This window comes from Thermobia domestica, chromosome 1 (genome assembly GCF_964235325.1).
Source record: "Thermobia domestica chromosome 1, izTheDome1.hap1.1, whole genome shotgun sequence".
Lineage (NCBI taxonomy): Eukaryota > Metazoa > Arthropoda > Insecta > Zygentoma > Lepismatidae > Thermobia > Thermobia domestica.
In genome coordinates, this window is record NC_137454.1 from 369,117,878 (window position 1) to 369,189,966 (window position 72,089).

Consider the following 72,089-nt stretch of genomic DNA (forward strand, 5'->3'; position numbering starts at 1 on the left):
TAATTCACTCTCTGACGTCACTCATCCTAGCAAGTACTGGAAACGTTTTAATGCTCTTTGCGGAAAACATGCTAAAACACCATATCCATTATTAAATGGTGACTTACCTATACAAACAGATTCCGCCAAAGCTGACGCTTTTGCTGATTTCCTCCAAGACATCTTCACACCACTCAGTTCCACATATTCATATAGACATCCAGCTGACACAGTCAATCCATCTTCCCCTTCATTACAACCTCATGCCCTTCATACTCTTCCGAAAAATGAACCTCTAACAGAGCCAATCACAGTTCAAGATATCAGTACAGTTGTACGCAACAAAAGGAATAGTGCACCTGGCTTCGATACAATAACCTATCGCCATATAAAAGAAAGCCCGCTTATATTGCTTACTCTGTTAGCCACGATTTTTACTTTCATTCTGCGAACTGGCTATTTTCCTGTCACCTGGAAAACTTCTAAGACGTTAATGTTTCCAAAACCAAAGAAACCTCCTGCCAACTTATCATCCTACCGCCCAATTCAATTAACGTCTACTTTTAGTGAAATCCTAGAACGTATTCTAGTAAGACGTCTGCATGCATACATAGAAAGACGCCAGTTACTTCCCATACACCAAGCAGGATTTCGCCCAGGTTATTCGATCAACGATCAACTACGTTTAACCACCATGGTTACACAACACTATAACTCGGTCAAACCATCATGTCTTGTATTATTTGACCTTGAGAAAGCATTTGACAGGGTATGGCACATCGCACTTATATACAAATTAACTCATCTTCGATTTCCTGTCCCTTATATCAGACTGATATACAACTTTTTAATCGGCCGTCTGTCATATGTTTCAATAAATTACTGCCTCTCACATCCTATTTTCCTTCACTGTGGAGTACCTCAAGGATCGGCTCTGTCGCCACTTCTCTATCTTCTCTATGTTGCCGATATGCCTCCACTTCCTGATAAAATTCACCTATTTCAATATGCCGACGACACTGCCTTTCTTGCCTTAGGATCTACTATCCAATCCATCAACACTGCTCTACAGTTAGCAATGATCAATTTTCTTCGCTGGTGCGATAAATGGCAGCTAACGATCAACGCCACAAAAACGCAGGCCATTGTCTTCATTCCTCCGAAACGAACATCAAGAGTCAGAAGAAATCCTAACTGCCTTTCACTACAAGTAGACCAAACTTCCATCCAGGCACGTTCAACTGTAACTTACTTGGGGCTCACATTCGATAAACATCTCACTTGGAAACAACATCTTCAAACAGTGACAACTAAAGCATACAATAGACTTAACTTATTAAAAAGGCTTACCGGAACGTCCTGGGGACTAAAAGCGAACACAATTCTGAACACATACAAGGCCTTTTTTACGGCCTGTGCTGACTTACGAAAACGTTGCATGGATTGCGACCACCCGCAAAATTTATGAAAAGTTATTAGTGTTAGAACGACATGATTTCCGCATTGCATATCGAGTCAAACTGCCTAGTCCCACATAGCAGACTTGCACGACCGAATTCAGTTTCCTACACTTCAGTTTCATCTTGAAACTTTACGTCTCACATACATATGCTCTCGTTATAACACCCAACACCCTTTACTTCTGAATACTATGCACCACTTAGCACTCCATCCTTCTCCATCTCGATATTGCCCCACACCGCTATCGTTAATCTATACTCTCTACTGCTACACTCTACCTCCTGACGCCTTAGACCAAGAGCTCCTCACAGACTATCAAGTTCATGACCATCTTCCACTCATATTTCCATCATTTTCACGCTGAATCCATCTGCTACTAACAGGACTCCCATTGTCTACTTTGAAGCCTAAAGCAACCCATAGGCGAGAATATGACTTCATTCTGTCGGACTAACACTTTTAGTGTAGTGATGTGATAGCACGCCTCGCCTCATCCTTCATGCTCATCATTCACAATCTATCTATGTATGATATGCCTTCTCACTAGGTACCCATTATTACTTTCATATATCTGTTGTTCCAGTTCTGTACAATTTTCAATTAACCGCAATTTCCTCGTTAATTTCCTACCAATGTTAAGGTTCGAAAAGTTCCTTAAGACCTTAGCAATTATTATATTATAGAATTTCTCTAAGACCGTCAAAAAATCCCTTAAATCTTCCATTTAAGCAACACTCTTCCCTAAGAGAGGGCGTAACCCTCTAAAAGGGTGCTAGTCATTATGACTAGCTATAAACGAACGAACAACACAACACATATCTAGTGTACTTATACCCAATTTTCAGGCAATAATTAAAAATGATTAGAAGCCAGGCATAGGTTTTCTTAGTTCCTTAAGATCATTCTATTTTTCCTTCATACTTCTCGCTAATCTCAATTCAAAGTCATGACTTGTTTTCGATTTATCCTCAGTTTAATTTCGATTTACTTCAACTTATTTCGACTTATTTCGACTCCTTTCAACTTATTTTACATCATCCCACTATTTAGTTTTCACCCAACTAAGATATAGGTAGGTATATTTAAATTCCCGTCAAGCAATATAATATCTTAAATTCATAATTTTCAAAAGGTCATAGTCAGAGCATATCAGCTGATCAACGTAAACTACATGTTTAGCATACAATGTCAAATGAATAAGTATTTTCAAATGCAAAATTGTAATTTAACCAGTTTGGTATTATATATATATATATATATATATATATATATATATATATATATATATATATATAATTATGAAAGCTTAATATAAAAGATAAACAACCCTAAATTTCATTTAGCACTGGTTATAAACATCAGTTCCATATTTTGTTTATGTGTGTCAGGTTAATGATAACCATTCATTCACAACATAGGTCAAGAAAGAAAACCAAGATGTAATTTACTTAAATTGATTTTTTTTTGTGTGTGTGTGTGTGTGTTTTAAGGCCTTATGCCTCATTCTTAATATTTGTTGTCATAAAACTCCAAATTCAATGTTAGTTTTCGACCTACTTAACTTTTTTTTTTAAAGAAAAACATCTTTTTGTTGTTGTTATCGTTTACTCATTAAAACTTTTATTACATTGTTAACCCCAAATTCGTAAACTTTTTTTTTATATATATATATAAACAAGTTGTATACCCCTATCCTTAACCTCAAGCATAACATTAGTTTCCAAAGGATCTGTTAGGCTAATGAGGCAATATAAGCAATCTTTCGATTCTAGTGGGGATTAGACTGATATTTTCTGGTACTATTATTATTATTATTATTATTATTATTATTATTATTATTATTATTATTATTATTATTATTATTATTATTATTATTATTATTATCTTTCAGTCCACTTGGAAAGTGAAAGTCAGTCTAGTTCATCCACGCAAACCAAAGATTAGAACAAAATTCTCTTTCAGCGTTGCAGCATGTGAATACAGGATACATATGCGAATAATATCAATTTTCATTTGCTTACACGGTTTTAGAGGGATCTTGTTTCCCTAAAGACCTGGAACACCGCGGGGAGATAGGATTTCCAAACCGTGAAACCTATCCTTATCGAGTGACAGACCATTTTAGTTCGGGGAACGGAGACTTTAACGGTGGCGCACAGGGGATAAATAGCGACAGAATTGATGTGAACCCGAAACCCGCCATCTCAATATTTTTTTTTTAACTCTTACAAATTTGGCGCTCCAAACAATCACCACCAAGACATCTCTATGTTATTTTTAAGTTTTACAAACTTAGCGACCCGAATAGAAATTACTTTCTTTCTCCCATTCATTTTCAATTTTTACAAAAGGCTACAAATCTACTCGTCTTTCCTGTTGTCTGTGCTTGCTGCATTCAATAGTTGGCTTGTTTCCTCTAAACACAACTTTCTTCGTCAGCCTCAAACTCAAAACTGCACACACAGGGCTTTCCAAGGTCAACACCAATCATGCTTTGTTGCCACATATCATTAACCTTAACTCTATTTACTTTACCCCTATGGTCACTTGCTCCCGAATTACTCTATATGGTACTCATTTACGCAGGTCAACCTAAGACCACGTTTCCATTTTACATGAATCTTGTAGCTGTCATAAAAAAGAACCTTGCAACCCGATCTTTCTATTTACTGTTTACATGTACAACTTCCTGAAAGCAAGAAGAAAAATATCTCCACCCATGCAGCACTGCACTCTAGTGGACAAATAGGGAACCTCATTAAAAACGTGTATTTTGGCGCACATCCCCTCAATATCCAAAAGAATCCGTTGTTTCGGAAGCGGCAAAACCGATTTTTCCTTTATGTCAGGGGAAGAGCGATGGCAGGTAGCAAGCAAGACGACTCAGAAAGTTACACATGGTTTAACTCCTTGCAAGATGGAAAAAAATGTTGTATGTCCCTTTCAAGATTGTTTACGTGGAGAAATATAGTAGGGTTGCAAGGTTCTTTTTATGACAGCTACAAGATTCATGTAACGTGACAACCACCCTTAAGAAAACAGAAGTAACACAGGCCCGCAACTAAAGGGGGGCCAGGGGTGGCCTGGCCCCCCTAAACTTTTCATGGCCCCTCCAGACCTCAATACAAAATGCTATTATTAATACAAAAATCACAATTTAGATATTTGTAAGAGAATTTTTTAATGACTTGGTCCCCCTATCTTATTCATGCCCCCCCCCAAACTTCTGTGTCCGGTTGCGGGCCTGAAGTAACAGATATATATATATATAAAATAACAACCATCTGTAAATACACGCTGACTGTCACCAACGACATGACAGGTAACTGAATTCTATCTTCAGCATGAAAGAGAAATAAAACATTAGGTGTTAGGTGATATGGTCAGGAATCTCAACTACTTACTCGAACATGGTATTCATATACGTATCAGGTTCAAGAACAAGCATATCAATATTAGTCTATTCACTATTCTAATCGAAAACAAAGATACGTGATTTAACTCATATATATATCATTAATTATGAGATACAAATAACTACTATAATCTTTGTATTTATATTATATAATTTTAGAACAAATTTTACAAGCTTTGAAGTTACAAAAACGTAATTAAAACTTCGTGACAGTAACTTCATAGCACAAGAGCTCCACGTTCGTACATTCTGTATCAACAACTTTCTTCTTCTTCTTCGTTACACAAAATTTCATAAAGAGTTCGGTTTTCATTAAAATAACAAGATTGTAGATTAAATTTACAATAGATTAGAATGCAAAATGTATAATTATTTTCTTACATAATTTTGATAGATATTTAATTACAGTCAAGCTTCGTTTATCTTCACTCCTATCATCAACTAATAACCCAGATGACAAAGCCAGGCTGTTAGCTGTCTCTTCCTCCAAAAACGGAGCATGGCTCCAAGCCCTACCTTCTCACACACTAGGCCTACACCTTTCTAATGAGAGCTTTCATATTGCTACAGCTCTGCGCTTAGGTGCTAATATTTGTGAGCCTCACTTTTGTCCTGCTTGCAACGCATATGTTGATAATAAAGGATTACATGGCCTTTCATGTAAAAAAAAAAAAAAAAAAAGTGCGGGAAGACAATCTCGACATCATATTGTAAACGATATTATTTGTAGAGCCCTCGTTTCAGCGGGAGTTCCTTCAATAAAAGAACCAAATGGTTGTTGCCGCTCTGATGGTAAAAGGTCTGATGGCATGACCTTGGTACCGTGGAAAAATGGAAAAGCACTAGTCTGGGATTTCACATGTTCCGATACGTTTGCTCCTTACAACTCACCCCATTCTTCAATTCAGGCAGGTCTCGTCGCCGCTCACAGAGAATCAGACAAAAGACTAAAACACTCAAACCTATTGGACAAATATTGGTTTGTAACAGTAGCAATAGAAACCAGTGGGTCTTGGGGTCACGAAGGATCTAATTTCATTAATGAAGTTGGTCATCGAATAGCAATCAAAACTGGTGACCCCCGAGCTACTGCATTCCTTTTCCAACGTATCAGCATCGCCATCCAGCGCGGGAATGTGTCATCGATCTTAGGCACATTACCTCCTGGTAAAGAACTGGACAAGATTTTTCTTCTATAACACACAATAAGACGGAAGGAGACATATCCGAGGAGGCTGACAACCACTTTGAATATGTTCATGAAGAATGTCTTGAATCCAGTTTGGATAAATATAAATTCTTGGAAATCATGGCTAATACCGGTAAATTTGGGAGTGGTAGCAACATTATCTACAGATTTTACTTTGTTACTCAAAATCGTTAATAACCCGAATGATATTGTTTATTTGTCCGATGTTTATTTTGGAACAAATATGATAGCTACAGATAATCTATGTATTCTTAGATAACTTTAAAATGTATCAAAATATTTGTATTGGTGATTAAAACGAAATTAAATTCATTATGTATGTTTGTCAAAAAAAAATTAATTACAAAATTATATTTTTATCACATAGTCCATTATTCTTAATCTGCATGTGTATTAGCAAATTGCACACGTAGTGTGAATTTGGTGTTAAAACGATTTCTATAACTTCCCCTTTTTGTCTTATGGAAAACCTGCTGGAAGAGTTGGAACAGAATTTCTATGCCTGTGCTGCAGCATAGTTTGTAACAATGGAAATTGAGATGTCCAGGTGGTCCGGTAGAACACAACGTTAGTAATGACACTGGTTTTAATAAGATAAGTGCACTTGGATAATCGGTCAGATATAACCCGATCACTCTTCTGTACTCTACTGTACCCTAATCAGGCCTGTATCCACGGGGGGCTAGGGGGGCCCTAAATTTTTACTGACCCCTTAAAATTTTCACAGTATGCTTGCAAATGAACTATAATATGGTGATGAACTATAACATAGTTGGATCGCCCCCCCCCCCGTAACTTCTACCGGCCTCCCCCTACATTTTTGGGCTGGCTGTGGGCCTGAACTACTCTATTCTAGTTTAAGAAAAAATCGTGTCATTGAGCCACGAGTAAATTCAAAATGTAATGTGGTTATAATAAAGCTCAAGAAAGTAACATATTAATCGCACATAGGCTACTGTTCTCGAAATTATATGATTAGCGTACGCACCTATGGTGCAGGGTACCTGTGTTTGATTCCTGCTGACAGCTCATGTGGTTCGGATCCCACGTTAAACTATGGATCCACTTCTCATATAGTCACGATTCTGAAACTGACACTAAATTTTAAATCCACCAACCAATCTTAACCGTGCAATGACATGTGAAGAACGTCAATTCACTGCTTACAGTGAAAAACTAAAAACCGTGTGTTCCGGAGATTGGCATAAAAAACCGAAAGTAATAATATACTTTTACACTATTAGTAAGAAAACTTTTCTTCGGTAAATCCAGACACTGATAAAAGTCAGGCTCACCTGCATTGAACATTTTTTTTAGTCTTCTTTGTACACAATATGTAAATATGGGAAAAAGTTACTTTTTAACTCGACCTCGTGTTTTGTAATTCAAAACAAAAAATAACTGGAAAATTCTTTCAAATAAATAATTATTGTATTTGAAAGTTGGTGTGTTTTCGTCTACAAGTCATTTGCCGAACAATGAGAACAATGTTTTAAGAAGAATTCTAATAAATTAAATATTTTGTGTTTTATAGCGCGTGTGACTTCCAACTAATTAGATAGAAATATACATACATATATATATAAAAAGATACATTGTCAAAACATTTTAATAGCCCAGAAACATGCGTGTAAGTTCAGTCTTTTTGTTCGCTGGTATTAAAAAAAAAAAAAAGAATATTGTAACCCAAATAGATGACGACATGGGATCTCATTAGGTGGATGAGCATATCTTGAAACGAAGGCCCACAAATTGTAGCAGCCGACCCTCCCTTTGGCTGTTAAAAAATATTTCCCAGTGAAGAGCATTGGATGTATTTTTTAATCCTCTGTCTTAGACACTCCGCCTTCATACCATCAACGCTGAGTTATGACTTCCTAAATAAACCGAAATTTGACAGATATGTCGGGGTAGTTTCAGACCGAAAAGCATATAAATTTCATAATATTCAGAATACACTATTAAAGACAAGCAGTCGTTCCCAGAAAAGAGGTACTTAGATGTAAATTCAGGAAAGGTTGTTTAAGGAGTAGAAGAACTCATGTGTTTCTGTTCTTACAAAGATTTAACTAGTGTGTTGTTTACATTCTCTCGTTTGTCAGATTCCCTCGAACCTCATCAGCATTGGTTGGAATGGGAAGGCTTCTTCTTAACAGCTTAAGAGAATGAATAATTGGTTATGAAAGATGTTCTTGTAGTAGCGGAAAGTAAAATCTTTATGAGCTGACTTTCTATGTACTTGTACATAATGATGTTCAAGAACGTTCTCCGGATTTTCAGAATAAAACCGAAAGAATTATTAAAAGGATCACAATTAATAAACTATTATTAGTCTACTCTGAACATGGATCTTAAAAGTGAACGAAAAAAGACAAGAATAGCAATAGTATAAGAATAGTTTGACCACTCTTTAAGCACAGATCATACGCGTAAAAAAAAAGTCAAGTATATGAACAGTAAAAGAACTCTTGACCACTCTGTTACCATACATCTTAAATTTGAACGAAAAAAAAAAGCAAGAATAGGGATGAAGAAATCCTTTGACACTCTTTGAGCAAAGGTCTTAATTGCGAATGAACTGGTGAAATAAACCATCTGACCATTCATTGAGAAAACTTTTTAAATGTAAACGAACAGAAAAGCAAGGATAGGAATAGTTAAATAACTTTTGACCACTCTGTGAACGAACAGAAAAGCAAGGATAGGAATAGTTAAATAACTTTTGACCACTCTGTGAAAGAACAGAAAAACAAGGTTAGGAATAGTTAAATAACTTTTGACCACTCTGTGAACGAACAGAAAAGCAAGGATAGGAATGGTGAAAAAATCCTTTGATTGTTATTTAAGTATAGATTTTAAACATGAACGAAAAGAGAAACGAAGATAGGAATGGTGAAATAACCCTTTGACCATTTCGAGTATTAATTTTAAATGTGAACCAAAAGATGAGCAAGAAACTCTTTGACGATTCTTTGACAGCAATTTAAAGTATATATTTTAAATTTGAAAGAAGAGAAAAGGAAAGATAGAAGGAATGGCGAAAAACCCTCTGACCAATCTTTCAACATTTTTTTTCTTTTTATGTGAACTGAAAGAAATGCAAGAATACGAGTAACGAAAGAAGAGTTTAGAAAGAAGACATACATATTTTGCGAGCTGTTACGTAAAGTATTACGGTAAAGATTTATCAAAACAAAAGTACTCTGCATGAGAGGAACGTAGACATCACACAGGGGCTAAGAAATGGCTGGAAGGACTTGAAACGTGGATGTGAAGAAAAATGGAGAAAATGACTGGGTAGGGACGAAACTCCGATAAAAAAGTGTGAGTGAAGGTTGAAGAAAGGAGATCAATACTGAAAAAATGAAAAGAAACCGGTCAGGACTCTTATCACGGTCACTCAGAGGAAGAGTACTGGTGCGAGGAGTCCATGGTTTGATTTCAGGCTACATAAGCGTGTAGTGGACATCATCATGTATGTAAGTTTTTTTTTAGTTCTTCCGTCCCCCCCACCCCGATTTGATTCCATCTGTTCTTTTATAAACATTCACTTTCATTATTCATCCATAGCCTAAAGAGCACAACTATGGAACATTATTAAAGATTTCTTTTTTTTTTTTTTTAATGTTACTAAATTAAGTCAAATTTGTTCTCTTAACTTTCAATAATACTACCAGACTGGGATATGTAACTGAACCAAAGAACACTTAAACCGCTAATTGGTTCCAGTACCTTGATACTGGGTATAGTTTACCCAGAGTCTCTTCTTTATACATTTGCTTTTGACCGTTTCGATTGCAACAGTAATTCTCACAGATACTCACAAGTTAATACTGAGCCGTATCTGAACCAATCTATTGCATAATTTAGATCGGTATCTTAAAGAAGAAAAAAAAATCAATTTAGATGCAACATGGAGTTCAGTTGTAGCAGTCTCAGCAGTGCAGTCACAAGGTTGCGCTTGTAAGAACTGCTGAAGCAGTCGCAGCAGTGAAGTCATATAGTGAGAACTGCCATAACAGTGTATTCACGTATTTGTGAGAACTGATATACCAGGCGTCAGCAGTGCAATTACGTAGCTACTTCTGACAACTTCCATAGCGATTGACAGCAGTACAGTCATGTACTTATGAGAACTGCCATAGCAGTCGCGAGCCATGCGGTCGCATTTTTGTGGAAATTACTTTAACAGTCGTCAGCAGTGCAGTCACATAGCTACTTGTAAGAACTTCCATAGCAATTGTGAAAATTGCTATAGCAGTGGGCAGGTGTGCAGTCGCGTTCTTGTGAAAACTACTTTATTAGCAGTCATCAACAGTGAAGTAACCTAGCTATTTGTGACAACTATCATAGCAATCGGCATCAGTAAAGTTGCGTACTTCTGAGAACTGTTATAGCAGTCGGCAGCTGTGCAGTCACGTTCCTGCGAAAACTACTTTAGCAGCCGTCAGCAGTGCAATAATGTAACTACGTGTGACAACTTCCATAACAGTCGTCAGCAGTACAGTCACGTACGTGAGCAGTATTGGGTATTGGGTAAGTTACTTGTAAAAATATAACGCGTTACAAGTTATTTTACTTTCCCTTAAAATGTAACGCGTTACTAATGCGTTACTTGCTCCAGAAAATTAACTGTTACCCTACTTGGAAAGTAACGCAAGTAACGCATTATTTTTAGATCTGAAACTCTGAATATGTAAAGAATGTTATTTCAATTTTCCCTATTACTACTACTACCATTATTATTATTATTATTATTATTATTATTATTATTATTATTATTATTATTATTATTATTATTATTATTATTATTATTATTATTATTATTATTGCACATTCCAATTTTTCCCAATCATCATAAATGTTTAGAATTGTAGGTTTATAATGGTAGAGCTGCTATATCCTTTCATGCGATCAGTTCCTTTATTCAAAATTTGATGTGCTTCGCTAACTTTATAAACGGAATTTTGAACGTTTTGAATTGCTATATGTAGATGCAAGAACAAATTCTTACTTGACAGCTATATGGACATTTTCTTATAATGTAACACTGACCACAATATCATAATGTGTTAGAAAAAAAAAAGAATGGTTATTATTATTCTGCTCAACTAATTATATAATCATAATAGTAATATTGTTATGTAAAATTAAAAATACAGAATATAAAGATGCATTACAATACAACTAATAAAATGGGCTTACATGAACTGGAGGTGAACGAAAACTTACTAGTAACTGAAATCGATACATGCTTTTTAAAGCTAGTTGTTTTAAATTCTATAATCAACGGAACTCCGATATGCAAAGTGATCTAAAAAAAAAATAAAAAACAATATCACCAAACATCAAAACAATATCACTAAACAATATCAGCAAACTATTTTCTAGTAATAAAGTAGGCTTGCTCATCTGTCACAGTTCGTTCATATTAACCCCTTACTGTATATTGTTAATTAAGGCACCCATAAATATATTCACAGTACAATGTGCTATTATTGAAATGTTATATTGCACTGTAAGCAAATCGTTCAGTTTTTGTACGCGTAATCTGCAAAGATTTTTGATCACTTCTTTTACATGTACATGTGTGTGCAAGAGTGTAACAGGAAGAATGTGAAGTGTGTACAAAACGTGTAAGAAATGTGCATGACTTGCACCCTTAGAAGTTTCTACACATTTTGTACACAATTTGCTCTCCTGTTGCACGTATATATATACATGTAAAAGAAGTTATCAAAAGTCGTTATAGTTTACGCGTACAAAAAGTGTAGCATTGTTTACAGTGTGTATTGCACTATTTGTATTACCTGACCAGGATATCAGTGCGGTTTTGGTAGGATGGCGCTGCTGTTGTGTTTACATCTGTTTCTTGGCAAGCGCGGTGAGACAGGGGAGCGGAGAGATTCACTCTGCAGTGTATCCAACGGTTTTTAAAAGTTACAGTTTAGATGTTATGCATAGCCTAATCTCTTTCCGCTTAATAAAAAACGCCGTAAGTTATGTGATTGTAGTGAACCATTCGTGCAATAATGCAGATGTATTGTGAATAGTGATATATGAATGGAAATTACCAATTTAAGAACAACACAGCACAATTGACAATTCAGCGAGCTTCTCGTGTATTAAAAGGATTGTATAAAAATTGATTACGTTTTACTCGATGTCATTATAAAACAGGGGTAACCTGTAAAACGCTGCTCTCGTTAGTTTGTTCGCAAGTTAATATGGAGTTATAATTCTTGTTGTTGATGTTTTTTGCTTGTTACTTAAGATAGTTGATGTTTTTTGCTTGTTACTTAAGATGTTCTGCAAATAACTTCAATAACTTTTGAAACTGTTTGTCTTAACTTGAGCCAAGGGCGGATACAGGCTGAATGTTTGAGGGGGTGGTCGTTCGAAGTCAAATCAAGGTAAGAGTGTATTGAAAAAAAAAAGTGAAAAATAAATAAATAAAACAACTTTAGAAAAGGAGAAGTAGCTATTGTCTGCAATTTCTAGAACAGAAATGGCCAACTACGATTTGGAAGGTGGGCATTTTTTTGAGCAAGAACGCCAATGTAAGTAATTTCTTGCAATTTATTATTTGACTTCTGCAATGTAAAACAAAAAAAGTAAGGCCTACCTATTTTAGGTTTTAGTTTACATTTATAATACAAAGGTGAAAATTCTTAGGTTTTATTTCTAAAATAAAAAAATATCCTATTCTGGGGGGGATCGCCCCCCTCCCCTGGATTTTCCCCTGACTTGAGCATATGCGTGAAGTGGTTTATTACGAACAGGACAAAAAGAACTGTGATAGATTGATTACAAGTAATCCGGTTAGAAACACTGCTGCTTGCATTTTAGTTCCAAAACCGGCCGCCCGCACTCGTTCCCTGGTCACATAATAGTTGCTGCGCCATAATAAAAACATATTTGTTGACAAATCAAAAAATATTTTGAAAAGTAAGAGAAAAGTATTTATATTAACCATGATTCTTAATTATTGGTTTGGGGGGCGCGGTGGCTCAGTGGTAGAGCGTTCACCTCCGGTGCTTGGGGTCCCTGGTTCGAGCCCAGTTGGCGCCGTGTGGACTTTGTGGTGGACAAACACCGTGCTCGTCGGTTTTCTCGGGGTTCTCCCGTTTTCTCCCACTTTCTTCATTCCACCATTTCACTCATCAATCATCATCACCGTCTCCTTTAGCCTAACCGGCATATCCGTGGGACGTAAAACTTAAAGATTTCATTTCATTTTTTTTAATTATTGGTTTATAAGAATAATCATACACTGTAAAATATTTTGCAATATGTTTACATCGAATATTTGACGTTTCGCTGACTAATTTAGAACCTACTTATTCTAGTTGGAAGAGTATATCACAGAAAATCACTATACCATTGTCACGATAACCAATCAACACATTACACCTCCTATTTGACCTACATTCAATATACGTTTCCTTATTTAATTTCTTAAGAAAATGAAATCTTATCTTTCCTCTTACCTTGTTGGAATTGAAAATTTTTTATTCAGTAAGAAGTAGCAAATTCCAAAGTCTCCATAAGTATAAACAGAATAGCACTAAATAAGAATGAAGTATTGAAGAAAACATTAATATTATATTATTAAGAGCACGCATAAACAAGTTACTAACATTTGGACAATAGCTTGATCCCAAATGTTGTGTGTGTGTTGTTTCTGTCTACTCTAGAAATTTAACTACTAAAGAAAAGTAGTCAAAATATATGACAAAAATCTTCCAGGTGTTTGCAATCAGTACAAGTAATTTCCCTGAGGCTGTAATCTTCCAAAAACACCAAGGGGCACTAAGATCTTATCTGTTTCTCTGTGTGTCGGTGACTGACTGTCGGTCACAGACAGACAGTCCATAGTCCATTGCTCAATTCTGAGAAATTTACTTACAGGAAAGAAACATTTGTTTCCTAAAGAAATGTACCTATACTGAGGTTACTCATCCGAAATGTAACGCAAAAAAAAAAAAAAAAAAAAGTAAGACAAACTACGTACGCTACTTAAAAATTTGTAACGCGTTACTAGGAAACCTTACTTAAAAAGTAATGCCTTACAAGTAACGCGTTATCTCCGTTACATTACTTCCCAAGACTGTACGTGTGAGAACTGCCATAGCAGTCGTGTTCTTGTTAAAACATTTTAGCAGTCGTCGATAGTGCAGTAACGTAGCTATTTGTGAGAACTTCCATAGCAATCGGCAGCAGTACAGTCACATACTTGTGAGAACTGCCACAGCAATCGGCAGCTGTGCAATCACGTACGTGTGAGAACTGTCACAGCAGTTGGGTGCAATAAAAGCATGAACGTTTCTCTTCAGCACATTTGTATGTGAAATCCACATTTACTTTACTGAGAATCGAACACGCTACTCAATTAGAAAGGCGAGGACTACTCAATTAGCCGTGAGGTTGCTCACGAGGAAGGCATTAATTGGACATGGTTTACAAAAGGAACATACATGTTTAAAAGAAAATAAAGTAGAAAACCTATAGCCTTGAATAGTGATGGGTAAAGTACGCCCCGCGGGCCAGATGAAGCCCCCTAAAATTTCTATCCGGCTCGTAACATGGTTCCTAAACTAACGAATGAAAAGAAGAATAAAGTTACTTCGAAAGAGGTGTTCTAGAAACAGACTGATATTTAACTTTACTTTTGAGAATCAGTCTATCCCAGTTCAGGCCCGTATCCCCTAAATTTTTACTGGTCCCTAAAATGTTCACGATAGGCTTGCAAATGAACTCTAATATGGTTGGATCGACTCCCCTAACTTCTACCGGCCCCTTCTATATTTTTGGGCTGCCTACGGACCTGTCCCGTTCGAAATAGATTATGAGAAACTTCAGTCATTGATCGAGTGTATTAGCATTACAAGAATTAAAATAAAATAGCATTGTTGCTTTTAATAAATTATATTGCCAAGCCTATTTTTTCTTTTTTCTTTGGCTCTCTCATACAAAAAGCTTTTGTTCATCATTGGTCTAGGAGCTAAACTCTCTCCAGGTTTTGTGTCGGCTACATAAAGCAGAATCTGAGCTGGGACCATTATTATTACGTGACGAATTCATCTCGCTGTCTCAACCATTTTCCTAGACGAAAATAAATTATAACCTTATACAAAATCTATATTGCTTTACATAATATTAGTCGCTGTGTCAGGGGAGAAAACCAAGCATTACGTGAGTGGAGCAAGACAAGGCACATAAAATGAGTCAATTAGATGCAACTGTAATATAACTGTGCTAGAAGCAAAATTTAGGTGTTATGTGTGTTGGATGAGAAAGATGTGTTGAAATTTGAGGGAACGAATATTACCAACAACTGTGCAAGAAGAGGGGGTTGCAAGGTCTTCTACTGACTGTCAGAACCAACGTGTAATTTTAAGGGAAATTTAATGTGCTTAATTTGTGTGCGGTAGAATGCCAACACAGCTCTGTTGTCACTACGTCTAGGCTTGTTTATGTGTACATATAGAGAAATGGGGACAGAATTCTCCTCTTTGTGTGTGTGTGGGGGGGAGAGTCGTACCCCATCTCCCTACCACCCTCATAGTACTGTAGATATAACCAGCATTACTATTGCTGTATTAGTAGTACTAGAATAGTAATAATTTGCGGAAGCACCAGACCAAGTGTCATAGTCCCTTGTCGTAGCTTCTGGAATAGAGCGAGTGTGGCGCTGACAGTCATTACACGTCACCATGACGTGTGCATGACGCGTAATGGTTTCCTTCTCGGTTTGCATTTTTAAGCTATGTTATGGGAGAGAAGCAAATTTTCTAGGTTTTCGCACCAGAGAACTCCAAAAGTCAAGAGCTTATGCTTTCCAAGCAGAAACACGAAAACAGTAAAGAGATGGCAAGAGGAAGAGGGAAAGGGTGAAGTGTGAGAAAGGATTTTATACCATTTTACTGTATATATATATACCTACCATACATTTAACCAACAGTCTTGCTGAAATGAATTTTTTAAATGTTTCCATAAAGGAAGAAAGAGGGAGAAAATCAGTTATATTTTAAAAGTCAGAAAATGTTTCATTAAATGCCCCCCCCCCCCATTCCTTTTCTCCTCCCCAAAGAATTTTTTAGCCTATGTCTCCGTTAAAACTATTGTGATATATATTGTTACTAAAGTGAAAATGAGAATATTGAAGGTGTAACAATAGTCATTCCAATATTCAAAAAATATTAATTGGTCTAATTTATTTATTTTTACAAACTCGAAATCAATTTTACACCGCCTGACAATTAAATAATGAGATTGATTTTATTGTGACCAAACAAACAAAGATAATTTAATAAACTTGCTTGTTATTCAAAATACAGCGAGTTGCAGGATCACGCAAGAAGTGGAATGACCTTTGCAACTCACTTTGTAGGATGTTCCGTTAACACCGTTGTCCCTGCTGCTTGGATGTCTTCAACATTGTCAAAAAGTCATCCAATTAATGGTAACTTCAGTTTAGAGAACAGAAAATAGTCGCAGGGAAACACATCTGGAAAGTAGGGGTGCTGCAGTACACATACACTCGTTTTTTGATCAAATATTCCTGAACAAGTACTGCTTGGTGAGCGGGTGCATTGTCATAGATAAGGAACCAGGTACCTGAGGCTGGGTATTGAAGTCGAGTACGACGATTTCTCTTCATGAAATGCTTCAAGACACTTAAATAAAACTGGGCATTTACTGTGTGACCTTCTGGTATAATGAATGATATCCTTACTGCCGTAGGAATACAGAAGCATTGTCTTCACTTTTGGCTTCTGAAGTCGAAGTTTCTTGCCTTTTTGGAGATTCTAGGACTTCCATTCGGCGCTCTGATGTTTAGTACCTGGATCATAACGATAACACCAACATTCGTCCTCCGCAACAATGGAAAGTAGCAATTTTTTATTCCTACGAGCCGTTGCTAAGATTCAAGAGCGTAAGCAACATGCTCCTGTTTTTGTTTCTCAAACGAGAATGTGGCACATACCGCGATGCGATCTTCTTCTTGCCCAAATCTTCCACGAAGATCATACGAATCGTCTTCCTCTTAAAATCAAATTCTTCTGCAATCATTCGCACAGTGACGCAACGATCTTCTTGCACACATTCACGGAATTTTGCATTAAGAACAGACATTGGACGACCCGATCGAAGTTCAACTTCAATCGATTCCACACCATGTGTAAAACGTTCACACCATCTAAAGATCTGTGCACGAAACCCATACGTGTCCTCATACACTCTTGGCATCAAATCAACAGTCTCTGTGGCATTTTTATCCAGTTTAACACAGAATTTGATATTTGCTCTCTGCTCCATTATGCTAGCGTGACGACGGCCTCTCAGTGACTGTTGGTAATGGCGTCATATTTCCCGTCATGCTTCGCGTGCGACAGTGTAGTGTTGCCATATTGTAGAGGAGAGATTACTCTTTCGAATGCACATGTTGGTTAACGGATTACATTCACTTTCACACTACAATAAAATCAGTCTCATTACTTAATTGTTTGACGCTGTATTTACAAGTACGAGTATGAGTGACACTACTAGAAGATAAGCAACAATAGATACAATCTGCTCCTTAATACTGTATTATTTCACATATACAGTAAATAAATAATCAACCTGTTCCAGCAGAATAAAAATTATCTAATATTATCGGCAACGGACCACATATTATCGGCAACGAGCGAGCACCATAAAAATTGCTTTTGCTTGATTTTCTCGAAAATCACACATGAAAATTATTACCATTTCGTTCGGCTCGATGTAATCTATAGCGAATTATATATGTCTTATCTTTGTACATTTTTTATCCTTCCGAATTTGGACAGCTGTGGAACCTAGAATTTTCTGATCAATCTCTTCCTTTTTCTCTTCCCAGAACCTCTTCAGTCTTTCGCTTCTGATCCTTCTCTGCTACTCGAAAATTATTAGTTTGGGCCTATGTTAAGGTGAGTCCCTCCTCGAATGTCTTTATGTTGTTAACTTGGCTTCTAAACTTCTTCCAGTTAGGATCTTATCCATTCACTGTACATCCATTCTCCACTGTGTCTCTTTTGACCTCCTCTACTCATTTCGTTGTAGCCTTCAGCCTCAGTGGTAGAGCGTTCACCTCTGGTGCTTGGGGTCCCGGGTTCGATCCCAGTCCCCGCCAAGTGAACTTTGTGGTGGACAAACACCGTGTGCGTGGGTTTCCTCGGGGTTCTCCCGTTTCCTCCCACTTTCTTCATTCCACCATTTTCATTCATTAGTCATCATCACCGTCTCTTTTAGCCTGACCGGCATAACCGTGGGACGTAAAACTCAAAGATTTCATTTCATTTTCAACTCTGTTTAAATATCGCAAACGATATAACAATCTCGTAAAATAATTCACCATACAACAATTATTCTTGAAATCAGCCATTTCGAATGCAAAGATACTGGTTAATGGTTAAATCTAAACTAAATTGATATTTCGGTTCAAACTATAGAAAACTACCCAGTCACGTATTTAACTCGTAAATTTGTTGTTATTAGATAACTATACTAAAATACACACGGTTCAAAAGTTCTGCAAACACTTGCTAAAACGAGTAAAAGGAAATATTTTAAACCTTCTGGCCGTTTAAAGAATAAAATATTAATAATTTTCAACTGAAAACATTTATCTCCTTTAACCCTTTAATGCGCCATTTTTCCGATCAGACTGATTAAAAAAAATTGGAGTGGTTGCGGTGTACGAAACACGGATTTTTTTTTAATAATTCAAATAATATGGGGTCTATGCGATATTTTATGATGTTTGCATATAGGATTTATGCAAAGTTGCACATTGACATCTGCAAAGTCTACTAACACCAGATAGAACAAATAAAACGCGACGACTGTCAGCGTACTTGCACTTTTGCACTCATTACTCTTCTGTATAACACAGAAAAAGTTAACAGTTCAAAACCTGTCCACTTAAACGAGCAAAGAAAGCTCAAAAATTACAATATGGCGTAATTTCGCGTGCAACAACACGAGTCCAACGCTGGCTTACTGTGACATCTAGCGGGGAATTCAGAATTAATGAAAGGACATCTTAGCTTATACGCACAGCTGCTTTCTATGTCCGAACTTAGGGATGGTATCGAGACGAGACGAGACGAGACTTTGTACAGTCTCGGTCTCGTCTCGGTTTAAAAATAGCTGTCTCGGTCTCGGTCTCGTCTCGAGTCAAAAGTCGCCGTCTCGGTCTCGGTCTCGTCTGGGTCAACAAATGCTTGTCTCGGTCTCGGTCTCGGTCTCGAGGGCCAAATCTCGGTCTCATCTTGGTCTCGTCTCGAAAGTCTCGAAATAAATAGGTGAAATTAAAATTGTAAAAGTACTATTATTGGAAAGTCTGTCGTTTCTGCTTCTTATTTTTGGCCTTATTCTTGACTTAGAATTATAGTATGGTGTACTTCTTCAGAGCTAATTTGCTAGCGCTGATGCTGATGCCTTCTATGCGTGTGTTCCAGTTTCAATCATCAGTGGCTATATCATATCTGGGATAAAATTCTAATAGTAACCCATATTTCACTTTCAGCAAAAGACTTTCTCATATGGCCTCAGTACTGCCTATACAATTAAACTCTATTAAATTAACTTCAGTACTATACAGTAGTTTATTTCCTTCCTTAGAATAAGAATTGTTCAATACATTCTAACGGATAACGCAATACATAGCAGCATGAATGTATTTAATCGTACCGAAATTGAAATTTTACAATTTCTAATTTATTATCCAATACATTCTGTTTTTACTGTCATTTTAAAAACATAATATAACGTTCATTATCTGAACAAATAGAGTAAATTATTACTACAATATATTTTGTATAAAAATTGATCAAATGCTTTATTACCGTTTCACATCTACGTGTTTAATTGACACCTTATAACACGAAATTCCTGAACTTTGTGGTGGGAGCTACGGCATTCATCTTTGCTATGTGTGGCCTCGGGTTGCATCACGAAACAAGTTAGATTCAAAGTCCGACGTTTCGCATAGTTCGCGTCTAAATTTAAGTACATTCTGTTTCTTATACAAGTTCCTAAAGTTGTAATGCATTACATACGCATACGTATATCCACTGCCGTAACATAGATTAAGCTTATTCCTGAGCTCTTAGCGGTGCATGTGATCTTTATTCGAGAAAACCAATCGTGCGTTCATTACGTTGAAATTTTATATTGATTGAAAATTACTCGCGAAACATGAACATACATATTATATAAGTATATAGGTAATTCGAGCTAGCTGTATCTATTTTCTCTCTCTCGCCAAAACAAGTGATTCTTAACTTTCTAGTTTTCTTTTGTATTCATTTTCGTAGTTTTGCAGCAACATGAAGTATTAAATCATCAAAAAAATTTTTTTTCGCTGTATGGCTTTCTTTAAATTTTGGATCCAATTTTACCCTACCTTACCTAGTAAATTTATACAGTATATATATATATATATATATATATATATATATATATATATATATATATATATATATATATATATATATATATATATATATATATATATATATATATATATATATATATATATATATATATATATATATATATATATATATATATATATATATATATATATATATATATCTGAACATTAGTGGTAGACTATGTTAAGTCACTTTTTGGTCAAATTGAGTTAGAATACTTTTTTTTAATAGACTATGTTCTTTCTAGTGGTGTAATAATGTAAGTCTAAAGCCATCTTACTACTTTGTAACTACTTAGTATAGTTTGAAAAACAGTATTAGGCCCCTATAGATCTTAGTTAAGGAACCGGTTTTTCGCTTCTCCTGTAAAATTACGAAATTATGACTTGGTTTAGTTTACCTCTGAGGTCTCGATATAAAATCATCACCATCATCATAATCAAGCATTATCAATCCACTGCTGGATGAAGATTCCCAAGTTTTCTCTACAACTATCTATCTTGGGTAATTCTTTTCCAGGTTACTCCCCAGTGGTTCCTGATTTTGTCACAATTTCTTGTATGCGGACATTTCCTAGGCTGTTTTTGTCACGTGGTATCCAATCTAAAATTGTTTTCGTCTATCGATCATAATTTCGTCTTGCAATATGTCCATCACATTTTCCAGTCTATTTTAAACATTATTTCATTAGTACCAGTCATTAGTTGCCAAATAATTCATTTATATATATTTGGGCTACAAATAGTTCATATCCTCTAGTTTTGGAGCACAGACACGCTACTTTTTGATCTTCGGATCTGGCAACACTGACTCAACACAATGTAAGAACCCCATTTGCTGTAATGGCTAGTGCGCTTGATTTTGGTTCGCATGGTCCCGAGTTCGATTCCCGGTGGCGGTAATGTTCAACGACCGAAGTTTTTCGAATTCCACTATGATCAGTAACTCCACGTCTCCTTTAGCTGCCCTAGCATAATCGTGAGACGTTAAACTAAAACAAAGCAAACCAAAAATCAACACAATGTGTATTACTAACTGTAAGTCTTTGAATAATTGCATATAGCTATATGGTATGAATCGAGTTTGAGGTGGTCGGTGGTCAAACTATAACAAATGAAATGCAGTTAGGGTGTAATTAAAATTTTAATAAACCAGTGTTTTAACCTAAAAAATACACCAGGCCTAAGGCTTAGGGAGAACGACTAGTGCTACTGAAAAGTTGTCAGTTACGTTTAATTTCAGTTACAATTTGCTTTTACATGTATTGCTGGAACGAAAACTTTGACATTAACATTATAAGTAGCCCAAAAACTATGAAAAACATCGTGTTTTGAAAACATTCTTGCACCATAAAACAAATTACGAGTAATTTTAAAATATTTTGCACTTTAGCTATGTTATTTGCACTATATTTATAATAATATTTAGCAATTTATTTAAGTTCGCAACACTGCTTAAAATAATGTAACTGCGACTTGTTGTAATTAAAACTACTGAACACTAATGTTATAATGTTCCTGCCATTTGAGTTATTAGAGATCTCCAAAATGTTGATGTTAGTGATATGTATTGTCCTTTGTTACACTGAATAATATATGTGCTTTTGTGGTTTAATTTAATATCTAAATTAGAAATATGTAGGCTAAGCAGTTAGCCTATGGCGTGAGAGACCCGGATTAGATTCCCGGCGGGAGCTCATCTGGTTTAGATTCAACGTTAATCAGTAGATTCAGTCTCATATAACATCGCTGCTGAAATAGGCGTTAAACTCAATTAAAAAATGAAATGAAATTTTTGAGTTTTACGTCCCACGGTTATGCCGGTTAGGCTAAAGGAGACTGTGATGATGAGAGATGAATGAAATGGTGGAATGAAGAAAGTGGGAGGAAACGTTAGAACCGCGAGAAAACCCATGCACTAAACTAAATTAACTGAACAGAAATATGTAATATCAAACGTAGTGCAATTTGAGAAATTACAACTTTATGTTGCGTTGGTAACATTGCTTATTTATCTAGTGGTATTGCAGAGTATCTAGAAGAATTTCCCCTTCCATATCTCACACAGCATGTTAAAAAAAATTAGCATTTTTAATATATATGACTATTATATATAACTACAGTAGATGAAATACCCATTTTTCGCATGGGACCAGTATTTGGAAGTCAAAGCCTGTGGGAGTATCACTATCTCAGCAACCGCGAAAACTATGTATTTGACACTAATATCGGTCATTTTGTATTATTTTTACATGTCTCGGTACCCCCTCCCCAGCAGGTGAACCCCGGCCCGCATGCACTGGTAGCTGAATTTGAAAGTCATCGCTAATGGAAGTGACACCATTGATCTCAGCGACCGCAAAAACTATACATTTTACACTAATATCGGCCATTTTGGATTACTTTTACATGTCTCGGTATCCCTCCTGTGAACCCCGGCCCGCAGCTGAATGGGGTGAATTTGGAGGTTAATGAGATCGGAGTTTCACCATTGATCTCAGAAAACGCGAAAACTATTTGACACTAATATCGGTCATTTTGTATTATTTTTACGTCTCGGTACTCCCCTTCCCCGCAAGTGAACCACGGCCCGCATGCACTGGTAGCTGACTTTGAAAGTCATCGCTAATGGATGTATCATTCTTGATCTCAGCGACTGCGAAAACTATGTATTCGACAGTAATATCGGTCATTTTCTACTACTTTTACATGTCCCGGTAAACGCCCCTCCTGATTCAAAATTAAAAAAAAAAAAAGCTTCTTCTTGGTCTGAGGCCTAGGACATGATACTTGTCATCCAAATTTCATAACTCTTGGACTCTCGTCTGGTCCCGAGGCCGCACACAGGTAATCAGAAAGACAGGCACGCAAACATACAGACAAACAAACTCTTCCTTTTACTTATATTAGATATGATATACAGGCGAGGATCCAAGGGGAGTGTTAAAGGGGTTATACCTTCCCTTGACGCTCAGCTATACACTGTATAAAATGGGCTTCAATCCTACTTCTTTCTTTACACTGGATAAAATGTCAAACTATGGTTTAGCCCCTTCCTCGATCATATCCTGGATCCGCTGGTATATATATATATATATATATATATATATATATATATATATATATATATATATATGTTGAGAGAGAGAGAGAGAGAGAGAGATGACTATACAGATCAGCAGTGGATTTTGTAGGAAATATTTGTGTTGTATGTGCAATGCGAAAAAATGATCACAAATCTATTTCGGGAGGGGATTCAGTCCGATAGCCATCCCCTAAATACGCCACTGAACATTAGTCAACCGTTCCCATATTACTTAATACAGCAACGAAAGAAATTTTGAGTAAAGGTCAATCTTAATAGTTGTCTATATCAATATTCGAGACGAGACCGAGACTTTCGAGACTGACCTAAGTCTCGTCTCGGTCTCGTCTCGATTTATAGAGCTCGTCTCGGTCTCGGTCTCGTCTCAGTAGATAGACTAAAAGTCCGTCTAGGTCTCGGTCTCGTCTCGGTATATAAAAGGCCGTCTCGGTCTCGATCTTGGTACCATCCCTATCCGAACTAGAAAGTACATGGTGCAATACAATTTCAAAGTAAACTTTGCATATATGCAAGCTGCTCGCTAACTGTTGCACAGTGTGATCTCTACTCCTGATCTTACTCTTTTTCTCGCTAGAAGGGGCTTCGACGGTATCAACATGGATACACCCCACCTTTAATGTGTAATTCGGTATAAATATAAGATCTAACAAGATTAAGAATGTAGCTCTTATTCTAATTTTAATCATTTCTAACACAATAAATATTGCCTTTTTAAATAATTGACTTTTTAACACAGGAAAGCTACTAATAATCCTTAAGGATAATCAAAGATAGAAATCAGGGCCAAGAGCTGAATGGTATTTACCAGATTATGACGTAAGTATAGTAGGTAGGGGATGATAAGAGAACAATAGAAAGGAACGTGGAGGTCTTAATCAAAGCTTGAAGGGACATGGGTTTAGAAGTAAAAGAAGAGAATACTAAATACACGGAAGTCCGTCGGGATCGTAATACTGCAAAATATGTATGCGTTGAAATATTACTTCGAAAAGGTGGTTACTTTCAAATATCTAGGATAAATTATAACAAACCAAAATAATATCCACAAAGAAATTAAACGTCGACTAAAAGCAGGGATGTTATTATTCAGTTCAAACTCTTCTGTCGTCCCGAATTCTATAAAAGAATTTGAAGCTTAAAATATATAAAACGATAATCATGTCTGTTGTTCTGTATGGCTGCGAAACATGGTCTCTTATTCTAAGGGAAGAACGCAAACAAAAAGTACCGGTACTTGAGAACAAGATCCTGAGACGAATATTCGGACCCAAGACATACGGGAATGGGGAATGGCAGAAACTTCATAAAGAGAAACTACATAATTTATGTGGTTTATCAAACATTGCTAGGATCATCAAATCTAGGAGGCTCAGGTGGATAGATCAAATAGCCAGAATGGAAGAAAGTAGGAACGGCTTCAAGGTTTTAACTGGAAGTCTGATTGGAAAACGACCATTAGGAAGACCTAGGCGCAGATGGGAGGTCACTATTAAGATGGATCTCGTAGAAATAGGAATACAAATTAGAAACTGGATCCGATTGGCTAAGAACAGAAGTCAGTGGAGAGCTCTTGTGAACCTGGCATTGAACCTCCGGGTTCCATAGACCATAATGTTCGTTCGTTAGTTAGTTAGTTTGTTATAAAATTACACGAATTACGTTCATTGAAGCTATTCGTATTCCTGCACATATAACCGTTTCATGACGTCACATATAGGCATGGGCGCGAGACCAAACGAGACGAGAACTGAAACAAGTCTCGTCTCGTCTCGCAAAATCAAAAGCTGTTCTCGTCTCGCGTCTCGTCTCGTCTCGCAGACCTAAGTTCTCGTCTCGCGTCTCGCAAAATTTTGGAAGTCTCGTCTCGCGGTCTCGCGCGATACTTCTCGCATTGGTCTCGCGGTCTCGCAAATCAATACTGGAATAATGTAGTCTTCATTCGACCCTTTTAAAATAATGTATACTCAAAGTTTACATAGTTTTGTTTCATAGTTGCATTGTTACACAATGCTTATCCACTCATTCCGATTCACAATGCTTGATTTTACACCCCACATTCTCGGTATTAAAAAATGCCAGTTTTCTGTAGTCTCTGTCTATGTGAAGTATGAATGAAATCGGCACGTTACATTTGAGTAATCTTACTTGCAAGATAAAAGCTTTCAAATAACTTGGTAAGACGGCAACTCAAATAGCCGTGTTTATAGTAAACATGCAGCGTTAGTAATATATATTTCACAACTTAAATGCACTTTCATCTAAACGTTTTTTTAACAATTGAGAGTTAAGAGATTAAACTTTAATAACTACAAGAAAGACTACAATGAGCTTAAATAAAAATGTATTCAGATCATGTGTATGTTTCTTAGACAAATACCCTTCCATCACAAAAACAGAATTTCATTAGCACCACTTATACTCAATACAAACCGTCTTTCGCAAACTGAGGAATGGAATGAAATTCACGCAACGAACCAAGCTCATCTGAAATAATATTTCAAACTGTTTGCAATTTGAAACACTAGTTTTTTCCTCAAAATCAAAACAAAACCATAAAAAAGTAGTGGAGTACCGACAGCATTTTTCTCCCCAGTGACGACGCTAGCTTTAAGTACTTAGGGGGGCAGATACATTTTCAGGGGGCGGCTATTTGCCATGCCAAATATGACATATTTATTACGTTTGACTTATTTTACATTACATTGTGTAATTTCGTTGCTGTTTTTATATTAGACCTATATGATTATAACTTAAACTTATTTCAGGTAAAGTTTGTAACTAACAAATAAGTAACGTCTGCATATGAAATATTTTTCAATGAAACTTTTGAAATCTAAACATAAATTGAATTACTTTCGCGTATGCTACGAATAACACATTCGTCCAGTACTATATGCTACGCATCTCTCTCTCTCTATATATATATATATATATATATATATATATATATATACGGAGAGAGAGAGAGAATTTACGAGGAGTTGCTCAAATTTTCCTAGTCCAATCCAGAGGGAGTGTAGGTACTAGGTAGAAAAATGAAACCGCAGTTTAGAAAAACATATCTCTGTATGTACAAATACAAATTTGCATATTAATAATGAAATTTTTATTGTTTCTCAGGCTTCTGAAATGATTATGTGTGCCCAAACAGATAATTTCACGAACATCCAGATCCAAACTGTTATAACATTTTTGTTCCACCAAGGAAAGTCACCGTGTATATTAATTAGGAAATCAGTGAAACACCATGGGACTCTCCTCCGTTATATACAGTGGTGAAGAAGTAAATGGCTTAGTATAAACGTGGCGATTTCTCAACAAATTATGCTTTACATCCAGGATGATTAAAAGCAATGACTCTTCCCGAAATCACGGATGCAATTTGTGACATTATTCTTTAAAATTGCAGCATTTCAGCTAGTGGTGGATGTAGCCCGGGGCTGGAGGGTCAAGGTTACCCCAGTTTTTGAGTGACAAAAATAATTTAAGCTATTGTTTATATAGTTTCTAAAGTGTATAGTAAACTCACGATATACACATTATAGTCTGAGGTCTGGCTGCACCCCGCTTTCTTAGTTTTTACCTTCTCAGCAAAACTTGTGTCAGAGATTCTGGGCATTTCTTTGGAACTCGTCGGTAGCATAATTCAGAATGGCTTGGGTATGCTCAAGTTCTCGATATAATGGGTACCCAAAATATCTGTCAGGAGAATAAAAGAGTGACGGCATTAAGAGAAGTCTTCTTTCAATTTGACCGTAATGCTGATCAATTTCGCTCACGAATAGTAACCATAGATGAAATATGGTTGTACCACTATGATCCTGAATCGAAACAACAGTCAATGGAGTAGTAGCGCTCATTTCTCCAACGCCCCAAGAAGTTCAAGACACAGAAGTAGGTTGAGAAACTGTTTGCAACATTCTTCTGGGATAAGTATGGAGTCGCCTACCTCCGCAACGGTCAAATAATTAATCCTGAATCTCTACATTACTTACAAAACTGAAAGAAAAATTCAAATTTCAACGCACTGGAAAATGAAAAGAAAGGAATTCTCTCTCTCTCTCTCTTTCTTTTTTTTTTTCAGGAGAATACATCTGTCCATCAAGCCCCTGCGAACACAACTGACATTGCATAACCCAGGATTTCAATGTCTAGATCATCATTCTTATTCCGCAGATTTAGCTCCGTCTAACTATTACGTGTACTTATTTCCCAAACTTAAATAACACTTGAAAGGACGCCATTTTAGATCTGATAGGGATAGTGCTACGAACAGTGGTGCGAGGAAATCTTCAGATTTTTTAACTTTTCTGCAAAAACTGGAGCACTGTACTAGGTAGTATTTTGACTCTCGGGGGAAGTGTAGAAGAAGTAAAACTTTACCATTCCACGTGCACTCCTAGGTTGGGCTACGAATTTTTCAGCAGCTCCTAGTCAATATGGTAGACGTCACGTCAGTACTTTGAAACAAAATAAGTAAGGGAGCAATAGTGTAAGCCAATTACTAACTAAAGATCAGCACTCTGACAATACGTTTTATTGGGATCAATTTAATTCCATAAATTTATTATTATCATTTGCAGGAAGGGAAAACACAACTCATTTTATCCCCTTCAAAAAAATTAAGCCCTGGTAGTTGCAAACTAAGCTGTTATAAGCACATCCTCTGAATATTGAAAGCTGTGAATAATGTTTCAGAAAAAATAAGTATAGAACCTTTAAATAAAACAAAATATGAAACTGAAAACTTCAAACCTGGGTAAATACAAACAAGTTATGTAACTGGTTTTACCTTTCTTTTGTTTCCAATCGAAGTTGATCCAGTGAGAAAAAAACAAGTCGACCAAATCTACTATTGCTCGCTAGGCACAATAATTAAAAATCATAAGTATAACTAAAATTTACCTCAAAAGGGGCTGAATTAGAAAACAGAAATACTCAGACGCTCAAAGAAGAAAGCTTGAGGACTTATCTACCACATAGTAAATCCATGGAAAGTACAGTAGACTACAGTTTGACAATGAGATTGGTTATGATACTGATATAAAATACTACATGTAGAATGTTTAAAGTTTGTAAGAGTTTGGGGGGGGGGCAGTCTAGGTAGCAGTCAGAAAGCAGAAGTAGCTACTAGGGGGCGCTCGCCCCCTTGCCCCCCCTCTGGCGTCGTCACTGTTTCTCTCCCTCAATTTCTGACGAATAAAAGCTAAGCAGATATCAGTTCTGGTTTTGGTGAGAGGATCCGTCTTGCAGCCATAAATCCATTTATCCTAAATTTATGTTTACGGAAAGAAACAACTGCTTTATTTTGACTAAAAAATTTTCCTTCTTAAACAAGCCAATAGGCCCTTTTTCTGCCTTCATAAAACAAGTTACCGTAAGAAAACAATTTGGTGGGCAGGGGGAACAAATCTGTTCTAAACCCAGAGGCTTTACATCACATTGGAACTAAACACTTGCCTTTTTCCCTCATATATATATATATATATATATATATATATATATATATATATATATATATATATATATATATATATATATATATATATATAATGCATTGAAAATAGGAAGAAGAAAGTCAGAGTGTCAGGGACTGACAGAAACAGAGAGAGAGAGAGAGAGAGAAGATATGGTATCCTCTGACCGACGCCTCGAATTTCTGCACTGAAGGAAAAATCAAAGCGAACCGTATATTTTTGAACTAGAATATTTTTACCGAGGGTGCAATAACAGAAGACCGGAAACCGCAGCCGCGAATATGCAATGTTACCTAAGTTCATTGTTTCCGTCTACAAAATTTTCCGAAAAGACGTCTTCCAAATATGTTCTCCATAAAGAAATAAAAAAAATGCATTGTACTGGTGTTTGCTATCCTGCTTTTATGATTTGTCAAGATGTAGTCTCATCATCAGGAGGAGGGTGGATACACAAGGCAAAACGTGTCGTTTTTTCCCCCGATTTTCCTCCCCCTCCTCAAGAACTTTATGACCAAAGATCTTAAGTCACGACCCCAAAGAGAAAATAAGGAAAACAGTGTAGATAATGGAAGAATCTATTTTATTACATTTTGGGAAAGTAGTGACAAAAAAAACAAAAAAAACTAACACAATCTTTATTTCTTGAATCTTTTGTCATGAGGAAATATCCTAAAATAACTAGATTTTGATTAACCTTGTTAACTTAAACCTATCATGAAATCAGTAATTGTGACAATCTGACCAAACCATTTCAAGAAGCAAGAACAGCTAACTAAGCAACTATCAGTGTTGCTGAAAAGTCACAACACTTACCCCGTTAACTAGATACTTTGAAACTTCCAAAATAACAGTAAAACATTAAAAAAATCAATAGAAATTTCATAATAGAAAGGAAAATTGTATTTTTTTATTTCCACTAGTCGACACAATTTATAGTAAATGTTCAAATAAATGCTAGCCCAAAAGTTTAGAAATAAACTATTAGTTACTGACTTGCCTTCGTCTGCGATTGTCTCTACGATTTCAGGTGATGATGTTGTGTGGAAGGGATGTTTCAATGAGAACCATGCACTTCTAAGGTATCAATTTTGTAGAACATTAACATCTTTGGGGAGTTCATAATTATGACAGCATTGTTCCTTCCTGCAACGTACAGCACGAACGCACAATATTGATTTACCTTTTCTGGACCCATTCTGTTCGAGGGTTGAGGACGAGCAAGTTCAAACAAATTTTCTTTAAATTTGGCTTCACTCGAAATAAAAATATTTTATATCCACTCGAGAACTCGGTTCAAAAAATCTCCAATTCGACTCGATATTTGCTCAAGTTTCGAGAAGTGTCGGGACCAAATAAATTTAATTCTATAGTATTAGTAGTTTTTATATTAACTAGTGATAGATGCGCTCACGAGATGCGACAAGAGGAAAAATTAGTCTATCTTGAGATGTCGTTAATGTATTATCTCGAAACAAATGTGAACTGTTTCTTGAATATCACCAGTCCTGGTTACGAAGCGAGACAGATTTGATTTTGTCTCGCCCAATCTCTATCTCTCGCCTCAAAAACAAGATTAAACAAAGCAAAATACGGAAATTTAGCTGTTTGTTTAGGCAAATAGTAAACATTTTCACTTTCGGTATGACGAGGCCTGAATTCAATTCATTTTTGGTGTTTATTTAGCGTGGTAATGGTACAAGAGGAGTTATATAAAGAATAAATATGCGAAATCAGTGGACAATTTACTGAAGATATTTTCAGCGAAACAATTATTGTTGTTATCCTTCTTTTGCGAAAGCTTCATCCTCAACCATATAAGTGTCTACACGTTCAGCCGAATCTGATCGAATTCATCGTCTGAACCGTCTAAATTCTTGTCAGCTTGTCAGAACTTTTCTCGAAACTGTTTTCGTATTGAAAACATGGATGATAAGTTCCGAAGGCTTTTGGCAACAACAGATCCTTTCATTTCTTCTTTAGGCAAATCCTTTCATAAGAAAATGAAGAATTTGTCATCTGAAGCTGTAAACCTTTTAATTATTTCCAACACGGAAGCTGACAAAAATTTAGACGACTCAAACGAAGGTGATGAAGGGAATAACTTCCATGGAGATTCGGCTGAACATGTAGACAATGCCTATAGAGTTATTCCATGTGGAAACGACAAATTATGCCAAAATCTTCGTGCGGTCGCATTCGAGATTTGAGTATTTGTCTGAACACTTATCAATATGTGATAGGAAGGAAAATGGAATGGTTTGTAATGCACGCCATTCATGTTGAAGATACGACCATAGTTGAATATTAAGTTATGTTCATTTTCTTGGAGCTCTATCGAGATTGAAAAAATAAATAAATATATAAATTCAAAATTGCACTATAGATATGTGGACAGTCCTTTTTTTTCCCACGTAGTAGTGACGCAAATACACATTTTGGGTTACGAAATATTTGGATCTTTTTAGTCCAAGTCGATGAATTAAACCAAAATTATATTTTCGGAAGAAGTATTGAAAAATTTGTTGTGTCAAAGGGAACGTAATTTTGAGAGAATAATAAGTATCATCTGTACTTTCTATAGAAAAAAAATTATCTTTTGTGTTTCTAATTCCTATTAGTGCTAGCGGTATAAAGTATATAGTGCATAGAGAACGGATGCTGAGCTATGGCCACTCTAACTTCTGATCGGAAATAACTAAAACGCTCAAATTTGTGTTTCTGAGCCTCACTAAAGTATCTGTTTTCATGTTGTCACTTTATATTGTTGTTGTTGCTCCAAAATTCAAAAAAAAAAAAAAAAGAAGAAGAAGAAGAAGAAAGAAAGAAAGAAAGAAAGAAAGAAAGAAAGAAAGAGAGAAAGAAAGAAATAAAGAAAAGAAAGCAATACATATCAATCTCTAAAACAGATGTGACCATTACAACTTTTTGAAGCTCCAACGCTACATCAAGATTGTTGTGTTGTCTGCATTCCAGGGTCTGAAACCGCTACAAACAAAATCAAATTTTGCTAGTAATTACAAACAATCGTGAACTGAGTCTACTAAAAGGAGTGAAAACAGAAAAACACGACTCTCGTTTGTGATTGCATTCCTTTCTACACCCGGACTTTGTTTACAAGAATGTTTTTGTGTAATTTTACAGCTGCTAAGAAACGTGAAGCAGCAAGGAACGTGCAGCCACGTAAACACATGCCGGGACAGAAGTAAGTCGAAATACAAATTGAAATTTTCACCACTTGTGGAGGAAGCATATTTCTTGCTGGAATCAAAATATTATTAGTATTCCACTGTGCCTTTTTGTTCGACACGGTTTAGAACTTTATAAATATTTCTGGTTATTATCATTCACATAATCGACCGTCTTGCTCGATTTTTCGCTTTCAGGTGGAATGACTCTATATGGTTGAGGACTAAGCTTTCGAAAAATAAGGGGGAGAAGAACAATTGTTTAATTGAAAAATTAAAATGACTTCATTAAGTTATATTTTAGTTAATAAATGACTGGTAGATTGACTCTGTCCTAGCTATTGAAGTAGCCAAAGTATCTTTCCCTCTCGAATCTCAAACTTTTTCAGACGCAGTCCGCTATATGGATCCGCAATTTTGAATTTTTAAATTTTAATGTCAAATTAGTAAGTTTGTAATCAACAAAGTCAAATGCACCAATGTACAAAGTCCAGTTCGCCAATTTTACTTTTTCCAAATTTTGTCCTCCATTTTTTTTTTATTTGATGTCAAATTGATAATTAACAAGATCAAAAGCCTCATTATAGCAATTTTTTGTCCATTTTTACTGATTTTGAATTATGACCACGTTTCAAGCATTTGATCCATAGTTTATCGATCTCTGTGCGTCGCCCTTTTGGACGGTCGGTCTCCTGGCTGTCGCTTTCTTTGTGCGTCGCCTTTCGACCCGTCGATCTCTTGGCTAACGCTCTCCTGGTTGTCGCTCTTTTATCATTACTCTCTTTGCTGGCGCTCTACTGTCGGTACACCCATGTTTATTACAAAACTCGATCCTGACATTATTAACTATCTTCTCTTCAATATGTATGATGGTACTTGGAAAAGAATACCATATCAATATCACAAATGTAAACTATGCGAGACCGCGAGAAGTCTCGCGAGACTTCTCGCGCGAGACTTGCTGAAGTCTCGTCTCGCGTTCTCGTCTCGCAAAAGATATCAGGTCTCGTCTCGCATTCTCGTCTCGCAAAATATTATAAGTCTCGTCTCGCGTTCTCGTCTCGTTTGCGAGACGAGACGAGACGAGACTTCTCGCGTTCTCGCGTCTCGCGCCCATGCCTAGTCACATATACGTGAACACAAAAATAGAAATAACCCATTTTAAACCGTACAAAGCTTAAAATCAAAACAATCAAATATTGTAACAAAATATTTTAGTTATCTATCGAGGTCTGCCACAGTACCATATTAACGATTACGGAAAAGTATTTTTCAAGTGAAAATCGATGCTGGGACTCATGGGCGGCGATTCGGGGGGGGGCAAAGGGGGGCAGTTGCCCCCCCACTTTTTTTGAAATTACCTATTAATGTATATAGTTTCATTTGGAAATATAAAGTTTTGTAGGTATTATTGGTTCATAGAATAAAAATGGTGCCATAAAATACTTGTCGTTCTATGAGTACGTATTGGTTGTCTTCCCGTGGAATTAAGAAAGCTACAGGAATTGCGTTTGAACTGCCAATAAAAATGGCCCAAAAATTAACCTATTGGAGCGCCACAATTCGAGCGTACTTTCATTTCTTCTTGCAATTGATCGATATGTTAGTCAGCCGCTCTGAAACTAATTGGGATAACATTTCGCAAGAAAAGAAGTCCTTCACAAGTTATTCTTTAATTGTACAAAAATCGACAGTTCCTAAAATGTATTTTCTTCTTTCTAATAATAATAGTTTGATTTGATTTTTTCAGTTTAACATCCTGTTCAGCAGCGAAGTTATATGAGACGTGGACTTAATGATCAACGTGGAGTCCGAACCACGTGAGCTCCACCCGGGAATTGAGCCCGGGTCTCCCACGTCTAAGGCGCGTACGCTAATCGCTTAGCCACGAAGGAGCTAAGTAAGGAATATTAATTTTGCAGTGTAATATACGAGTTTAGGGGTGTACATATGCAGTTTTGTATATACAATTAAATTTAGTGAATTCAGCATAATTCTAGGTTTTAGGATTATTTTGTATAACTGAAATGTGGAGTGACTCTAAGTATTGCTGAGTTTTGATATATTCCAAGAAAGTGAAAACTGTACTTAATGGCAGCGAACATGTTTCGGGAAGCTGCAAAAGTATTTCTTTAAATGTCGTAGCACATGCTTATGGTATTCACTGTCATTCTAAGAGTAATAAGACATATAATAGCATTCGTGGATTAAAAAATATAAGTTGTTCATTAATTTCCAGTTTCAATATAACTTTTGCAAAACAAGCCTCATTATTGATTACTATGATTATTTGATTAATATTATCCTTTCTGTTTATTTGTTTTGCATATTTGTTATTAAATAGGCCCCTAATCTGATCACACAATTTTCCAGACATATATTCATGAGCAAAGAATCAAATCTCTTCTTACACTTTCGTTGTTTAAGAGTACAAAAGGCTAGTATCTACTTGCGTTGCTCTTGTCAATTTACTTAATAAAATATGAAACAAGATATACGGTATAACTGAAAGAGACAGTATCCTAATAGTTATACAACCTTTCGTCAAACAAAGTGTTACAAGCAACCAGGAAAACTAACATTGATATCAAATAGTCAGATCATGTCTTGCCCCCCCACTTTTCACGTCCAACCGCCGCCACTGCTGGGACTACAAAATTTAACAATTTGGCTACAAGGGATAGACTTGTAGCTAGAGGTATCAACTACTCCCTCAAACCTTCAGTTGTCTGTTCAGATAAATATTCGAAAAAAAAAAAGGCAGTCAAAATAATCTTATGCCTTATTCCTTATAAACAAAAAAAAAAAAAAAAAAAAAAAAAGTGAAAAATCTGTGGTAAACGCGTGAACAGATGATTCATGATAACCATATTGCCCACTGTTTTATTATTTTTCTTTTGATGTAGACGCATATTTTAGAACTTAAAGCTATTCTGAGGTATCCAAGTAACTTCCTGTACGCATGCAATAAACTATGCGTATATCACATCTGCTAAACCATATTAGGAAACAGGGTTCATTGAGTGCCTTGGCGTGTCGGGCTAAGCATCCTAATAAAGTGGGACCTCTGATCGTTTTAGAAAAATTAAAGCTTCATAAAGTCGCCACGAGATGTGGCTGATAATCTTACATGAACGTTGCCGTTTGTTGGTTGATGTTTGTCAGTTTTTCATCTTCAATAAATCTAGCTTTTACGGCGTTTGGAGACAATGAGAACCATCTTTGTCCTCCTCAGCAACAAAAGAAAGAAGTGTGTTTATTAGTCTTACATTTATTCTTATTTCACGCGAGTAAAGAAAGGACATTTCAGTCATTTAGAATTGGCCACTAGATGGTGGTAAGGGAGGGTGAGGCTGACATCTAGCGTTTAAATGAGAAAATAAGATTCACGAGATATCTCGGCATGTAAACGGTGGGATCCTGTGTACAAGTTTAGAAGAAAAAAAAAGAGAAGAAAGCCATATAATGGTTTTTCGTTTGCCATCAAGCTGTCAAACTAAGGTACTTCTGTTACCAGGTAAAACGAGCCTTGTTGCTTCTCACTAATATATCATTTTGCGCAAGTTTCGAGAAAACTAACCAGAAGGAATAGTTACCTTGTCCGTCTTACAAGCTTTTTTTCTTCTTCTTCTTTCGAAATTTACGTACTGTAAATGCGTACGACTAATCTAAGGTGTGAACGGAATTGCCTTGTTTTATTTTGCTACTTCATGGGGACAATTTTCATACGAAAAGGCGCGGCAACCATATATATATATATATATATATATATATTTCACTTCTTCAACTACGTACATTAACATGCAGGCCCAAGACAGTGTAGGAAGGAAGTAATACAAAAGCTTGCTCTTTCAGGCTTTAAACAAAAGACAAGCGCTGACATTAATAACCTTAATTCTGCCACGTTTATTTTTCATTTGCTTGGCTACTTTTTTTTTTTTTTTTTTTTTTTTTTTTTTGCTTGAAACTACAATACTCCCTTCATTCAGTGTGACTTTTAAATACTTTTACTTGTCTCTTAAGTGCGAAATACATTAAGATAAATGCTTAAGAAACAACGCCATTTTTGCATTATGCGAGATACTGCCGTTAGCAATCTTGTCACTAAATATGTCATATTTTTTTCTTAATTTCTAAATAGTGTCTGCTATTATAACATACACAGTATGCGACAAAACGAACAGTACTGAAATTTGCGTACAGATGGCGCGCAGGTGCAATACGATATGAGCTGTGAACGCCACATGTATGCTTAGTCATAGAGTAAGGATGCAGTATAGGAAGTTTCTGATACTCTTCCTGTTGAAACTAAATTGCGTGAAGTGAGATTGTTGCGCCACCACTCAAAGCAGTTAGGTAGCACGAACTGCTGAAAATAAGAACAAATCAAATCATTCAGAGCGTTTGAAAATGAAATGAAATGAAATCTTTAAGTTTTACGTCCCACGGTTATGCCAGTTAGGCTAAAGGAGACGGTGATAATGAGAGATGAGTGAAATGGTGGAATGAAGAAAGTGGGAGGAAACGGGAGAACCCCGAGAAAACCCACGAGCACGGTGTTTGTCCACCACAAAGTCCACACAGCGCGAGCTGGGATCAGAGCGTTTGAGTTTGATAGAATGAGTCAACGATACAATTAGCTACTGCCTGTAGCAGACGATGTAATTAGTTACAACTTTTGCCGACAATGTCGCCGCTGTCACTTGCGTTGGATTGTGGGAACGATTTGAAATTAGGTATATAGAGGGTGGTGTATCAGTGTGAGCAGTGTGCTTAGTTGCATGTGGACTAGCGTTGTGTGCAGTTGGTGCGAAGATAATGTTACAACAGAGGGGAATGTGTTTATTATCGAGCACTATTTCATCTCATACAGTGTGGGGAGCATCTCATTGCAGGAAATGAGCGTGCACGTCTACTCCATATCTCTGTAGCTATGGCATATGAAGATGAAGATTTCATCACCAACATATGGTTCAGTGATGAAAAACATGTGTACTTTGATTGCTACGTCAATCAACAGTTGATTATTGATCTATTCTTGCATGATTTGCACAGTTTTTGCTGCACCAAAAATCTATTGTTACAACAACAATGGATGCAGCTAGACGGAGCTACTGCCCACACTGCAAGTGAGTCACTTGCTCTTCTGCCCACGAGAGTTACGACATTAGTAGTATTCGCATGACTTGGCCTAACTTCGGACTTTGACCCCGACCTTTGTGATGTCATAGGTCAAAGGTCAATTACCTTGGCCCGAGGTCAATGACCTAGGGGTACTTAGAACCACCCCCTCTAGATTCTGGCAGGGGTACCTTGGCCCACTCCCTAAATTTTGGCAGGGGTACATAGGACCACTCCCTTAAATTTTGGATATTGACGAATCTAAAAATTTGGGATGGCAGCTTAGGACCAGGATATGTACCTCTATTAGTATTGGGGGTCCACCTCCTTCCCTTTCATGGGTAAAAAATTGTCAAAAAGTCTAATTTCGGAGGTTTTTGACCTAATTTATCCCCTTTGATGAGGCCTTATTACCCTATATAGTTATATGGGCGTATACAGGGGTCAATTACCTTTCATAAGACATGGGTACATTAATGCAACCCTTTAAAATTTTGGGAGGGGTACCTTGGCCCACCCCTTAAATTTTGGAAATTGCCAAATCTAAATATTGGGTGTGGTAGCTTTGGACCGTAGTATGTACTTCTATTAATATTGGGGGTCCACCTCGTTCCCTTTCATGGGTAAAAAATTGTCAAATTTTAGTACAACTACGTGTTTGGTTTTGACCTAAGTTATCCCCTTTGATGAGGTCCTATTACCTTATATGGTTATATGGGCGTATACAGGTGTCCATTCCCTATCGTAAGACATAGGTACATTTGTGCACCCCTTTAAATTTTATGGAGGGGTACCTTGGACCACATCTTTAATTTTGGAAATTGCCCAATTTAAACATTTCGTATTATAGTATAGGACCCTAATATAGATCACTATAAATTTAGGTAATCCACCTCTTTCCTTTTAGGGGTACAAAATTGCCAAAATATAAACGTAAGCAATACTTTGTACACTCCGCGGGTTAGAAATTGTTACAAAAATTCTAAGTCCAAATTAATAACAAACTCTTGCCCCGTTTTCTTATGCAATCCAGAAATACATGTCTCGATCGATTAGTTATTTCTTGTCTTCAATCCAACTCCCTCCCTCCTCCACCTCTCCTTGTCTAAAGCAGCGTGTGCGACGTAATACACTCTTTCCACTCAGACGAAAAAAAAAAAAAAAAAAAACAAGAATCAAGTTTACAATGTTATAGCTCTAAAACAGTCTTTTTCATTCGTTTGTTCTGAAATATCTTTTAAGAGCCTATTTAAAAAAAAGTCTCACAATCTTTCCATAGCTTCATTAATACCTTTAGTTTCATTCTTTCCCTTCTTTAAAGACTGCAAGTTAGTAAGATGCTCCCTAAGAAATCTATGGAAATTGCCAATACCGGCAGTAAGTTTTGTGCTTCCTAAAGTCTGTAATGCACGCACAGAGCTCGAGAATGTCTACTGATAGAAATGAATGTTATTCAATGATTCATTTCATTTCTTTTCAGTAATTGCAAGCAAATGTTCCAAGAGCGTCATTTGGGCAGGACAGGAGGGTGTAATTTCCCCTCCCTTGAGCTTCATAAATACATATTGTTTGAGCAAATATATAGTAATGCACTAATAAAAAAGTGAAAAATTTTTGTCGGCGGTGACTCCCCCCCCCCCCCGAATAAAATCTAAAATGACACTGCTTTTAGCAACAAACCTATAGATTTACGATAGCACATTGCTAGAGAGCTTACATTTGGTTTCAAGAGTCGAAGGTTTGATCTCAAGCCATATGAGTTCCTGAGCGACATTGAGAAAGACAGACAGAGAGAGAGATTGAAAAATGGAGACAAAGAGGAATGATTTATATACACAGATTTAGAACTGGGGAAAAATGATCGGACAGCACTCGTATTATGACGAAAATTGTGATTTTGTGATACAGAAGAAGGGAAGGTTTCCAACTGCGAGGATTACATTAGGCAGTTGTCGAATTAACGTGGAGAACACTTTTGAGAGCATCAGGTGATTACGAATGGAAAGATCTTGAGAACTGAGGAATTAAGAATTTAAAAAGTCTGAAGCTTCCGAGACGGGTTTCGAACCGCGAACCCTCTAGTTATCGAACCATGACGTTATCCATTCTGCTACGGAGAACTCTGCACTGATGCATATACGTTTCCTTTAGCTACTAGCTACATTGAAAGCTAACTTAATGGAATATTCCAAAAGTTGACTTGGTGGATGCGCCGTTCTGATAGGATATAAACCTCTTGTAACTTAGTTACAATGTGCATAATGAACTTCTCCTTGTTCAGAACACTTTTTAGGGCAGTAAAATTTGTTACTATTGAGTTAATTAGGTTATATTTGATAGAACCATCTGATAAAGTACTGCCTAACCCTGTGCATCATCGTCTGTTAGGTGAATGGTTGATGTAAGTTACTCCTACTTGTATGGTCCGAGCTTCGAATCAAGACCATTCTTATTGATTATTTTCTTTGAGCTATGCTCACACTGTGCATTCCACAAATTCAATTTTGAAGTAATGTAGTCCCAGCTAGTTTAATTCGAAATTATTTTCAAATATGATATTTGTTATTACATGCGTTTCTTTAACTTGCAATGTTTCAAACTTGATATTAAATCTTACAACCTTATTGTAACTCACTTCCCTACGGCATATCATCATGAATGTTTGCACAACGACGACAGGCAGGCGTTAATATAAAATTCAGTTCTTACTGGAATGTATGCATATATATTTAGAAAGTTTGACTCAGAAAAAAAAAACGTACAGTGCAACATTGACTTTTGGAAGAATTTCAAACGAATTTACTATACGTATAAATTACCATCTCAACAATCTTCTGTAGGGGCTAAAACACTGAAACCATTGTAGGGAGGGAAAAGGGTTATAAGGAAAAAAAAGTAATAGAATACAAAAAATATTGGTGTCAAATTCATAGTTTTCTTGTTCTAAGAGATGAATAGTGGCTACCAGATGGCTCTCCACACTTGTTTGTAGCCTTGCATAAATGGAAAATTGTTTTAAAAGTATATGTTAGATTCAAGTATGATTGCTTAAAAAAAAAGCTTGTCCTTCATCATTACGTTTTATAATTATTTTCTACTGTATTTTTTATTTATAATAACATATTTTCTATATATATTGTATTCTATGTTATACGTTTCTTAATTACATTTTACGTCTTGCATTTGAAGAGGAGCCCGTGTGCGTGGGTTTTCTCGGGGTTCTCCCGTTTCCTCCCACTTTCTTCATTCCACCATTTCATTCATTTCTCATCATCACCGTCTCCTTTAGCCTAACCGGCATAACCGTGGGACGTAAAACTCATAGATTTCATTTCATTTCATTTTGAAGAGGAGCTTATGACAATTCAGAGCAGCAGGGACATACACAGAATGCAGGCCTTGGCAATCCAGAGCTCCTGCCCCACGAAATCACTACTTTTCTGTAAATTATATATAATTTTAGAGATGATAGACATTTTGGTAAAACATGCCCTCAAAAAGCCTTGTCTACGCCCCTGCAAAACAGTGAAAATTTTAGAAAGTGAGCAGTTAGTAATGTTTCTCCAGAAGTTATATATCCGATTTTTCCGAGTGTGATATCAGTATCTGTGCATTATCACTTTTCACCCGCAGTGTATTGAAACGTACTAAAAAGAAACTGTTCTGAAGTCTTCACTGGTTTCCCCTATGACCTCATGCCAATAGGGTCAACCTTGGACATATCCACATCTAAAATATCACCTTTTATTTCAGTGATTCCGAAAACTATCCATTCGACACAAATATAGGATATTTTCGATTCTTTTTGCCTGTCACTCTCCCATTGTCAACTCCATGCCAACCAAGGCTTAATTTGGACTTGCGCAGCATCCACAGTGTCACTATTCATCTTTATACATGAATTCGACACTAATATCGTTTGTATTTGACGTCTACATGTCATCTTCACCTCTTGGTAGGGGTGGTTTCAGTATCTCGCCCCCATAACTATGGAGAAATTTCAACCAACGTAAGTATAATTATAAATTACCATTTGAAAATTGACATTGTATGTACAGAAAACAAGAATTTTAGGAAAATCAAAAATGTATCAAAAGATTGCGATCTTGGCCAATAATTAGTTTTTGAATCAGGGGCCACAAAATTTTTGAACGGCCTCTAAGTCGAGTTTTCGTATTTTCTACGGAATTAGCATATCGTACTGAGTTAAATGATAGTTTGGGTTTGGCTACACTATTTGTAGTTCTCCAGATATAATGCCTACAAGATTGAAATATATTGAAGCTTTTGATCCAATAACGATTTGATATTTCATAAATTATGCTTGTAAGCGCTTAGGAACAACCTTGCATGAAAGAGTGAATTTTTTAATTTTAATTAAAACTGGAAAATTATATAACTATTGAAAATTGATTAGAGCGACAACTATTAACAACATTGTAAGTTAATCCAGATCAGTTGTCACTAGAAGTTCATTGCAAACCTTCTTTTTCTTTTAAAATGACTATAGGATGTATATATAATTTGTTCTGAATGGAGTTGAGTTGATTTTAGTTTAGCGTCCCGTTCAGCAGCGAGGCTATATGAGACGTGGATCTACTGATTAACGTGGAATCCGAACCACATGAGCTCCCGCCGGGAATCGAACCCGGGTCTCCCACGTCAAAGGCGCGTACGCTAACCGCTTAGCCATGAAGGAGCTCTCTTGTTATGAATGGAGTTAATCTAATTACTATATACACTTTTATTGCCGTATTTAGCTAGAAAAGTCTTTTTGCATTTTAGAAGTTGTTTCATAAAAATTCTTCAGTGTATTTTTCAATTATGAAAAATTTGTTTTTAGAAGTAGTAACAGCAATAAGGTTCTCATGTGTATAGTCAGAGACAAAAGTTCTTTTCGTTTGGTAAAATTTATTTTGGAAGTAACGGTGGAAAGTACACCATTTCATAAAGTTTCAAGAGTAAAACGTACAGACAATTATATAATTTGTAATTTATTGAAAACTGTACTCAAATTGTTCTTCCATTCTTAAGTTATTTAAGAAGCTAATTTCACCAAACGAAAAAAAAAACTTTTGTCGCTGAATGTACAAAGACGAACGTGGAACATATCTTCTGAATTATGAGTTGACAGGTTTACAATAAGTCAGATTTGCGGTTGCGAAAGAATAATATAGTATTTGTGGGGATATACACGTGTATTTCCTAACAGCTGTTAAAATGGTGGGCGTATATTGAATATCCAATTTACATAATTTATTACACATTTATTATTATTATCAATATATGCACAAGTTATAAAGTCACGAATTTATTCTTTTCTTTTTCTAGCACCGGCGCAGTCATTGTGGAACCACTACAAACAGGATAAACACTGAACCTACAGATCCCTGGAAACTTCGAAAAACTTGTTTTCAGACACACACACACAAGTGCAATCAGCATTATGGTTCTCTGAAAGTTCTGGGTTCTTGTTTAATGTTAATTTTATATGGTTTTCCTTGACAATATGTAATATCTAAATTTTCTATCGAATATTACGAAAGAACACTATTTGATATTTCCGGACACGCTATATTCGAAATTAAAAATTTGTTAATTTCACGCACGATACACAGCACGAAGACGGTTATCTGAACTATTACTTTCACTAGCAAATGCCATGCTAAAAAATGTTTCTACATTTTATTACATTTTCATAGGTTATTACAGGATTAAAATACCTTCAAAAATTTTGATGAATCCAACTTTTCATTTTAAGCTATAAATACACTGTACACTACAATAAACTAAGAAATATTGAATGTAAAGGTCTATACACAAAAGCAGGGGTATAAGATTTCTTGCTTTCCGCTTGGAGGCAACAACAGATAGAGAAGAAACGCAAAACCCTCATATCCTCCGACTATTCCATATAACCAATGTTCCCCTACTTTTAAAAAGTGTTCTTTCTACTTTCTTCATTTCCTAGATGGTTTCATCGTTCCGTAAAGGTTTTGAAACCATCTACCGCGGTAGCTCAGTGGTAGAGCGTTCACCTCCGGTGCATGAGGTCCTTGGTTCGATCACAACTCGCGCCAAATGAGCTTTGTGGCGGACACCAGTGTGGGGGGTTTTCTCGGGTTTTTCCCGTTTCTTCCCGCTTTATTCATTCCACTATTTCATTCATTTCTCATCATCACCGTCTCCTTCAGCCTAGCTCTCATAATCGTGGAGCATAAAACTTAAACATTTCATTTTATTACAATTACAAATGTGAACATCCAAAAGTGCCTGAAGTTCCTTTTTCACTTAGATATACTAATATCAGGTAAGAAAATAGAAACAAATGGAAAATGAGGAGAAATGGAGGCCTTGGAAGTCTATAATGCACTGAGCAGAGTGAGTTGGTAGATCATAGTGGGTCGGTAGGTCAGAGTTGTTCACAGTGAGTGGTGGGTGGCTGTGGGTCACATCCTGTTGATCTATTACACACTGACCCACTCACAGGTCTTGTACCCACTCCATGTCTGGTACCATTTAGTTAAAAATAAATTCTAAAATAGTGACTCCCTATATTAAACACAAGTCAATAATGAGATTACAGTAACATTACATTATAAGAAAATCATTTGAAACTAGATGCTCTATGACGTCATAGTGATCTGCTCGCATTCTGAGTAAACCACACAGAAAGAGCAAAGAGAAGATAATGAACCTAGAGTTGATACATGTCAGTGTAGATAGGCGAGCAAGGCATAGTGGATTTTTTTTTTTTTTTCAGAAATACTACTCGTGGTTTCTTAACTAATCGTGAAGGATAGCCCAACATGCTCTACTCCATTCCATCCACCTCATTCCCTTTCCTTCTTTCCTCAACTTGTGCTCTTTGTGTTCTGACTCTGATCGTAAAACATCACTCTTACGTTATACATCAGTCATTTGGAGATAAAGGTAAGTATTATAAGTGCAATATGTCGGGAAATCTTGAAACCAAGGCCGCACAGTTTATTTCGAAGGGTGCAGAAAGGCTGATACACAAGCTCAGTCGTGAATCCTCACACATCTTGATTAACGTGTGCACATGGTAATTCATGTGAAACAATAAGTACTAATACACATTCCATAACTCAATTAATTAATTAGAGTGAATATACACATATTCATAATTATGTCGCTGTCTGAACCGTCCTCCAATTACGTAGCACAACCGTCTAAAGCAGAAGAGTATGCCCGACAGCGCGCTTGTCCTTGGTTGCTGATAAGTTCATGTTCTTGAAAGCACTCTGCTGTTGCCACTTCATGCCAATAAACAAAAGTCATACAGCTGGGAAGTTCAGAGGTGTGCACTAAATTGCAACACAGCATTAACTCAACGTGCTTCCAGGTCAGCAAGGGTAAACAAGTGGGTTGAGCCAAACCGGTATTAACAGCGATACAAGTATAATATGCGGTAAATTACTACATGCTATAGTGTGTGAGTAAGCAAACCTGCTTTTTTTGTTTAACATGTATTTCGCAGAACTGAACTCTTCAAAAATCCAGGAGTGGGCAATTGCCCTACCTTGTCCCTCTCTGGAAACGGCCATGGCTCAACGCATGAAGAAATAGCTTTTCGCATCTGAAAAATAAACAAAAGACACCTTCTTCCAAAAAAATATTTCTGCTTATACCAGTCTTAGTTGCTTCTTTAAGCATTACGCACGAAAACAATACTTTTCCTTATTATGCTGTTATCGTAGATCCTGTAGAGATACTGTGTCACATCCCTAAACATTTTGAGGAGCAGTCTTGTAATGAACATGATATGCAGTTGGCTTATTGTCGTCGTGTACAGAGAACCAACTTGGCAACGGTATCTCATTTTGATATCCGAGTCTTCTTCATATGGAATTTGCATGGAAATTTATCTGGGCTTAACTTAACCTACCCTGTTTCTCATCTGATTTTTCTTTTTTTTTTTATATATATATATATATATAAAAAAAGATCTATTTCCATCTCTCGTTACACATGTAATGAGTTTGTTCACCCGAGCTTGTACGTACGAAGCAGTGCAGATGCTATTCCGTTATGTTATATGAGGCAAGAGTTAACGAAAAACGAAAAAAAAAAAAAAAAAGACATGTCACATTCATGCTACGAACATCCAGAAGCCAAGCAGCAGAAGGGTTTCCGGAACATTCCAATTCAAATTTCCGGGCGTCAACGCCACCGCAACGCTCGTATCATATACGCGAGGGGGAGGGGGGAGGGAAACATCTCTTGCTCGCTTCCGCCTCGCATTCACCATGCTGACCCCTCCGGGGATAAGATCCCCGAACTGAGAGTAGTTGAGAAAAAAATGGATTCTTTTTTTTCTTTTAAAGAAAAGGCTAGGTGGGGGGGGGGAATGTAAAGATGAAAGCTCTTCCTAATGCACGGGTGTTTCTTGTTTGATGACGATGATATCCCAATCCTACATCGTCGCCATATTGGATATGTAAAAGCTTAAAAGGATTTGTGTCACTACTTTCCTTTGGACGATCAAAGAATTGTTTTTTTTTTTTTTTTAATCCTTAGAAATTGATTTAATTAAAGATATGAAACATAAATACGGTATAACATGGCAAGACAGTGATTTATATAGACAAAAGAATTGAATATCCGGATTATTCTTATATAGTATACATAATCCGTCTCCTTTAACCTAAAGGTCACAATCGTGCAACTTTAAACTTAGATTTCATTTCATTTTATTTATATACAAACAAATTGGATTGGACACATCTTGTGAAGAAATAGTCTTCTTCATACCGCTATAGAGGAAAAAGATGGAAGGAAAGCAAGGAATAGGGAGAAGAAGAACAGAAATGATCGATGACTTGAAAATGAGAAGAAAATAGCCGAAGATTGAGAAACATGAAAGAAACATTTCCAGGTCCGAACCTTAAAAAAAAAAAAAAAAAAAAAAAAAAAAAAACTACTTCCAGGACCTGCCAACAGGTAGAATATTTATTTATTTAACAATCACCAGATACAGCTCAGAGGCCATTTTATACTGGATAGGCCTATCTAACAAACAACAATAACAATGGAAAAGATTTGGGAAGGTATCAGCCAGGGCCTGTTTAGTAGGTACCATCCCAGCATTTGCCTGGTAGGACTGGAGAAATCCCTGGAAATCTCCAGCCAGGATGGTCGGCAGCAGAAATCGAACCCACGACCTCCCGAATGCGAAGCCAACGCTCTACCACTTGAGCTACTTCGCTCGGTAAATACAAGATAATTCCACATGATTGCATATTTATTGTATTCTATTAAAGTTTAGCATCCATTGTCAGCACTAAGGGTATATGAGATGTGGATCTACTGCGTTAGGTCGAATTCATACCACGGTAATGCGTCCAATATTCTCCAACTGAAAATCGAACCCTGATACTGGGGATGAAAAGCACTCACGCTAGCCACTAGACCAGCAGGGAGATTTGCACCTTTATTAAGATAATAAATGTTGCCAGATCTGAAGATTAAGAAGTAGCGAGGTTGTGGTCCAAAAGTAGCGGATTTGAACTATTTGTAGCCCAAGCGTAAAAATGTGGGATGTCAGATGTCTGGGTTGGCAATGGTCAAGTAGCGACTGCAGTTTCGGATTGTTAGTGGTGTGTGGTGTGTTAGGGCAAACTCGATACTGCTATGTCATCTGCAGTGCGCAATGAACTGGGTGGTGATAGTATAAAATGGGCGACTTTTCTGATTTTCAAGGAAATATGTTTGCTTAAATCAGTTTTGTGGGCTCTGAAATACACTTTACAATTTTTACAGTACTGTGTGTATGTTCACTGTTATTCCTCACTTCTTTAATTCATTTGCTAAAGTCGTTAGCTGGGAGCCATGAATTTTCGAAAATTTAGCCTAACTCCACTTACGCATTATGTTAATGTCTTCTTCTACTAAACCTTTTTCCCAGTTAGCTGGGGTCGGCTTTTCGAGTCGCTCTCCTTCACCTGTTTCTATCTTGTGTCATATCCGCTGTGACACGACACTGCACCATTTCGTTTTTAACACACTCTTCTCACCTTGTCTTTAGCCGGCCTCGGGTTCGTTTTCCATCCACTTCTATAGCATCAACTCGGTGAGTTACGTATTCCAAAGGTTTTCTTACATACTCAGACCATCTCAGTTTACTTTCTTGCAGTTTTTCTACTTTACCACATTGGGGAACATTGGTTATATGGAATAGTCGGAGGATATGAGGGTTTTGCGTTTCTTCTCTATCTGTTGTTGCCTCCAAGCGGAAAGCAAGAAATCTTATACCCCTGCTTTTGTGTATAGACCTTTACATTCAATATTTCTTAGTTTATTGTAGTGTACAGTGTGTATTTATAGCTTAAAATGAAAAGTTGGATTCATCAAAATTTTTGAAGGTATTTTAATCCTGTAATAACCTATGAAAATGTAATAAAATGTAGGAACATTTTTCAGCATGGTATTTGCTAGTGAAAGTAATAGTTCAGATAACCGTCTTCGTGCTGTGTATCGTGCGTGAAATTAACAAATTTTTAATTTCGAATATAGCGTGTCCGGAAATATCAAATAGTGTTCTTTCGTAATATTCGACAGAAAATTTAGATATTACATATTGTCAAGGAAAACCATATAAAATTAACATTAAACAAGAACCCAGAACTTTCAGAGAACCATAATGCTGATTGCACTTGTGTGTGTGTGTCTGAAAACAAGTTTTTCGAAGTTTCCAGGGATCTGTAGGTTCAGTGTTTATCCTGTTTGTAGTGGTTCCACAATGACTGCGCCGGTGCTAGAAAAAGAAAAGAATAAATTCGTGACTTTATAACTTGTGCATATATTGATAATAATAATAATAAATGTGTATGTAAATTGGATATTCAATATACGGCCACCATTTTAACAGCTGTTAGGAAATATATCCCCACAAATACTATATTATTCTTCACCTTTACTGTCGCCCGGATAATTTCATTCTTAATTTTGTCCATCCGCGTCACTCCACCGCACCATCTTCATCTCCGCACCATGCAACTTCTGTTTCCCTCTCTTCCTCGTCGTCTAACATTCCGCTGCATCTAATGAGGCAGGTTTCACTACTGCTTTGTAAAATTTTCCTTGGAAGCGTATTGGTACCCTAGGTACCTTGTAACTTTTCTCCATTTCGCCCCTTCTTGTATTCGCATATTTTCCTGAAGTATTGATCTCAAGTACTTGAGATTCATCATTACCATCTTTTCTTCATTCACTCGTATTCTTGTATCGTTGATTACATTTTTCCTCAAAGGACAATATAAATATTTTGTTTTAGTTCTTCTAATTCTAAGCCCTTTGCTCCCCAATGCTCCTCTCGAGGCATCTAATTTCTCTTGCAGCTCTACCTTGGTCTCACTTAGCAGCACGATGTCATCCGCCTCCCCCTTTTTTTGTGAAACATTATTTCTTAAAAAATATATGTATCCTAATATATGTACTACCAAAATACGCGAAACTCTTTGTCAACAGACAGTCTTTTCTCCCTCCGTTGCAAAACCTAAAAAAATAAAGTACTTCTTATATTTCGTTAACGAAACCTTAAAAACTAGCTCTACCATATTTAATTAAATACAAATTAATAACTATTATAATCCTGAACTTATAATAGTGAAGTGAATAAGAGTTAAATTTTAATTAAACATGAGGGTGCTAATTGCGCTTAAGACCAGTGCACTAATTACATGTCACGACGATCTCTCTCTCACACACACACACTCATTATATATATATATATATATATATATATACAGTGGCGGATCCAAGGGGGCTATAGGGGCTATAGCCCCCCTTGATGCTTAGGTCTAAAACTGGATAAAACGGGCTTCAATCCTGCTTTAAACTGGATAAAACGGCAAACTAGGGTTTAGCCCCTCCCTTGATCATATCCTGGATCCGCCACTGTATATATATATATGAATTTAGAATCCCAAGAGTGTTGGATTTTCTAATACAACAAAACTTTTTTAAAAACATAGATTCAGCGTTTCAAAAGAAAGTTAAATGTTCCCTCTTACGCGTCGTTCGAAAATGGAACTGACAAATCGTCTTCGTTTAGAATATTGCACTGCCATAGTGTGATAGTTTATCTTGGGTTTACATATTATTTTGTTTACAAATTTGATCCACTTTGTATGATTCCGGTATTATACAGGGTGTTTCGAAACAACACCGACAACGTTTGGGAGGTGATTCCTGACACCAAGATAAGATGGAAAGTATACACCAACCTGGGTGCACAAATGCTTCCTTTCGGAGTTAGAGGCTGCCGAAAATATGAAAAAATGAAGTTTAAAAGGTCCACAGCTTCAAAACTTTGGGACCTACCATAGTCGGGTCAAGACTTCACTTAGGAACTAATATGTCCCCTATCCAGAAATCCATGTTTCAGAATTCTAAGGTACTCATGCAACAATTTTGAAAGAGAGAGTTTTGGCTACGGGCATTTAATTTGAAGTACTCACCAACCATCTCTATAAAAATTGTTGCGTGAACCTTAGGATTCTGAAACCTTTTTAGATAGCGGACATATTAATTTCTCAGTGAAGTCTTGACCTGACTATGGTAGGTCCTATAGTTTTGAAGCTGTGGGCCTTTTAAACTAATTTTTTTTTCATATTTTCGGCAGCCCATAATTCCGAAAGGCAGCATTTCTGCATCAAGGTTGGTCTATACTTTTTGTGTTATCTTGGTGTCAGGAATCACCTCCCAAACGTCGTCGGTGTTGTTTTGAAACACCCTGTATTCGTCGAATGGCAGTCATGCCGAATGGACTTGATCAATTCATAATAGCTCACAAATCTTTCTTCTTTAACTTGAAAAGAAGGAAAGAGGGGGAGTATACACATTGACACTGTTCAGACAACACTTAACAACTTTTTAGAAAATTGTACAAAGAAACACAATAGCAGGAATTTACCAAAACAACATTTAAAAAAATATCTCTCTTTTAAATTTATTTGTACAAAAGGCAAGTTTTTATCTTCCTTTGAGAAAGGATTTTATCCATTATATACAACATAAAGATAACAAATTAGTATTGTAAATCATTTGACAAATACAACTTCTAAAAGAAGAAAAAGGTTTATTTCTGGTTAAAGATGTATATTACATGTGTATCCGCTTCCTTTTTTGACTCTTAGCTCTCAATTATGTTTTTGTTATATTAGTATAATATCTTGTAAAGCAGAAATTACCCATTAAAATCAAAACACTATTAAAAATAAATGTACCTGCTATTATTTTACTCCTTCAACAATTTTCCTCTGTTACGAGAAAAATGTACTCTAGCAGATCTCAATAGATTGTGTCATACATAAACTAAAGTATATATATATATATATAAAGGTCGTAAATTAAAGTGTATAAAAAATGAATAGGTTCCCGATATATTTGTTACGTAATCCATCATTTGTTCCTATCATAAGACTGGTTACTACAGGGTTGCCAAATAATAAAACTACAATTATTGTACAGTATGAAACAAAACAGAAACGTCAGTGTGCACACCGTGAAGAAGTTTGGTTTTTCAGAGTGTGCATAATGTTAATTAATTTTTTTTTCTAACGGGTCAACAATCGAAATTCCCCTGTCGTCTTGTGCTCGACAATAATTCTGCACATTTCTCCCTGTCCATTACTTATTACCCGAAAAACTGTGTTGTTCTTGCTGAGGATTACCACTTTTTTTTTTCGAAAAATACTATTCGAAAAATGAATTTTTCGAAAATGAATAACAAAAAGCGAATAATTTTTCGAAAACCGAAAAAATTTCGAAAACAATTTTTTTTCGAAACAACGAAATATCGAAAAACGAATATTGCGAAAATCGGAATTCGGATTTTTCGAAAAAAAAAAAAAAGGTCATTCCTAGTTCTTGAGATAACACTAGAAACGGTAGTACAAATTTAAATAGCAAGTCTCTTTCAGTCTGCTCTCAGCAAAACATCCCACATCACCCTCAATTCCGCACTCAAGAACTTTGGTATTGCCATGGCAATTGATTTTTACTAATGCCATGAAATGTTGTGAATTAATACTGAAACCGGAAATGGTAATAGATTCCTGCCACTTCTAGTTTTAAAAGAGATATTAGGGTGGAGATGAAATATATTCTTGGAACGTGTAATTAATTCATTGCAGAAAAGCATTTCTTGCTATTACCATTTTGTCTCTATAGCGATCAACTTTAAAACTAAATGAATTCCACTACAACTTCCGGTTTGAACAGAGAGTTAAGAAAGAAGATGGACTTGAATGATGTTAGGTGCATCCACGATTTTAGTTTTTCATGCAATTGACTTGTACAGGGAAGTACCGGATCATCTTAAACCGGTCCTTAATTAAAGTTCGAAAGACTGTAAGCCAGCGAGTTGGGGTTTTCGGCAGTTGATAGACATACATTAAAGAACACTATGAAAGTAAGAATCGGTCTTGTAGTCTAGGTACTGGAGAGCAAAACGAACTAAACGAAAATGGCAAAGGATTCTGGAATTCAGAAATGAGCAGTAGTTAAGAACTCTTGGCAGATTAAGAACGAACAGGTATACACTGAGAAAAATCTGTTCTCCGGATATCGGTATATTGTACAAATATACGGAATCCTCTTGCTTACTACAGAAATCTGTATGGAGCATACGTTATCCGTATGCTACATATGCACTGGCCTTAGATGTTACATCATGCCGTTGCAGGATTTCTGACATCTAACAGTTTTCCATATATCACATGCATATACTTATGTTACATTCAGTGCCATATTTAAGGGAGGGCTTCCGGGCTTAAGCTCCCACCGAAATTGTATTTACTGCATTAAAGTAAATGAAATATCTTGTGGAAGTTTCACATTTCCAGGAACAAAGTTAGCCAACCCCGAAAGACTTAAGTCCCCGAAAGAAAATCGTAAATATGCTACTGGATGTTATATACGTCCATTTGTATGTGAGATCCTGACCGCCTATATTGTTTCATACGGAAAGTACGTATAGATAGAACACATACAGAAAGTACTATAAAACGTTCGTTTTCGGTTATACGTCTGCTGTACGTTAAGTCCAAAAACTACAGAATTTACGCATGTAACCTACCTTTTTAAGTACGCCACCTACAATTTTTTTCTTCGTGTAATCAATAGAGTTAATGTAGTATTAATATAATAATTGAATTAATAAGGAATATTTCATCTTTAACTTCACACGATTATGCCTGTTAAGCTAAGGTAGATGGATAATTAAGGCAATTGAATGATGAGGGAAGAGGATTAATGGAATGCGAATGTGGGAGGAAACGGGAGGAAACCCATGGACACGAGTTGTCCAACACAAATACTTGGACGGGGATCGAATGAGAGACTCCACGCACCAGAGGTAAGCGCTTTACCACTGAGTTACAGTGACTCCTTCAATTATTGAGTGTGCAATAAAAGAAGGAAAGAAAGAAATGTTCCGAATTTCTACCGAAATATGCGGAATGTGCTCTTTTAATTCTCAGAAATAACAGCTACAACTCCCCTAGCAAAATATCCTAGTTACGCCAATGGGGTTTGTGTATTAAACTATATGGAGCAGAAAAGTGGGCGCTAAAAGAAAGCGACAGAAATTGTAGGATTTTTTAGGAAATGTAAGTGTGAATAAGAGTGGAAAACTTAGCGAGGTCGAACGAAAACCCATGAGAAAGTGTTAGAAATAGTAGAAAGCAAAAAAAAAAAAAAAAAAAAAAACAATATTTGACGTAATTAAATAAAGATACGAGCACTAGAAAAGTTTCAGTATTCATAGGAACGCATTAAAAGTATGATAGAAAGTAAATAAGGGAAGGTAGAAAAAGATTACCACTGATGGATGGTATAATTTCCAGATTAGACTTCCAGTGGAACTAATAGTGGTTCAGATCTCACTTCAAGCTTTAAATGTGTTCTATTTAGCCTAGGTGCTGAAAAAGGATATAGATAGATAGACAGACAGACAGATAGATAGATAGATAGATAGATAGATAGATAGATAGATAGATAGATAGATAGATAGATAGATAGATAGATAGATAGATAGATATACAAATCAAGAAACACTCACTCATTATCGATATTTCATCATATCAATCTTTCTTATTTCCCCGAGTATTGACTAAAATGTTCATGTGTCTGCCGGGAATATTGGGTGTCTGGCAACGCTGTTGTTAAATAAACTGCAGTTGTTCCAATTAGACGATTAATAACGAAAGGTGTCAAATATGTCTGAATGTTTCATTTGTTCAATAAGGGTTATATTTGCTCGAACGCTTGTTTTTCTTCAACCACGGTTTGCAGCTTCTTTTTGTCTTTCTGGAATGTCGAGTTTAATTAAGCTTTTGTTTCTTAGCCGTCTTGTTCTTAGAACAAAGCTAAAAATTAAAAGCGTTACGTCATTTCTTTTAACTTGACAAAATGTTCTTCAAGGTCAAAGGGAACATACAGAAACTTTCTGGCGTTAAATTTAATTAAGAACTAAGTCGATAGGATATAAATATTTCAGAAACGGAAATAAAAATGAAATCTTTCAGTTTAACGTGAAACCATTAGGCTAAGGGAGACGGATGACTTAGGCCAGCGTTTCCCAACCGGTTTGCCGCGAATGGACCGCTGGTGTGCCGCGAGGAAATCGAAACAAAATTATTAAATCTATAGAAACCAAATTGCAAGACATAGGGAAAAATGTATATTTTTGTATTTCACATTAAGTAATGGTAAGTAACTCCACATGAGAATTTACCCCCAACCTTGTTACCTGATTTAGTTCAATATGACCCATCGTCTGTAAGTAACTCCACATGAGAATTTACCCCCAACCTTGTTACCTGATTTAGTTCAATATGACCCATCGTCTGATATATGTCTTATCTTTGGACAATATTTCAATTAAAGAGAAATGAAAATTTAGGAGTTAATTTCAATTTTAGGCTATATCTAGAGGGTTAAAGTTAGGGGGAACTCAAGAGAACGTCGTTCCAAAGATAAGACATATATCAGACGATGGGTCATATTGAACTAAATCAGGTAACAAGGTTGGGGGTAAATTCTTATGTGGAAACTAAATCAGGTAACAAGGTAGGGGGAACTCAAGAGAACGTCGTTCCAAAGAGGACAATATTTCAATTAAAGAGAAATGAAAACCTTGTTACCTGATTTAGTTCAATATGACCCATCGTCTGATATATGTCCCTAAATTTTCATTTCTCTTTAATTGAAATATTGTCCAAAGATAAGACATATATCAGACGATTGGTCATATTGAACTAAATCAGGTAACAAGGTTGGGGGTAAAACCATGGAAAAAATTTGCTGTAATTATATTATTCTACATCTATTACTGTGTAGCAGACAGTATTTCGACTCGTACACATTTCCACGGTTAGCTGCTATGTTACGCTTCAATTGAGAGTCATATTAACACTGAGAAATGGAAGCACTTGTACGGTACGCGTCAAGTGAACGTTCGTAGAACACTCATTCGCACGTGAATGACAGAATAACACTTTGTTCAACTGGTGTGTTTTGACTTCGACGCATCGCAAGCTGTGTGATTGCAATAATTTGCACCGGTTTTGGTTAAAACAGCAAAGTTAAAAGTACAAGACATTTGTTTGTTCGTTCGTTATTTAGTGATCTTCGTTGTTAGTGAAAGGTTGGATACAGTTTTCGAATAGGAAAGCGTATTTTTTAAAAAATCTGAGTCCTATATTTCATTGCAATTGTTCTCCATTTTAAAATTAGGATAAAAAAAATAAGCATAATGAAATAGCATAGGGCTTTCATCTCTGTGAGAAGGATATCAGTAATCACAGAAAAAAAAATACCATGGTATTTTATATTTGTAAATAATAATAATATCTATGAGTGTGCCGCGAGAATTCAAGTTACACCCGTAGTGTGCCGCAAGTTGAAAAAGGTTGGGAAACGCTGACTTAGGCAAATGAATGAAGATGGAAGAATTCGCGGAATGAGAATGTGGGAGGAAAGGGAGGAAATAAAGAAAACCCAGAGATACGATATTGTCCACCACAAACTTACTTGACCGGGACTCAAACCAAGAACCCCGCGCATTAGAGGTAAACGCTCTACCACGGTGCCGTAGAATGTATTTCGAATCCGGACCCTCGGGCTGCAGTCAGAGATCTTGTAATCCTATATAGGGCAAGCTAACCATATGGCTAAACAGACTTTAGAAAAGAGAATATTTTTTCTATTTCACTCACCAAGAAACAGCTACGTATATCATCTTAGATTTTCCTTGTATAATCGCAAGAAACATGTGCATCTCTGTTAGATGAAATCAAACAAGAAAACATTACTGTGGTTCGTAGGGGAAAGTAACAAGATATATATACAGTGGCGGATCCAAGGGGGGCTATAGCCCACCTTGACACTCAGATATACACTGGATAAAATGGACTTCAATCCTGCTTTACACTGGATAAAACGGCAAAATATGGTTCATCCCCTCCCTTGATCATATTCTGGATTCGCCCCTGTATATATATATATGTATATATATTGTAATATCCCATGTGAAGTTTTACAATATATATACAAGATGTTTCAAAACAACACCGACGAAGTTTGGGAAGTTATTCCTGACACCAAGATAAGACGAAAAATATAGACCAACCTGGGTGCGGAAATGCTTCCTTTAGAAGTTATAGGCTGCTGAAAACGTAAAAAAAAAAAAAAAAAAAAAAAAAAAAAAGATAGAGAAGAAGAAATTTAAAGGTCGTATCCCCAAAACTATGTGACCTACCGTAGTTGGGACAAGTTTTTACTGAGGAACTAGTATGTGCTCTATCCAAATATCCAAGTTTAGAACCCTGCGGTACCTCTACAATAATTTTTATAGAGGTAGTTGGTGAGCACTTCAAATTATATACCCGTAGCCGAACTCCCTTTATAAAAATTGTGTGAGTACCTTGGGATTCTGAAACATCTATTTTTGGATATGGCTCATTAGTTCCTAAGTGAAGTCTTGCCCCGACTATGGTAGGTCCAATAGTTTTGGAGCTATGGACTTTCATTTTTTTTTCACGTTTTCGGCAGCTTATAACTCCGAAAGGAAGCATTTGTGTACCCAGGTTGGTATATATATTTTTTTTGTCTTACCTTGGTGTCGGGAATCACCTCCCAAACGTTTTTAGTGTTGTTTTTTGAAACAAGCTGTATGTATATATACAGTATATACAGTACAGTACATCAACTATTTATTGATTTTAGAAAGGCGTACGACTCGGTTAGGAGAGAAACATTATACAACGTTCGTACAGAACTTGGAATACCGAGAAAGCTAACTAGATTAATTAAGATATGTTTAAATGAATCCCAAAGTAAAGTCCGGGTAGGAAAATTTTTGTCCACGAGCTTTCACGTCGAAAATGGCCTGAAACAAGGAGATGCGTTGTCGCCATTATTATTCAACTTTGTTCTGGAATACGCTATAAGGAAAATCAAAGATAGCAACCAGGGCCTACAGTTGAACGGTATTCACCAGGTTATGACATATGCTGATGATGTAAATTTAATAGGTGATGATAGCAGAACAAAAGAAAGAAATGCAGAGATCTTATTAAACGCTTGCTGGGACATGGGTTTAGAAGTAAATGCAGATAAAACTAAATACATGGAAGTGCGTCGGGACCGGAATACAGTAAATTATGGATGCGTTAAAATATTAAATAATACTTTTGATAAAATGGATAGTTTTAAATATCTAGGATCAATATTAACAGAGGAAAATCATATTCACGAAGAAATTAAATGTCGACTCAAAGCAGGGAATTCGTGTTACCATTCGGTTCAAAATCTCTTGTCGCGAATTCTGTCGAGGAATTTGAAGCTTAAAATATACAAAACGGTAATCATGCCTGTTGTTTTGTATGGCTGCGAAACATGGTCGCTGAGTCTGAGGGAAGAACATAGACTGAAAGTATTTGAGAACAAGATCCCGAGACGAATATTCGGATCGAAGAGGAACGGGACTGGGGAATGGCGGAAACTTCATAACGAGGAACTACATAATTTATATGGTTTACCCAACATTGTTAGGGTCGTGAAGTCTAGGAGGCTTAGGTGGGCGGGTCATGTAGCTAGAATGGAAGAAAGTAGAAACGCTTTCAAAGTCTTGAGTAGAAGACCAATCGGAAAACGACCATTAGGAAGACCTAGGCGCAGATGGGAGGACAATATTAAGATGGATCTCGCAGAGATTGGAATACCAAGTAGAAACTGGATGCAGTTAGCTAAGGATAGAAATCGGTGGAGAGCTTTTGTGAGCGCGGCATTGAACCTCCGGGTTCCATAGGCCACAGAGTTAGTTATATATATATTCTCAGAGCTTTCTCGTGGCTAAGAACTTAGTACACGCCTTTGGCATGGAAGCCTAGGGGGTTTGGATCCCACATTAACCTGGAAGTCCACGTCTCACGTAGCCTCTCTGCTGAAAGGGACGCTAATCTCAAAAATCAAATTAAATTAGGAAACTCCCTTTGCCCGTCCCTGGCGAGAAAATTTGATTTATACAACGATACTTTTACAATACCGATTACGGAAATATTACGAATCTTGAAGTAGTTGTCTATACACCCCAAAAAGGGATAGGAGCATGGTGGCTTAGTGGTAGTGCTTATCTATGGTGCGTGAAGTCTCTGGTTATATCTACGTCCAAATACGTTTGTGGTGGACAATATCGTGTTCGTAGGTTTTCTCCGGACACCCCGTTTCCTTTCCGCATTTCCATTCCACAAATTCTACCATCATTATTCACTTCCCTTAATAATCGTCTCCCTTAGCCTAACAGGGCATAATGGTGAGACGTTAAACTGAGAGACTTCATTTGAAACATTTTCCGTAAAAATGTGGATATTTTCTCATTTTCCAGAAATGCACTTGGACTGTTTTTAGGCCGCGAAAAAGAAGACGCAGACCTACTCGCGTTAAACAAGACGTCTGCTATCCCTAGGCTCGAAGGAAGTATATTCTCATAACACACAGTTAAACGAATAACGAATAATTATCTAAGCTCTTCGAGCAATTGTGGAATAATGGGAAGAAAAATATAATCAATAATTATTCTCGTAATTATACCCGTATAAGAAACCAAAAACGCTTTGGAAGAACTTAGGTTTGTTTTATTTGGATTTTAATTATAATTGTATCTACAAAACCCAAGACCATAACAAAGAGGAAGAACCGCGCTATACAACACAAAGCAACACCTTGATGAAAGATGAAAGAAACCAAAAAAATCTAATAAAAAATTCATTTTTAATCTTATTATGAATTTTGTGGCGGGCCACGTAATCTAGCACATAAACCACAATAAAAGGGTGGCCAGGTGTTATTATTATCATTTTTTTTTTCTCATAAACAGAGGGGGACGAAGAAGGGAATTGATTTTCCATTTCATATAGTAGTACAAGAAATACCTTGTTAGCTGCTTGATATATGGGTTGGTGAAAAGTACAATGCAAGGATGTTCACCATCTGTGGTGACCACTATCAACGCAAGAACAATGGTCCATTATAAAATTGTAGACCACTCCTTGTTCCTTATAAACGGCTATTGACGCCTCCTATATTATTACATTGAAGATGGAGCAGGCCTTAAATGAGCATTTTGCTAAACACTTATTGGTATTAAAAAGAAGTTGGGTGTTTTTTTTTTATATATCGTATATATATTTTTAAGGATGCACTAAGATAAAAGCGTGATATTCTTTTGTTTTTGATTCCTGGCTCTTTTATCTGCCGCCTTTGGCCGTGGTCGACCAACTTAACTTTTTTTTTTTTTAATATTTAAAAATTATTCCGTTCAAGAGGAAGTTCCTTATTTCGTAGGCGGATTCTTTTTCGATAGCACATTTTATTTATATTTATTAATGGGTTGCTTTCTTCTCAGAACGTTTCAAGCGAAAGTTTTTTAAATATTACTTTATTACTTTATTATTATTATTATTATTATTATTATTATTATTATTATTATTATTATTATTATTATTATTATTATTATATAATGATATAGTGCAATCAACGAGAGAAGCAATAGATTTTATATTTAATCAATGGCATGATTTTATAAATTGTTGTTCTTATGTGTGCTTACGTAAGAAACTTGTTAGGTTCAAACTTGAATTTGGTCCAGTCATATGAAACAGTTTGTCTAATATACTTGTTAACAAAATCGAAGCTGTACAGAATAGGGATGGCCTTTTTCGAAAAATCTGTTTCTCCATTTTCGGAAATTTCATTTTTCGTTTTTTCGTTTTTCGCTTTATCGAAATTTTTTTCGTTTTTCGTTTTTTCCAAAAATTTTTCGTTTTTCGTTTTTTCGAAAAAATTTTCGTTTTCCGTTTTCGAAAAATTATTTTTCGAAAAAATGTGGCCATCCCTAGTACAGAAACGTACCATTCGGCTACTGTTATAAAATAAAAACAAACTACTATTAACATGAGTGCGAATATTGGTTAACTATTTAGGGACTTCAATCTCTATCGTATATATATATATATATATATATATATATATATATATATATATATATATATATATATATATATATATATATATATATATACTGTGTATATATATATATATATTGATAAATACTTTATGCAAGTGGTATTGCATAACAAATATAATAGCGAATACTGCTTGAAAAATATAGGAATAAGAGTGCCGATGTATGGTGTTAAAGACTAAATCGACAATGGTAGCACTAAATTCAAAGCGTGAAATATTGAGAAGAGTGACAATGTAAAATTAACATTCGTTGGGAGAAATAACAGAGCAATTCTTACAAAAAAAATTAGGAAAACCAAAAATGGATCAAAAGATTGCGACCTTGTCCAATAATTAGTTTTTGGATCAGGGGCCACAAAAGATTTGAACGGCCCCTAAATCGAGTTTCCGTATTTTCTACGGAATAAGCACATCATACTGAGTTAAGTAACAGTTTGGCTTTGGCTACACTGTATGTAGTTCTCCAGATATAAGGCCTACAAGAAAATTTTTGATTAAAATACATTGAATCTTTTGATCCAACAAAAATTAGACTATTTTAACTTTATGACAAGGGAACCAACTATCAACGTTAATTTTATGGTTATTATGTATTTTCTGAATATATTTAGTTATAATCTTTTAGTCAAAGAACCAATCTTTTATCTTATATGACAATATGACAATAAGTAACCAGGATCTTTTACATGCCAAATGTGCTATTTTGAGAAGGTTGACTCATGCTTTTAAATGATAGTTAAATGAAGCTTTTATAAATCCGTTTGAACTTTGTTATTTGAATATATTAACCTTCTGACAAGGGCCTTAACCTGTTCGAATATTCATTCTATGCTACAAATTTTCTGGTCTATTTAAGATGATAATATAATGGTTTTAACTAGTGATAGGCACAAAAACAGGTTTTTCGGTTTTTAGAAAAAACGATCCAGTTTTTGAGAGTTTTAAGAAAATGGTTTTTCACCGAAACTGGTTTCGGTTTTCTTCAAAACAGGTTCATTTTTCACCGAAACCGGTTTCGGTTTTCTCCAAAACCGGTTCGGTTTTTCACCAGGCCCGGTTTCGGTTTTTCACCGGGTCCGGTTTCGGTTTTCTTTAAAATTGGTTCTATACCTGACCAGACTAGTGTTTCGTTGTTCTCCAGAAACCGATTCCGTTTCTACAGAAATAGTTTTCTATGTTTTCCAAAAGTTATCACCGAAACCAATTTTGGTGAAAACTGAACCGGTTTTTTCAAGAGAAAACCGAAATTGGTTTCGGTGAAAAACAGAACCGGTTTTGGAGAAAACCGAAATGTCGTTTTTTTCGGATTTCCATTTTTCTAGAAACTTGTTTTCGGTTTCTATAAAAAACCGGTTTTGCCATCTAATGATTAGTTTTAACCTAATGTTGTATTTTTGCTTATCAGCTGCTCATAGCAACTAAAATAATAATAATAATAATAATAATAATAATAATAATTATTATTATTATTATTATTATTATTATTATTATTATTATTATTATTATTATTATTATTATTATTATTATTATTGTAACTCTTATAGAATGGCTATTTCATTCCATCTGTCGGTCCGTCAACAGGTTTCAGAGCAAAAAGGATAATAGATATCAAGAACTGGTCTTTTGCGATCGATTCAGCAGGGGTGCCCACAAGGGGGGGCTATGACGCAAACTGCGTCATTGAAATATTTGGGGGGGTTAAAATCTATATATGGTAAGGACGGGGCAGATAGACGGTGGAGGCAGACGGACAGGAGTTAAGAAATATAGTAATAGGAAATATGCTAACCTGGCAACAGTGAGTTGAGTCGTGTGTGGTGTTTGGTTATAGTTCGTGCTTCACATCGCAGGAGTAGAATTCACTGAATATCGTATGTGTACAGCACTATTGCGAAGAAATCGGCAACAATTGCACAGAAGTGAGTGTTCCAAAACGTGATTTCTAAAAACTCAACTTCAAAAATTAAATATTTGACAAGGAAGGAAAATTGCTAAACATTCGCGGGAAGAGCAGCAGACAAGATGGATAGTCACACGCATCACTAGAGTAAATGAATGTTGTGTGCCATCTAATCAGTAGGGTCACAAATATTGAAACCAATGTGTGTGCGGGGCAGACGGACACGCAATTAGCGGGGCAAACGGACAGTGACATAAATGGTTAGTATGATGTAGAAAAACAATATTTCTGTGTATGTATATTACTTAAGAAGTTTGTTATTAGTACTACCATTTCTTCCAAAGATGGCACGTTATCGATCTCGCACAATACACAGATGCAAATAGGAAAATGAGTCCATAGCCGCTGCTGTTAGAGCCGTACGTGAAGACAAGATGTCTCTATCAACTGTATCGACAACTTTCAATGTCCCTCGTAATACACTACGACGACGCGTTATGTCATCGCACAGAATCCGAAAGTTTGGAAATCATACAACATTCTCAGCACAGCAGAAAATGAATTACAAAGCATCTACTTGCCTTGGACGAAATGGGATTTGGGTTAACTCTACGCGATTTACAAAGTTGTCGTACAACTTTGCTGTTGAGGACAAATACAAACACATATTCAATAATGCAAAAATGGCTGGTAAAGATTGAGAGCATGGTTTCGTACAACGTCACTAAACACTTAGTGCGCGTGTAGCGCAATCATTGTCCTATGCTGCAGCTAGAAGTTTAACTCGTTCAAACGATATCTCGAGGGAGAAGATTGGGTAATGTGTACAGGTTGTTTTTTCTGGTTCCATGTATAATGTGATCCAAATGGTCGTGATGCACACTTTGTACGCATTCATTGTAACAGTGTTAGTAGTTTATAAATTGTAACTGTAACTGTCCGTTTGCCCCACCCCATGGGGCATATGGACATCTTGCACCCTTGTTTACTAATTGTTCAATATATCATTGACTAATTGACAAACTGATTTCTTTGTTATACTTTTACTTTGTACAAAGCTTACTGGTTTGTAAGAAATATCTTGAGTTCTCTTCGATCATTTGTATTCATACAAGCAACAGAAAACTGCTTAGCATGTCCGTTTGCCCCGTCTTTACCATAAATATGTTTGAGAGGGTGTAAAAATTAACCGAAAAGATTTTTTTTTCATGGAAGAACACCTACGGATAGGCAATTGAGGGGGGTGCGTCATGGACATGAGGGGAGGGCACCACTGGATTCAGTGTTCCAAGAATAGGTTTCAACTCCTTCATTAACCTTTTATTCAAACCAAGTGGTAGAAGTAAACCATTTCCGGTTTCAACTTTATCGTGACGTCTATCGTGTAACTGATAGCGACAAGTGTTGATTGCAAATGATTAATCGTCTCAAGAGAACATACCATCACTACCCGCAACATTGCCAAAAAATTTAATCAGCATCATCATAGGCGTTCTGCCATTATTGGCAGGTCATTTGCCGTCACTGAGAAGTTTCCATGCTCCCCAGTCTTTCGGTAGCTTCTTTGTTTTCACGCCATTTATTAATTGTAGTCTCCTTCGTCCCCTTCCCCTCTCTCCTACCACCATACCTCTAGCACGTCACTCTTGATACAATTTCTTCTTCGCTAATCTCCCAACCAGTTTCTCTTCCTTTTTTTTCAGGAATTGTTCTTTTCTTCTCATCATTTCTCCTCTCGTTCGTTTTCCGCTCGACAAAGCATATTTTCTCCACTCCTCTTCACACCCACATTTCGAAAGATTTCAGTCGTTTTTCGTCATTTTTACGTAATGTCCATGTTTCCCCATACAGTACAATAGTCCATAAGAAACATTTTATGAGTCTTTTTCTCAGTTCTATTCAAGGTCCCACAATATAGTATCTTCTTCCTCCTAAAGGCTTTTTTCACCATTCCTATCCTAGCTTTTATTTCACGTTCACACTTCAAAACCGTAAATGGTTGAAATTTAGCAATCGATTCAGTGTGCTATGAATAGGTTCCATTTTCTATGCTAACCTCCTATTCAAACAGGAAGTGGTAAAAAAAAGTCGTTTCCGGTTTCAATCTTGATCGCCATTGAACGAAAACGTAATAGATAGTTACAAAGTTTGTTTGTTTGCTTTTCAATCAATTCGGAGTCTCTAGAGGACATCCTATCAGTACCGCAACACTACTGAAACCAGAAATGGTTGAAGTTTAATAAAATTTCCGGTTTCGATACTTATTTCCATAAATCAGAAATGATAAGAGGTATCGAAAAGAGTTTTTCAAAGTCCCGAGGACTTTGTCTCGAGTTTAATGAATCTGTTCAAACCGGAAGTGGTGAAAATCTACGATTTCCGCTTACAAGATTGATCATACAATGGATAGAATGGAATTAGATAACGTCAAGCAATTTTTAAATGCGGATTTAGTACCGCAAGAACATATTTCGCCTCTGGTTTTGTTTTTCTATTCCAACCGGAAGTTTCAAGTATCAAATAGCACTTCCGGTTTTAATATTAATCACCATCGATCGAAAACAGAAAGAAATATTGAATAATAGCTCTTTGAAATGGATTCATTGTCCGAGGAACAAAATCAATCTTTGATCTTATTACTCTACTGCAACTAGTAGTTACAGATGTGCTGCTTGAAGTTTGAGTATTGAAATCCCATAGTTTGGAAGTTTTCAGTAGTTACAGATGTACTACTTGAAGTTTGAGTATTGAAATCCCATAGTTTGGAAGTTTACAGTAGTTACAGATGTGCTACTTGAAGTTTGAGTATTGAAATCCCATAGTTTGGAAGTTTACAGTAGTTACAGATGTGCTACTTGAAGTTTGAGTATTGAAATCCCATAGTTTGGAAGTTTACAGTAGTTACAGATGTGCTACTTGAAGTTTGAGTATTGAAATCCCATAGTTTGGAAGTTTACAGTAGTTACAGATGTGCTACTTGAAGTTTGAGTATTGAAATCCCATAGTTTGGAAGTTTACAGTAGTTACAGATGTGCTACTTGAAGTTTGAGTATTGAAATCCCATAGTTTGGAAGTTTACAGTAGTTACAGATGTACTACTTGAAGTTTGAGTATTGAAATCCCATAGTTTGGAAGTTTACAATAGTTACAGATGTACTACTTGAAGTTTGAGTATTGAAATCCCATAGTTTGGAAGTTTACAGTAGTTACAGATGTACTACTTGAAGTTTGAGTATTGAAATCCCATAGTTTGGAAGTTTACAATAGTTACAGATGTACTACTTGAAGTTTGAGTATTGAAATCTCTTAGTTTGGAAGTTTACAGTAGTTACAGATGTACTACTTGAAGTTTGAGTATTGAAATCCCATAGTTTGGAAGTTTACAGTAGTTACAGATGTACTACTTGAAGTTTGAGTATTGAAATCCCATAGTTTGGAAGTTTATAGTAGTTACAGATGTACTACCTGAAGTTTGAGTATTGAAATCCCATAGTTTGGAAGTTTACAGTAGTTACAGATGTACTACTTGAAGTTTGAGTATTGAAATCCTATAGTTTGGAAGTTTATAGTAGTTACAGATGTACTACTTGAAGTTTGAGTATTGAAATCCCATAGTTTGGAAGTTTACAGTAGTTACAAATGTACTACTTGAAGTTTGAGTATTGAAATCCTATAGTTTGGAAGTTTATAGTAGTTACAGATGTACTACTTGAAGTTTGAGTATTGAAATCCCATAGTTTGGAAGTTTACAGTAGTTACAGATGTACTACTTGAAGTTTGAGTATTGAAATCCTATAGTTTGGAAGTTTGTAGTAGTTACAGATGTACTACTTGAAGTTTGAGTATTGAAATCCCATAGTTTGGAAGTTTACAGTAGTTACAGATGTACTACTTGAAGTTTGAGTATTGAAATCCTATAGTTTGGAAGTTTACAGTAGTTACAGATGTACTACTTGAAGTTTGAGTATTGAAATCCCATAGTTTGGAAGTTTACAGTAGTTACAGATGTACTACTTGAAGTTTGAGTATTGAAATCCTATAGTTTGGAATTTTACAGTAGTTACAGATGTACTACTTGAAGTTTGAGTATTGAAATCCTATAGTTTGGAAGTTTACAGTAGTTACAGATGTGCTACTTGAAGTTTGAGTATTGAAATCCCATAGTTTGGAAATTTACAATAGTTAACACAGTGTGAAATGAGACTCACTTATTATTATTATTATTATTATTATTATTATTATTATTATTATTATTATTATTATTATTATTATTATTATTATTATTATTATTAACAGACTGATGTGCAAAGTATTCCTTACAGATAGCTATAAACAAGCGAATATCGCTAATTGGCGTCAGCATTTACATCTATCCTCCATGCTTTAAGCAGTGTTGCCTATGTGGTGGAAAGGTCGCCAAATCTAGGGGATTCGATTTCCAAGATAGCAGTAAAAATACTTCTTCCAGTGGTGAGTTCTTCTTTCCCTTTTTTCTTTTCATTTCTTTCTTTTTGTTAATTTTAATGATGATTTGATTATTTACAAATTTAGCGAGTTTTGTGCTACGAACAAGTTGTTAATTTGTAGTCAGGCACTATTCATTCGAAATAGTTTTGATATACATATTTCCTTTTGTTTGTTTTAATTAGAGCTAGTTACGATGAGTTCGGAAAGTATGCAACTTGACCAAGGGCGCCGTTTTCCCTCCAACTTTGGGGGGGGGGGGCATTCATAAAAAAATACATATAACAATAAAAAATAAAAAAATATATATTCATAAAAATACACGGGGCCCCATATGAGCTTTCGGGGCCCCCTCGGTTCCCCAGGATCGGCACCCTTGAACTTGAACACCGTCTACATCCCGCATTGTTTTCTCTTATCCTTTGCCCTTAAACAGGGGCGTCATTTGCCTCCCTATGTTAATATGCTATTTAATATGTGCTATTTAATAAATTGTTTACTAATGTAGTAACAAAAAAGCGTGAAACTCTTATGACAGTGACCAATCTTGTACTTCCCCTGTAAAACCCTAAATAACCCTACTGCCCAGGCAAGTATCCACGGGGGGGCAAGAGGGGGCCGGGCCCCTCCTAAATTTTGGCTGGCCCCCATAAAATTTCACGGTAGACTTGCAAATGAACTACAATATGGTGATGAAGTATAATATGATTGGGTCGGCCCCCCTAACTTCTACCGGGCCCCCCCCTAAATTTTTGGGCTGGCTACAGGCCTGCTACTGCCCTCAAATAACCCTAAGGAGAAAAGTGCAACCTTATTATTTATTTTTTTTTAAAGCTTGTAGAGCTACTGTTGAGAGGCACAAGCAATACAGCATTACTGATATCAAGCCTTTTACCCATAAAATAATGAAATGAAATCTTCGAGTTTAATGTCCTTAGCTTAACGCGCTACGATTGTCCTTCAGGCTAAGGGGGACGGATGATCAAGGTAAGTGAATCAATAATTGATGGAATGAGAATGTGAGAGGGAAGGGAAATATCCCGAGACAACCCATGGACATGATGCTGTTCAGCACAAAGTTACTTGGTGGAGGATCGAACCCGGGATCCCACACACCAGAGGTAAGCGCTCTAGCACTGAGCGACTCTCTCCCCAGCTTTTAGCTGTAGAAGAGTGAATAAAGTGAAGCGAATGTTAGATTATTTTTTTTTTTACTTTGTAGACATTTATTTTGTTTGTGTGTATTTTTTTAATCGTATATGCACTTTACCTCCCTTGTATATGTACACTTGTGTCCAAAATTGTTGTCGCATGTCTTTAGAAATTACATAAATAGAAATAACTCTCTTTCTTGTGATAGAAAATGTCACATTTCTTCTTTGAAATAAACAGAAAAACAAAACACATATTTCCAAAAAATATTTCAATAAAAAATTAAGAAATAAGCAAGTTATTATTAAAAAAAGAAATCTCCGAAACTTTCATCGAAAAATTCTAAGTTCCATTTTCGTAAACGTGGCAAACGCGCAGCGAAATTTACAAAGAGGGAGGGAATTTTATGCTTTGTTAGAAATACAACGTAAATCTGTCATAAGGTTAGTTACTATACATGTGGCACAGCTCTAACAATCATTGCTATTAAGCATTTTACATTTGAACAAACGACTAAATAGAAATAAGCTACAAAATGTGCGAAGCGATCAGGCATTTTGTGTTAGTGGTTTCGCTACATACGTCTACCAAGGTGCCATTCGTACCGTGCCTTTGTAGAGTAGTCGGTTAAAGCTTCTTCTTTACATACTTTATTTTTCCACGATCATCACTTCGAATCCCATACCCTATAGTAACTTTTTTTTTTTTTTTTTTTTTTTTAGAAAAGCTTGATTCTGTGAATTCCTTAAGGAACAATGTTTTGTTCTAATAATGCTCCTTAGTATTATTCTCTTCATTCTAGTTTATTTGAATATTTCCAAATAATTTAGAATTATGTCTTTAAAAACATTAAAACTCAAGAGTTTTATAAAAACCGGAAGCTTCATTTATAATCATTTCCATAACAGAAATGAGAAACTTACAAATAGTGGAATTTTAATTAACATATGGCTAAGCTTTCATAAAACAGTAACTAATAAAAAAAAATATATATTTACTCCGCATAGTTTCTGCAAGTAATATGCAGGTAATAGGCAGAAAAATTAACGTAAACTGTTAGATGTCGATTAAAAATTAGTAGGGATAGTTCTAAAACCAAGTAGAAAATTCTCTCTGCTTCATGAAAATAATGAACATTTTACAAAAATAATGGTATTTTTGCTATATCGGAAATTTGTTTAGTAAATAAATAAATAAATAAAATACAATTACATAATTCAATCACTCTTACTCGATAGCTTGAAGAGAAATTGTTCGGCCGGGATCCTTCGGTTTTCTTCGTAGCACACGATGGGACACGAAGTTGATCCGAACCAAGGGAAAGGATGTAGAAAGAAATAGTGTCACTCCACAGAACGGCATGATATGTGACAATGGCCACAGCAGTGACACGGACGGATCATGGCAGGGGAATGACATGGGCATGATACACTATGTGTGAATTGATATTTAACTGAAAACTGGCACATTCAGTACACGAGGGAGTCAAGTTCACTTTTGGAATTTTAGACATGTTTTATCTTTAAGATCTCTACTTGAATCTCCTTTCAGAGCGCATAAGGTTTAAAGATTCATGTTCAGAAATTGTTAAAAATGCAAAGTATATCTGTCATAATGCTAGTTACTATACATATGGAATAGCTCTAATAATGATATTAAGCATTTTACACGTAAACAAAGAAATAAATAGAAATAAGCTAGAAAATATGTTAAACGATCATGCATTTTGTGTTAGTGGTTTCCTTATATGCGTCTGCAAGTAGTTCGCTCTTAACTTACCTTTGTAGAGTAGTTACTTAGCACTTGCTCTTTATTCTTTATTTTTCCATAACCATCAGTACAAATCACATACCCGATAGTCTTTTTTTCTTTTTTTTTCTTTTTTTAAAGAAACGCTTGTTCTCTCTATTCGTTATAGTGTTTTTCAACAAGTAGTAGGGTGATTTGTTAAAGCATGATTTAGTGCCCTCTTTTTTTTTTTTCGATGATCATTAGTTCCAGCTCCGTGCCTACAGTATTTTTAAAAGTTTGTTCGCGAGATTTTGTTATACACCTCTCTTCTATTAATAAAAGGTATTTGATATTATTCTTTTTATGTTAGTAATTTAAATATGGGCAAACAATTCAAATTTTTGCTTTTAGACGTGTTAAAATTATCAAGAGTTTTATCAAAAGTAGCAGCTTCATTGTCATAAAGTTTCATTGCGAAAATGAAACTTTAATAAAACTTAATCAACATATCATTAATTTTAATAAAACAATACTTCAATTTTTATCACGAAGGGGCTAAACCATGGCTATACAAAGGATCGCAAAGAATTTCGCATTTCAGTCATACTCTTTATTGGGACAAGTGTCATCTTACTTTTCAAAAGGAGTTTATAAACAAAATTTAATCTGCCTATTTTAAGAGTTTCGGAAGATACTATATTTTTATCACAAATTTGAAGCCGATTTCTTCCTTAGGATACCGATTCTAATGAAAGCAATATGATAAAAAAAGAAAACTGATTCGACTATCTTCGAAGTTTAATTCCAAACGATTCAGTCATTATCCGTAATGAAAGTGATGAGTACAAACTATTTCTCCCGGGGGAGAATTTCAATATACAGGGTTAAAGTAGCATTGCAAAAGTACTGGTTTCTTCGGAAGTTTGGACGGGAGTAGTAAGAATTTCATTGGTCCCAGGAGAAAATGTGCCCCTCTGCTACCCCCTGAAATCATCAGGACGTGGTGATGAGGTAATCAACATCAACTTAATTTTTACAAATTGCCCTTTCTCTTTTTAGAAGCCAAGCTATCCTAAACGCTGGAATAAGTCTTCACTTGCTTCATTGACGAATTTATATAAGTAGTTTCAAGTCCCTAATGACGGACTTGCAGGATACACTATTTTATCATGTATTTTGAATCTCCTTCTGCTTTAGGATATATATTTTGGCGACAGTGAGGTGGTGAAATCACGACTCTAGCCAAATGATTTGGCGTGGTAGACCTGGGTTCGATTCCCGGAGGGAGCTCATGTGGTTCGGATTTCACATTAATCAGTAGGTCGCGTCTCATGTAGCCTCGCTGTTGAAAGGGACTTTAAACTCAAAATCAACTCAACTCTAGCCAAGTGATTCTGATTTTCAAAAATTCGTTTTACATAGTTCAGCGTTTACCTGTGATGAGGAGACAGAAAACTTCGATTCATATGTTGAGAAAGTATTATATAAATTACCTTTATACCTTTTCCTGTAGATGCTGAATATTCGAAAACTCGATTACACCGAACCATTTATTTTAGTGAGGAGTTTATATATCAAACTTCATCTATATAACATGAGGGACTTTTGAGATCCTTTATTTATAGGTTAAACTTTAAAATTCCATTTCCCCCTTAGGATGCAAATTTAGCAAAACATTGAGAAGACGACAGTGCTAATTATGTTCAGAAAACCGTTTAACTAGACTAAAAAATGAAGCAACCACACCTTTTGTTTACATGTGTTATCGAGATGTATTTAATAAACTAGCAATCGTGGAGCAATCAATTAGTGTGCACTCACTAAATATTCACGTTTGGTGATGATCAGCAGTTCAAATCCTGCATACTAGTTTTTTTTTATTTATTATTATGTTCACATTTTGTTAGTGATATTTTTTAAAAACTCTCTTTTCATCCAGCGTGGGAGGCCCGGGTTCGATTCCCTTTGGGAGCTCATGTGGTTCGGATTTCACGTTAATCAGTAGGTCCACGTCTTATATAGTCTCGCTGCTGAACGGGACGTTAAACTCAACTCAACAATCTCCTTTAATCTAAAAAAATATTTCTCAATATTACTAATTTAATGCTATTCAATTTGAATGTGTGCATAAAGTATAATTCAAACTTTTATATTTATCAAATATTACAATTAGCAAGATTTCAATAAAAAGAAGGAACTTAATTGTCACAACCTGAAAATGAAACTTTAATAAAAGTTTAGTCAACATGCCCGCAACTTTAATAAAACATTACTTTCCTATTTATTATGCATCATTTAGTGCTAACTATATTTGTTGTATAATTTTGCAAAACAAATTAATTTAAATATTCTAGAAAAAGTAACTACATTTGTTAATTCCTTTTGTACACAATGCTGTGATAAATCGTTACATTACTACATAAACAAGTATGAAAGTATCAAAATTATTTTATCGAAAATTTCTTCTAATTGAATGCAGAATATTTTAAAATCATCATTCAATGTTTTGTTGCATAAAAATGACCATAATAGCATTGCTTTTTTTTTGTTGTTTACTCTACATATGCACTGCAAGTTATACGTGAATGTAGTTGAAATAATTAATATAATATAAAAAATATATATATCAATTGGCGATTAAAAAAAGTGTTGGTCAATATGAAGATCTGCAAGTATGATTTTATGCGAAGTTGTCTAATATATATGTGAAATTAAAATTTAATATTTTTTTAAAGACAGCACTCCAAGTTAATTTGTTTGATTGTAAATGTAATATTTTTTTTAAAAAAAAAAAGCGCTTAATACTCCTTGATGAGGGTGAAAAGGCGACGTAAATAAGTTTTCGGTTTGATGGCTGATCTTGAGTT

The 72,089-nt window shown here is 35.9% G+C and overlaps 1 protein-coding gene across 1 annotated transcript; it reads right to left on the reverse strand.

Moving 5' to 3' along the window:
• Positions 1 to 16,976: 16,976 nt before the first annotated feature.
• On the reverse strand, positions 16,977 to 17,387 carry LOC145682313 (protein GVQW3-like). Its single transcript, XM_081753891.1, has one exon. The coding sequence runs from the start codon at positions 17,385 to 17,387 to the stop codon at positions 16,977 to 16,979; it is 411 nt and encodes a 136-aa protein (XP_081610017.1).
• Between the last annotated feature and the right edge of the window lie 54,702 nt (positions 17,388 to 72,089).

Coding starts and splice junctions, on each gene's coding strand:
- LOC145682313 (XM_081753891.1), bottom strand. CDS start 17,387: ATGGAGCAGAGAGCAAATATCAAATTCTGTGTTAAACTGGATAAAAAT.